At 36.1% G+C, this 60,948-nt stretch overlaps 1 protein-coding gene across 1 annotated transcript; it reads left to right on the top strand.

Annotated features, from left to right (window-relative positions):
- Nucleotides 1-35,168: 35,168 nt before the first annotated feature.
- Nucleotides 35,169-58,838, top strand: SLC6A14 (solute carrier family 6 member 14; the record flags this gene model as incomplete). Its single annotated transcript, XM_080909507.1, has 14 exons — nt 35,169-35,216; nt 36,296-36,461; nt 38,766-38,897; nt 40,990-41,151; nt 41,988-42,123; nt 44,339-44,471; nt 46,469-46,609; nt 50,204-50,432; nt 52,860-52,985; nt 55,125-55,243; nt 55,750-55,849; nt 56,123-56,232; nt 57,340-57,507; nt 58,692-58,838. 14 exons carry the CDS (start codon nt 35,169-35,171, stop codon nt 58,836-58,838), a joined length of 1,917 nt encoding a protein of 638 aa, XP_080765633.1.
- Between the last annotated feature and the right edge of the window lie 2,110 nt (nt 58,839-60,948).

A 60,948-nucleotide genomic window follows, 5' to 3' on the forward strand; every position in this document is an offset into this window, starting at 1 on the left:
ACAAACCTTGTACATTACTCTCATTCCCCCTCCTCTCTGCCTTTATCTCCGTTTTTGAGTCCGTCTCTGAGAGCTAAGGACTGTCTTGAATTCAAATCTCCTTCATCTATTTCCTACAATAAATATTGCTAGATTAATGCTAAGAGTGAGTACTTTGTGGGTTTGTATAAAGTACATTATTTTTTTTTTTAAGATTTAAGAGGGGGGGAAGGGAGAAGGAGAGGGAGAGTGAGAGAGAGAAGGGGAGAGAGGGAGGGAGAGAAAGAGAGAGAGAGAGAGAGAGAGACAGAGAGAGAGAGAGAGAGAGAGAGAGAGAGAGAGAGAGAGAGAGAGAGAGAGAGAGAGAGAGTTGGGAGGGGATGTGCTTGTGGAAGTGCAGTTGCTTGAAGAGTTCAGAAGATGATGTTGAATCCCCTGAAGGTGGAGTTGACATCTATCTGGTGGCCCCTGGGCAACCAGACATGGGTACAGGGACCCAACCTATTTGTATGATGACCCATCTCTCTTACCTCCTTATTATTTTTCCTTCAATTTTATCACTTACAAATAATTTGGTCCTGGAATATAATAATACTTAGCTGGATCATTTATATTAACACATTTCTCTTAAAACTGGCCTTTTGGAATGGTGAAATTGTGTTTCATTGCATGTAACTAAATTTGTCTGCTGTCTTACTTTTGCAATTTCTATGTCTAGAGATATAGAAGGAACAATGGCTTCTTTATTTATATTTTTGAGATTAAAAAAAAAGTTTTATAGCTCCAGTTAGCCTTGAACTCACACAAACAATCCTGACTCAGCCTCAACAGTGAGAGTTTACAGAAGATCCATGTTGTTCTGTTGAAATATTTAGTGAGACTTACATTATTTTCCCTGAGAAAATGAATACATATGTGGGAAAACCATCAGGATTTGGGGAAGTGCTCTCTTATAGGCTAATTTGAAAAGGACTCTGTAACAGAATGATTCTTTTCATTGAAAAGAGGTGAAAGGCACACTCCCTTGGTTAAAGGAATGGCTAGCCACTTTGAGAAAGGTTTTCTGAGCTGTTGGTCACATGTGGTTAGACTAGGCCTTTGTGGAATCCTGCCTGAGTGTTACCCTGAAGGCATCATGGCGTGAGCAAATGCTAAAAGGGCTTCTTTGAGCCAATCTCTTAGATAGATAAGAATTCACTACGTCAGCAGTGGTGGTGCCAGTGGCTCCTGCTGAGACCCATAGACTGCACTATTGGTTTTAGGAGCCTCACTCTGGACACAAGCTCCTTCCAAGATGGACAGAGGCAGGCTGGCTGCATATGTCTGTAGCTGTTGGAGCTGGAGGCAGAATTTCTGTCAGGTATCAATATCACTGATTCTTTTGCTAAGAAGTAGCCACATACTTAGGACTTTAAGACATTGTTGGGAAGAGGGCTCCTGGTTGAGGAAAGCTGAAGTAGGAGGGAGTGTAGGGGGGGGGGTGTGCACACACGTGCATATGCATGTCTGTGTGCCTGTGTGCCTGTGTGTGTGTGTGTGTGTGTGTGTGTATGTGTATATGTGTATAGAGGGAGGTAGTGTGTGCTGTGCAATAGTTATGGAAGCAAACTGGAAATACCTCAAGTGGAATCCAAGATCTGGAAAATGTCTGAAGGGTACTGGATATTTTGTTTTTCTAATTAAACTGAGGCTTTGTGGCTATTGTGAAAGATCATCATCACTTGGCTACCATGTCTTGAAAAATGCAGGGCTCAACTGGAACAATTTATTGTGATGATTATGCAGTGTCCTCCTCTATCTTTTAGGATTAACTTCAGTTTAAAGTCTATTATATATGCTATAAAAATTGCCATATTGGCTTGCTTTTTAGCTCCATTTTATTGGAATATCTTTCCCATCCACTTACCCTGACAGGATATATATCCTTGATATTGAGGTATGTTTCTTGGATACAGCAGAAGGATGGATCCTGTTGTTTCATCCATTGTGTTAGTCTATGTCTTTTTACTGAAGAGGTGAGGACTGAGTCAATTGATGTTGAGAGAGATATCAATGAGAATTTTTGGAGGAATTTTAATCCCGTGACCTGTCTGCTGTAATCTGTGTGATCTGGGTGGAATGTAGTCATGCCCTCAGTACACACCTTTAATCGCTCTTGCTGGAATCCTTTAGGACACACCTGTAATCCCAAAATTTGGCATCCACTTGAGAGGTGCAGATGAAGTGACAAATCAGAGAAAGATTTAACAGAATGAGCCAGAGATAAGATACATACAATTCTCAGAATAAGTGCTTCTTAAGAGTAGTTTAAGAGTGAATGCAGTTCAATCAGCTCAGTATGTCAGGTGGGAGTAAGTGTAATGAATATAGGACGGTGGAGTTGAGTTTCTTCATGAGTTCTTGTGGTTCAGTTCAACTGAGGCAGCTGAGACCAGAAAAAAATTTTTTAAAAGCCCAAAGATTATAACAAATTGCCAGAGCTAGTTTGAAGCCAAGTAAAGCAATTCATCTAGAAACCGAGAGAAGCCAGACTGAATCAGTCATCTCAGAGAAGAGTTTGAGCCAGAACAGCTGCATTGAACCAGTGAGCCAGAGTTCAGAAAGAGGTAGAAGGGGTGAGCTTATTCAGCACTAAGTCTTCTAGATAGCAATTACACCAGGCAAATAAAAGTTACTTTTGCAGCACTCTTCTGAGTCCTGTTATTTTATTGTGGTTGTAGTGGTGGTGGTGGTTGTGGTGGTAGTGGTATATGTATTTGTTTCTCCTCTTTTGGTTTGCTGTCTGGGATTATTTGTTTATTGTGATTTTGTGATGTTGTTAACCTCATTAGGCTGTAATTTTCCTTTTAGTGCCTTCATTGGGTCTGTATTTGTAAATATACAATACTTAAATTTGTTATTTTTTTTCTATCTATATTGATTGCTTAGTTTTTGGGTATAGCAGTCTGGACTAGTATCTGTGGTACTTTAGAGATTGTAGAACTTCTGTCTAGGCCTTTCTTGTTTCATATTCTCTATTTTGAAGCTAATTGTTATTCTAATAGGTCACTTTTATATGTTACTTGGTCTTTCCTCACTTGCAGCTTTTAATTTACTTTGTATATTTAATGTTTTGACTCTTATGTAGTGAGGGAAATTTCTTTTCTGGTCCAGTTTATTTGGTGTTCTTCTGTATGTTTCTTGTACCCTTGGACCTTGATATACATTTCCTTCTTTTGGTTAGAAAAATATTCTAAGATTTTGTTGAAAATATTTTCTCTTTCTTAGGCCTGAACAACTTCTTCTCCACCCCCCCCTCCTCCTCCTCCTTCTTCTTCTTCTCCTTCTTCCTCCTCCTCCTCTTCCTTCTCCTTCTCATCTACCCCTTTCTTTTTTTCTTCTTCTTCCTTTCCTTCTATTCCTGCTATTCTTAGATTTGGAACTTTGTAATTATGTTGTTCCTAGACTCTGACAAAGTAATCTTCAACAAACAAAAACAGAATACTTGAGTGAATCAGTCTGCTCATCCATGTACTTTATAAAATTGCAGGCTGCAAAATATATTAGTATCATCTTCAATTCCCAAGGTGACAGCATTAGATCTGTCTCACATTACCCCTTGCCTAAGTCTTTTGGCCACCCTGCTATTCCTGCTTTGTCTCTGTGTCTGTTTGCCAGAGAACACAGGTGTGAGAGGATGAATTGTACTATTCTCACGGATCTGCTTATTTTCATTGTCTTATTTCAAAATAGCCAGTGTGTCTGGATCTCCACCCCTAAACTTTCTTACTGTGTCTAGAACATTCACTGTTTGCCTATCTTGATATTTTTTCATACTCCTCACTCCAGCTTTTCTAATGTGCCTTCATAGAGAACTGTCTGAGATGCACAAGTTACTGATGCTTACTGTTCACTACAAACAAATTAAATATTGAGATTTCTGAGCTGCTGCTGGGAACTGTTGTAAAAGCTCCCCCAGGTGACTGGAATGTGCAGCCAGGCATATTGAGAATTTCTTTGAACCAAAGTACATTACTTCTGTCTTTTAAAGTGTATCTTCATTCTTTTCTCTTGCTTATATTTTTGCTTTGGCAGATGCTTTTTATTACCATATTATTTGGGGGGCTAAATAGCAGAGTATAATAAAGACATGTTAAGTTTTTGAAAATTATAAACATTCTTTTATCTGCCTCTTCAAATAAGGGCATGTTTATCACCCAGAAACATACCTTTTCACAATTAATTTAATTTTGTCCTAGAAATCACTATGAAGTCAATGGCAATTAGTTTTGCCTGTTTTTGGGTATCATAGCATTGCATGTCAATGGTATATTTTGTTTTCTCTAATTTTTTTTCTCAATTTAATACCTATGGAATTTTATCCATATAAATCTAGGTACAGTAGCTGGTTCTTTTATTGCTGAGACATATTCTGTTGTTTCATACTTTATTTTTTGTATTTGTGGTTTAAAATATATTTATTGATTGATTTGGTGTACATGTGTATCACTGACCTTTTATGGAGGTTGGAGGAGAAATTGCTGAAACTGATTTTCTATGTCCATCATGTGGTACTCAGAATATCCCCTCTCTTTTGTTACCTGTACTACCCAGTTATTCCTTCGTTTTGCAGTAATTTTTTTCAAATCACTTTCTTTTAGTAGGCTACAGAAAAATCCATAATCCTTTCATCTTTTAGAGCTTGTCTATATCTCTTGGCTTGTCCACACAGATGGCCTTTTTTATCTATACATCTAGCAATGGGAAGGCTGAGTGTTCTTCTCCCCAGGATGAATTATATCCTGCCTCAACTTTTTAAGGCCTGAAATTTCACGTATGAGCCACATCGGATTGTTTTGGTTCTTGTTACATTATATTATTATGCCTTTTTTCCACCCTGTTCTCACTTTTTTATAAAATATATTTTTCTATATATTTATGAAAAATAGCATGGTTATTTTGATCAGCATCACTATTAAATAATGTAACTCTATGGTAAGGTCAATTAAAATGTATTTTTTAGCAATTTTAAATATACAATGCAGTGCTATTGACAGTAGATTTTCAAATTATCTTTATTTCTCAGTATTTTAGTAAATAAATATACAAATCAATTTTTATGACATTTTCATACATGTGTATATTTTACTTTGCTTATATATGCACCTTCTCACCTTTTTTGTTGTTCATTCTCTCCTCTCCTTTAATCTCATTTCTCTCTCAAATTGTCACCTTTCTGCTCTCATGTGATATCTATCAGTTTTTCTGTCTGTCTGTCTATCTATCTCTATCTATCTATCTATCTATCTATCTATCTATCTATCTATCTATCTATCATCCATCCATTCATCTATCCATCCATCCATCCAGTTACCTATAGAGAGAAATTGCTAGCTTAGGTCATGAAGCATGGCACCAAACACCTTTATCTCCTGAGCCATTTCACAATCCTTCTTCATTCCGTATAAATAAATGCATATAGTCTCATTTAAATTTATTTTCACTCCCTGGGACAGAAATTGTATTTTAAATGATTTTTTTTAACATTTATTAATTCAGTGTGTGTGTGTGTGTGTGTGTGTGTGTGTGTGTGTGTTTTACTTGTGCCACAGCACATTTGTTGAAGTCAGAAGGGAGCCATTGTGACTTAATTCTTTCTGTTTACATTGGGTTCTAAGGAATTTGATTCAGGTTTCAAGCTTGTGCCATAAGTACTTTTGTTTGCTGAACAACCTCATGGGGATTCAAACACATTTTCCCTTGTTTGTTTCTCATTGGTGCTAGAGACTGAACCTAGGTACTACACATGCTAGGCAAGTGCTCTTCTGAGTCACACCTGACCCCTTCCCTGAACCCTTTTATTTCTACCAACCCACCACCATTTCACTTACCCACCCCAAGTTTTATTAGTGAGATAATGTACTTTTTTGAACAGGGCTTCCTTCCCTTTCTTTCCTCCCCAACTTTTTTTCCATTTTAAAAAAGATAAGCACTCACTATGGTAACCAGAGCTGGTCTTTTTTGAAAAAAAATTTTTTTATTACATACTCTCTGTATTTACATCTGAAATGTTATCCGCTTTGTCCATCCCACTTTTATCTTCCCTCCTCTTCTATTTGTCTTCACAAAGGTGCACTAGCTCCCTATCACACTCTCAACCTCAGTGCCCTGGCATTCCCCTGCATTGGAAAATTCTTCCCTCCCTGGACCAAAGGCCTCTTCTCGCACTGATGCCCGACACTGCTATTCTCTGCTGCATATGCAACTGGAGCCATGGGCCTCTCAATTTATGCTCAATGGTTGGTGTTCTAGTTCATGGGAGCTCTGCAGGGTTTGGTTGGTCGACAGTGTTTTCTTCCCATGAGGTTGCAACCTCCTTCATCTCGTCCTCACCCAGCGTCCTCATTGAGGTCCCCATGCTCAGTCTGATGGTTAGCTGCAACCATGCTCAGCTGCATGACTCTGACAGAGCCCAGGAGGAGGCACCCCTATTTGGTTCCTGCCAGCAAGTACCTCCCAGCATCAGCTATAGTTTTTGGGCCAGGTGGCTGCACATGGGGGGGATCCCCAAGTGAGGCAGCCAGGGCTGGTCTTAAGTCCAGTTATCCTCCTGCCCGTGCCCCTGCCCCTGCCCCTGCCCCTGCCTCTCAAATGCCACTACATTCATTGATGTGACTTACTTTTCACTTGGCATATGGGTTATCAATTTTGCCACAGCTGGCAGGGTGCTTTTTTCGCCTCTCCTTTCTTTCCTCTTTCCCAAAATTAAATGTAGGGCATTGGATATGCAATACACCAGTAGGCTACAGCCTTAGCTCCTCCCTACCTTTTTGTAAAGGCTTGATAGTGTTCTATGGTATATAAGCAGCATATTTTCACAAATCTATTCATGTGATATTTGATTGCTCAGTATAGTGATTGCTGACAATGACTATGTACTACATTCTTGAGACAAAAGAAAGGATCTAGGGTTCTTTTTTATCATAATAAAAAATACTTACACACAGATTTTCCCTAATTTAAATTTTACAATACATATACCCGTTTTTGAAATTATGCTAGCTATTTTAGAATACCTCTTATATCTATTTCTTTGTTACACCTATTGATCTATATACCTACGTATTTGTTTAATGTATTTGTGACGGGGAGGTCATCAGGTATGGCAGCAAGCACCTTTACCTGCTGAGACATCTCACAACCCCCTTCTTTCTCCTGTAAAGCAAATATTTGATGTTTATTCTTGTCAACCACAGTACACTTGAGCTAGAGGTATGCAAACTGTGATAACTGATAAATTCCAAAGCCCTTAATAGGCTAACTGTGTGGAGCACAGCACACCTATCCTAATAGTTTAAGAAACATCACACAAGCCTCAATTCTCCCTAAGGTATTGCACGGAAAATAATTTAGTGAGGTTTGTGCCAGCCATAATTCTACTTAGACATGGAACACATACTCACCACCATGGATTTGGGGATAAAATTTACTGAAATAATTATACAATTATGGGCAAAGTTAAGAGAACCAAGAAGGCACAGTGAGATAAGCAGAAACAACCATAGGACACCTTAACACTTAGGTTTGGGATATCTGTGTCTCTGGAAGGGAATGGGGACTCTCAGGGGAACATGTACTCTTGTAGAAGAATATCCCCACTGTTGGTGCTCTCTCACAGAGCAGAGAAGGGAGTCTCATGGATTTGGAAAGGAAATGCCAGAGAATAAACAATGTATGTGAAAATCGATTTTTGTGAAGTTATTTTTTTTCTCTTCATATTCTGGGAGACCTCATACAAGCAAGTATGTGTCAGTTAACCTTGCAGCCTGTTTTTTGTCAATTTAGGAATTCATAAAGTCTACACTTCCCTGGAGGACGTGAAGTCTAGGGAATTTTGATGGTGAGAGTGGTAGAGATAAGGTTACCTAGGGAGCCTGACTACTGTTTACTTGACACCAAAAAGCCTTGTCCTGTAAACCACATGAAGCTGTTGTATTTCTCTGCAGTGCTTCTCAACATTCCTAATGATGTAACCCTTTAATACAATTCCTCATGTTGTGGTGACCACCAACCATAAAATCATTTCTTTGCTACTTCATAACTGTAATTTTATTACTGTTATGAATCCTAATGTAAATACCTGACATACAAGATATCTGATATACGACCCACAATTTAAGAAATACTGCTCTACTGAGACGCTAGATAGCTAGGTATTTTCCTCCAAGACAGGACTTTGTCTAGATCAGTCTGGTTTAGTATGCAGACAAATAAAATTTTGAGGTCAATCGATCTTCCTGCTTCTAGTGTCAAAGTTTTTGGATTACAGGTGTGTTCAACAGAACCTAGCTTTTCTCCCTTGTTGGACCTAGGGAGTAACACATGCTAAGTGAATACTGCTACTGAGTTGTATTTCCCAGTCTTTCTCTTAAATTATTTGTATTAGTACTGATTACTTTTTTTTATATGATCAAATCCTTCAGAAACCTATGCATACCTTCCCATATATGTTAGGTCATCATTTACATGTCAATATTTGTTTTTGTTTCCTTTTTAAATTGGATATTCTCTGTATTTACAATTCATGTGTTATTTTTTTAAAACTGAACAAATTTATTTTAAAAGAACAAAGATAAATGTACAGATTTTAAGCATTTTTGCATAAAAGTATATGAATACATTTTTGTCAGTACTTGATTTTTTTAAAGGTTTGATAGTATGCATTAAAATCTTACTAGTTACAATGAACATAAAGTACATGTAAAACAAGATGTAACCTGGAAATAGTTAAAGTTTTCTTGGTGTGTAAAAATTAAGCATAATGGTTTTTCTTTTTTTTTTTTTTGGCCTTTGTTTTTCTTGAACTTCGTATAGTCTGTGAGTTGTTTCTGGGATGTTCAGAGCTTTGGAAAGAGTAATGTGCAATTTCATATAGAATAACAAAAGACCTAGAATAGCGAAATCCGTCCTCAACAACAAGAAAACATCTGCGGGAATCACCATCCCTGACCTCAAGCCATATTACAATTCATGTGTTATTTTCAGCTTTCCATGAAACCCATCCCCCCTCCCATTGCCTCCGTGAAAGTGCTCCCTCTCCCACCTGAGTACCTTGTCATTCCCTTACACTGGCGAAATGAGCCTTGACTGGATCAAACTCCTCTCCTCTCACTGATGCCAGAGAATGATATCCTCTGCTGCACATGTATATGGATCTCCACCCCTGCAAACTAAACTTTCCTAATGTGTCACCTGAGTTTTTGATCTTAGCCATTCTAACTGGTGTGAAGTGGAATCTCAGGGTTGTTTTGATTTCCATTTCCCTGATGACTAGGGATGTTGAATATTTATTTAGGTGCTTCTCAGCCATTCAGTATTCCTCAGTTGAGAATTATTTGTTTAGCTCTGTACCCCATTTTTTAATAGGATTATTTGATTCTCTAGAGTCTAACTTCTTGAGTTTTTTGTATATTTTGGATACTAGCCCTCTATCAGATGTAGGGTTGGTAAAGATCTTTTCCCAATCTGTTGGTTGCTGCTTTGTCCTTTTGACAGTGTCCTTTGCCTTACAGAAACTTTGCAATTTAATGAGGTCCCATTTGTTGATTCTTGATCTTAGAGCATAAGCCATTGGTGTTCTGTTCAAGAACTTTTACCCTGTGCCTATGTGTTCTAAGCTCTTCCCCAATTTCTGTTCTAATAATTTCAGTGTACCTGATTTTATGTGGAGGCATTTGATCCACTTGGACTTAAGCTTTGCACAAGGAGATGAGAAAGGACTGATTTGCATTCTTCTGCATGTTTACTGCCAGTTGAACCAGCACCATTTGTTGAAGAGGTTCAATTGAATGTTTTAACTCCTTTGTCAACAATCAAGTGATCATAGGTGTGTGGGTTAATTCCTGGGTCTTTGATTCTATTCCATTGATCTACCAGCCTGTCCCTGTACAAATAACATGCAGTTTTTATCACAATTGATCTGTAATACAACTTGAGATCACGAATGGTGATTCCCCAGGAAGTTTTCTTATTGTTGAGAATAGGTTATTCTATCATTTTTTTTAATTATTATTTCAAATGAATTTGCAAATTGGTCTTTCTAACTTTATGAAGAATTGAGTTGGAATTTTGATGGGGATTGCATTGAACCTGTAGATTGTTTTAGGCAAGATGGCCATTTTTACTATGTTGATCCATCCTAACCATGAGCATAGGAGATCTTTCTACCTTCTGAGGTCTTCTTCAATTTCCATCTCCAGAGATTTTAAGTTATTGTCATAGAGATCTTATACTTACCTGGTTTTTGTTGCTTAGATAGGTTTCCTGTATGCAGCACAATGCTGGATTCTGTTTAAGTATCCAATCCGATAGTCTCTGTCTTTTCATTGGGGAGTTAAGTCCATTGATGTTAAGAGATATTAAAGAATAACGATTGTTGTTTGCTGTTATTTTTGTTGTCAGAGGTAGAATTATGTTTGTGTGCCTTTCTTCTTTTGGTTTTGTTGCAAGAGGATTATTCTCTTGCTTTTCCTAGGGTGTAAGTTTCCCCTTTGTATTGGAGTTTTCCATCTCTTATCCTTTGTAGAGCTAGATTTGTGGACAGATATTATGTAAATTTGGTTTTGTCCTGGAATATCTTGTTTTCTCCATCTATAGTAACTGAGTGTTTTTCTGGATATAGTTTTTCTGGCTGGCGTTTGTGTTCTCTTAGGGTCTGTATGTTGTCTGTCCAGTATCTTTTAGCTTTCATATTTTCTGTTGAGAAATCTGGCGTAATTCTGATCAGTCTGCCTTTATGTGTTAATTGTCCTTTTTCCCGCGTACTGCTTTTAGTATACTTTCTTTGTTTTGAACATTTGGTGTTTTGACTTTTATGTGTCTGGAGGAATTTCTTTTCTGGTCCAATCTATTTGGAGTTCTATAGGCTTCTTTGTGTTGTTGCATAAAGTGTTACAACAGAAGTACTGCAGCCCTAGATGATATGAGTAGAACCAGGTTTACAGGCTACAGAAATAAGCACATTTGATTTTGCCCTACAGACTCACAATTGCCATGAGTCATATAACATCACTGACCTAAGAGTTCAGAACTTTAAACCACTAGCCAATGTACTAGTTACAAAGTGCTTTCTGCTTATTTCATGTTATCACTCTCAGATTAAAAGGTGCAGCCCAAACATGTGACTCAATTATTGCCAAACTAAAAGACACCCACTCTGATCCTAATTAGTCACCTCTAACTGATGTGACTAAGTTTGACATGCTTTGTGTGATGGGAAAGCCACATAAAGAACACATTTGAATAGACCTTGTGGTGATAATGTAAATGGAATGTCTTCTTAATATTACATATCCTACCAAGCCAACAGTTTGCAGTATAGAAAGTGTATTTCTTTCTATGTAATAGAGAAATAGTACTAAGATCCCGATAGCAATTACATAGCTTCTTCAATTAAAGAGATAGCAAGTCCTTTCTCCTCCCCTTCTGATTCCTCCTCTTTGCCCTCTCCCTATGTCTGTCAGATTCCCCTAGAGAGAATGAAAGAAAATGTTCATTTATTAGCCAGCTCTGGAAAGGGCATACTAGCAGAAACGATTCACCCCGTCCTTCTAACAATCTATGTAATAGTAATATATTTCTATTTTGTTTATTTTTTTACTCCCCCCCCCCATTTTTATTGGTGAACAAACAGAGGGTTACAGCTGGAGACAGCCTTACATTTTAAACAGTGGCTGATTTTGAAATCTAGTGTTTATAATTTCACTTGCCTTCATGTCATCTGAATTTTCTTGAGAGCATATCCATTTATTTCAGAATGTATCTTCTCATGTTATTTTCTAATTACATGCACATGCGCGTGCATATGCACACACACACACATATCACTTCTCACATACTATACTGCTTTTTAATAGGTAGTAATCTTCAGTCATAACCATACGAGCAAATTTAACCTTATTAAATAACTTTTGTGACACTGATACTTCCAGAAAACAACCAGGAAATTTGAGTTTCTATGTCTTCTAAATTGATATTTTAATTATAATTGAGTTGAAATGACATGTCCTGTCAGTGGCGACGAGTGCTCTGCCAAATAGATACAGATTAGGATCCGATACATGACATCAGTTTATGACATCAGACTTCTGAAAGGATCTTACTTATTCAATAATAAGTTTAGTTTATGACATAACATTATGGAACATATTTCAACCATTAAGCTAGTTAATGCAGACCTGTGGCTTATTGCCACAGTTCAATTTTTTCACAAATCAAATTTTAAAACTTTTCAAAGGGTATCTAAGCTTTTGTTCCTTAGGAAGGTCTGCTCAAGGTGTCAAGGGATTTTTCTTATATGTACAGAACAGTGTCTTCCCTTAAAATGCTACACCTTATGAACCTTGTGTATCCTATGGTGTGATGGGTCTAACCACTCTGCTTCCAGATCATTGTCCTAGAAGTTGAGTATTAAAGGATCCTAGGGATTTGAAACCATATTTAAAGGCTTTTGAGACACTCACACACACAAACAAACAAACACAAACAAAATGACCAAAAACATCTGATTTGAGTTGGGGGTAACATTTAACAGAACCTCAGCTGCTTCAACTTTGAGAAGTTATTCCAACTTTGTTATTCAAGTCTTCTAATTACTACTGAAAACCCAGAGGAAAAAATAAAAATAAAAGTGGTTGTCGTAAAAACAAACAAACAAACAAAACTTTTCAAAGGGATGTCTAATAGGAAGTCTTAATGTATCATCAAAGAAGTCCTGACAAGGTTATATTAAAAAGGATAATATGTGTACTATAAAGGTTATGAAAGGTTTTTTTTTTATTGTGGGAATTGTGGCACACACCTTTATTTATTTATTTTTTTTAAACTTTATTTTACAAAACAAAGATAAAAGGAAAAAATTTTAAACATTTTTGCATAAATGTATTCAAATACATTTTTGTCAGTGCTTGGGTTTTTTTTTTTTCCTTTTTTCTTTTTTTAAGGTTTGATACTCCGCATTAAGGTCTTACTAGTTACAATGAGCAATAAAGTACATGTAAAACAGGATGTAACCCGGAATTAGTCAACGTTTTCTTGGTGTGTAAGAATTGAACATAATGTCTTTTTTTTTGTTTGTTTTGAATTCTTTTCTTTTTTTTTCTTGAACTTCACACAGTCTGTGAGTTGTTTCTGGGGCAGTCCAAGCCTCTAGGGTTAGCATCCCACTATCAGTGACTGCATATTATGTCTGTTCTTTTATGACTGGGTTATCTCACTCAGGATGATATTCTCTAGATGCAACCATTTTCTTAAGAATTTGGTTAAGTCATTGTTTCTGATAGCTGAGTAGTACTCCATTGTGTAAATGTACCACAATTTTTGTATCCATTCATCTTCTGAAGGACATCTGGGTTCTTTCCAGTTTCTGGCTATTATAAATAGAGCTGTTTATTTAAGAAATACAAATGACATTTTGCATTTTTAAAATTAATGGAACTAAGTAATAGCATGAAGGACACATTAGTATCACTAGATGCTGAAACATATTTGAGGAAATAGGATTCCTATTCAAAATTAAAAAGATAAAACATTTCACAGACTAGGAAGTTATTGTGGCGATCTGATTATTTAATCAAAAAGTATACAGAAAATGTTTGATGGTGACTGTTTACAGAACCTTCCCCTTCCATACACCACAGTGGAGGAAGAGATAAAGTTTTGTCTTTGATCACTATACCAGAAATCCTAGATGTTCAAACAAAGCAGGAAAAGAAATGCATGGGGTTGTAAAGAAAAAAAACTCACTTGCAAAGGAATTGTGCGTGGAGAAAATCTAATAGAACCAACATGCTATTGAAATAAAATAATGTATCTTTAAGGTTACATAAGTTGAGATATATAACTTAATTTATGCATGCCAGAAATAGTCATAGAAGCCTGGGAATGAGAATGCACACCTTCTTTTTAGACTTATTTATTTTATGTATATGACTGTTTTGCTTTTATAGATGTCTGTGTATATGTGCTCATGTATTCAGAAGAGGGTTGTGGATCCCCTGGAAATCAGATCAGTTATTATAGATGACTGTGACCTGACCTGTGAGTGCTGAGAATCAAACTTGAGTCTACTGCAAGTATAACAAGTGGGCTTTGCAGGAACTGCTAGGGGCACGGGAATACATTTATACAATCACTTCAGGAAATGGTTGCACTCTATATTTAACCCAATGTTGCTTAGATACCCATGAATTCCTCTTTTAATTAGATACAAGAGAAGATGTGAACATGAATGAACCAAACATACATAAAGGATTGCTCCTAACATTACTCCTGATAGACAAGAATTGAAGGCAATGTAAACACTCATAAAGGTTCTAATGAATAAATAATTTGTGCAGTCACACAGTGGACATCTATGCAATCGTTTGGTTGAGTTTGAGTCTTATAAATGTCATGAGACATGGAGGAGGCTGGGTAAAGAAGACAAATGCATGCTCCGTAGTTTCATTTACATAGAGTTTGGAAGTATAAGAGAAATGAAAGAAGCAATGGTAGTGTTTTGCTTTATGGATAGAGAGCCATGGAGAGATGTATGAAGCACAAGAGATGCCATGGTACTTTATTTCTTTATCTTAATAGTAAATACATGGGAAATGTTTGCCTTGAGAAAATTCTGTGAACTGTATACTTACGATCAGTGTTTCCTCATTAATATCCCAAGTTAAAAAGTTCTATATAGCATAAAGAAAATAACAATAATGCACACACACACACACACACACACACAAACACACACACACACACACACACACACACACACACAAAATCTTCAGAGTTGGAATTGAAGCAGAGATGTTTTATATAGATCTGGGTGGCCTGGAACTTACTATGTAGTTTAGGCTGGTATCAAACTCTTGTCCATTGCCTTGCCTTTGCCCCTTACATGCTAAATAGAGGCACAAGCCACTGCTCTAATCATAGAATTTTTTTGTATTAATATTTAGGATTTAAAATGTTTAATTACATTTAATTTATTTATTCTCTCATGTGCATGCATGCATGTGTGTGTGTGTGTGTGTGTGTGTGTGTGTGTGTTTGTGATTATATGAGTATAGGTGTCAGAGTACAACTTGTGGGAGTTGGTTCTTTTCTTCCATTGTGTGGGTGGCAGACTTCAAACTCCAGTCATCAGGCTTGGCAGCAGACACTACCTGATGGTCCCACACAGATATTTAAAAAGACACATTCTGTTTATTTAAAATGTATGCCTACCGAGAAAACTCATAAATTATTCATATAACATATCATGATTATTTGGGGGGTAGAGATTCTTGATCAATTTGATTGCCTGCTTTCACTTGTTGAGTATGAGAGGAATGTAAAATGCAATGCTTGAAAATCGTGAACAAACATCTTAGACTGCTACAGCAAGCCTGCAACCTGGACTGATCCAAATGAGGCCATCAAGATAGGCTAATGGCAAAGAAATAGGTTCTCCTTAGGTTGTAATTATTTATGCATCAGAAATTTCTGGATTTTTTTTATGTTTCCAGGAGCCTACTGTCAAAGCTCAGTATGTGATCAATCAGTCCTTCCTTCATCCAGTCGCTTCATTATATCGACACTGCAAAGAGACAGAGGAAACGTTAAGAAAGCTGAGTCAGGAATGGAATATCCTCACATTCTTCTCAAAGTTCCAAAGGGTTCTTGGATGTAGTACCATTACCCAAGAGAATGAAAAGGGAGGGCAGAACAATAATGGTGGATATTTATAACAAGGTGTGCCCGTGCCAAATCTGCGTACGATAAGACCAAGGCTTCCCTATTCTCCTTTTCCCCTTCAAACTCATAACTGCCTGTTTTGTGGTTGAACCTTGAATAGTAAACACATTGTTATTTAAAGGGTAGGGACATAAGATTCAACTCTGATATTTAAATGTGTTTGGATTTTTCCCAGTAGTCCTGAAAAGGTCAACATTTTGGCCTCATAATTGTATGTTGTGTTACAAGCCAATTCAACCACACATGAATCAAACAGGTCTAACATGATTTTGCTGGCCAGAGGCCAGCTAGACTCAGCTACACTGTCTTTTACCTCACAAGATTTGACTAATCCTTGTAGTGGTTCCAGACTGGCTGGGGCTTTCCACTTCCTGGTACCCTGGTGCTTATGAAGTGCTGCTTCTATTAAGCACTGATTCTCTGGGATGTATCAGTGACTTATGCCGTTGTCATAACCTCCATTGATGGTGGGTAAATTAGGAATTCAGCAAACCGTTTTCCTGATAAAAACATGAAAGTTCAATTCCATTTGGAAAGGGAGTGATATTTTAGAAAAAATACCCAGGAAAGCTTTCATTTCTGTGGCTTATCTCATAAAAATAGACTTAGTGTCATTTTTTTTTTGTATTTTTAAAAACCAAAACATCAAGGTAGAAAAATAGTTAAACAGACCTTTTCTTTGTTGTTAACATGACTGGAGTTACTCGACCTGACTGGAACTTTATGAACAGTTTTGTGCAGAATTCTCACAAGAATCTGGTTAAGCAAGTACCATGTCCTTGTTCTCACTTTACATATGAGAAAACTGAGAAGTATTTTGCTTAAGTAATTTGTCAACAGTTAGTAATTTAGGGAGCTGAAATTTACATAAAGATTCATACTATTACAGAAACTGAATTTGTTAGTATTCCAGTACAGTTGAGATATGATAATGTAGACACAATGTATGTATGTATGTATGTATGTATGTATGTATAATGTATGTGCGTATCTATCTATGTATCTTTGTGTGTACATATGCTTTTTGAGATAAGTTCTTTTTATGTGGCCCAATCTTCCTCTGTAATTTTGACTTTCCTACTTCAGCCTCCTGGGGTCTGGGATTACAGGCATATGTAACCACACAAAGAGAAATAGAATCTGTTAGGAAAAAGATTTCATAGCTACTTACAGAAGAAGAAATTGACTAGTATGTTTTGTTAACTTGAATATTCTTTCAAAAAAATATGGACAAAGGAAACAGAAAATAACTCATTTCTTCGTATAGTACAGCGAACTTCTAATTGGGAGGTGGGGTTGAAGCGGGGATGATTTATATAGTTCTGGATGGCCTGGAATATACTATGTAGTTAAAGGTGTGCACTAGTGTGGCAGGATCCTTTCTTTCTTCTTTACCCTCAATCTCTAACTTAAAATGGAGATCAGAAGCTCTTCATTCTAACCTCTTAATATTTTTTCCCTCAAGTCATGAATTTTCTTCATTGCAATCCTTTTTGTTCTCATAACCAATGTCAAGGAAATTTCATATGAATATCCAAAGGAACACCTATCACAAACATGTTAAAGTCTCTTTACAAAGATCATTAGTTCTCAATCAGCAAGAGGAGATTTTTAAGGTACATTGTATTGTCTCCTTCTTCCTGACATGTTTGCAAGTGCATAGAAAATGTTCAACTTGATGGTGATGTAGTGTTACTAGTATTTATTGAGAAGGAGTTAGAAATGGGCTGAATATCTTATGTACACATACACATGAAAATCACTTGCACAGAGTAACCAAAGATGGAGGCAATAAAATATTGATCAAATGGTAAAACTTTCAGTTATAAAGTAAAAACACTCTGAGAGACTAATCTACAGAATTAATATATTTATATATTTTGTAGTATATATTTTATATTATTTTATTACAATTATATAGTATAAATGATATTATATATTAATATTAGTATATTATATATTATATTTATTTTATACATATTGCAGAAAGTGAATCTGAACTATTCTTACTAAATACACCCCCCCCCACACACACACAAGTGGGAGGAAATGACGGAGGGAGAGAAACCTATATATCTTAGTCTGTAATGTAAGAAAATACTACAGATAAAGTAAATTTGCTTTATTCTACTTTTATTATAATTATTTGGATTGTGTGTTTATAATGAACATACATTTACAATTTCTTGATTTACAGGTTTGGAGGTTGTAAAGTTCAAGATTAGGAAGAGTAAATATCTGGTGAGGGTCTCATTGATTGTTTAGATGTGGTGGAAGGAGAAGAGGACACAGAGCTAAAGTAATCCTTTAAAGAGCTTAGTCACACAAGAATGTCATTAATTAATTTATAAAGGCAGAAACTTCCTGACCCAATATCTTCTTAAAGGTCTCAATTGCATTGGAGATTATGTTTCCTACATGTAAATTTTCAGAGCCATAGTAAAACCATTGCATTCTACCTCTAGAGCTCTGTTACTGGCAGTTCATGTCCAAAGGTTAATTCATGGGAGAAAAGATCTAAGAAAAATTTCCTAGACTAGTTCTCCTGATATAGTCATCCTGATATAATCATCCCTTTGAGGTCCAACTTCTCAATGCTGATGCTGGGGAGATTATTTTTTTCCAAAGCTTGACTTTTTAAGGACATGTGTTGAACAATAGCTTTCTATGAGGTGCTAATCTGGTTGATTAACTTGTATAGTAATTATTTCACAATGTTGTACACTTTAGTTCTGTATGCCTTTGCTCACCATACCTCAGTAGAATTGAAACATACTTTTAGTCAATTTCTAAAAAAAGTTTTTAAAAAGGCAAATGGCTTAAACATAGTAATACCATCACTGAGATAATCTGATGTAGAAAGATAATCACTTCATGACAGAGCTTTTATATGAACTTCTCTGGGACAATACCAGTTCTGTAATGAGGCTATGTAAAGCTATATTTATACATTCCAACAGCTTTAGTGTACCTAAGATGCCTCCTGTGAACAAAAAGAGCTGTCTCTTAGACTGTTTCACAACATTTATAGAATTGTTGAGCAGATAGTAATAATGAATTCAAATAAACAGATCCAAAAAAAAGGCCAAAACAACAACAACAAAACAAAAACTGAAGAGCAAACCACTCCTTATAAGGGAGGAGAAGGAGGAAGGGAGATGGTTGTAATAAGATGATTAATGTATTGCATTAGTTATGACCTCATATTTACTATACCATGCCCTGACATACAGATAAACAAATTCTTCCTCCAGATATTTATGACAACACTTTAGACATCACTGAGTTGCAGCAAAGGTATCTGTGGAGAAAAAAAAATTCTTGATGTTGTAAAATAAGAAAGTACATATCTAAACATAGACCTAATATAAAACATGGAAATTAGAGCCAATGGGTATTCATCATTCATTCTTTACAGAGCAGTTTTAAGGTATTTTGGATAGATAGACTTTCTCGTTAGATGACTAGACTACCAATGGGTATTATTGGTTCAAGGCAGAAAGGCTTTGACTGAATAGAAAACAAAACACAGTATGAGATGTTAAAAGAGTAGTGTAAATTTTTAATCATAGGAAATATCTGTCCTACCTTTTTTATTATAATGGGTCTCATTATGTAGATCTGGTTGTTCTAGAAATCATAATGTAGACCAGGTTGGCCTTGTACTCACAGAGATCCACCTGCTTCTGCCTCCTGTGTGCCAGATTTAAGGAGTCTGTCCCCATGCAGTTCTTTCTATTTGAACTTAGCCTTTTTTTTTTTTTTAATTGAAGCCAAAAGAGTTTGTGTTGTAGGGTTTTCCTTACCTAGATATTACCAGAGGCTATGTGCAATTTGTATTGGACAAGAGTTACTTAACTTCTCTAAGAATCAGTTCCCCCACCAACAAACAGAATACTGAAAATTATACCTTATGTACTTAAGAAGATTAAATAGGAATATACATATAAATTGATAAGCACTACTCTCAGTATTTGTTACCATCCAAGAAAAGTAGCTGAGTTTACCACAACGAATGCACAGAACACCAGGCCATTACCCTTTGCATCTTTTGTCTGTCTTTCATTCTAGAATCACAATAGCTATTTTCAAAGATTTCTTACAGGAAAATTTGGATTATAGTTGTTATATTGCTTTTAAAAAATAGGTTACGGATAGAGCTGTACAGTATTTCTAAGAGACATCATATAACAAAACTATTAACTTGAGTTCATGGCCACAGAAAATGCTTATTTTCTATAACTATATAGAGAGAGCTGCAGAGAATGTTTATGGTTTTAGGTAAGCATGAGATGTAAACAAATTGGTATAATACTTATACTTTGGAGATATAGTCAAGAGTCCTCCAGACTGTACTGAAAATATTGCTCCATGGTTTCCATATGTGACAAATAGTCACTATGCCTTCTTGACAGCAGGAATTTCTGCAACTTGTGAAGATTTCTTGTTAGAAATCTTAATATAATCGTGTGTGTTGATAGTTAATCATATTTCTAAGAATTCATATTGAGGAAATAATATCAATTTATAGAAAAGATCTGGATCTAAATATATCAATGAGAACTTGAAAGAATTCTAGATTATCAAAAATAAGTCAGAAAAATTATGCTATACTCATTCAATTGGCTGTTTTAAATGAAATTTAAAATAAATTAATGTAACAAAAATTTCAAACTAGGACTTGGGGTTCAGATTCCTCATGTAAGTTACTTGAAAGGCTAAAGCAAAAGGATAACAAGTTCAAGGTCAGCCTGGACAAGCTAGAGATTTTTTTTTTTCAAAAGTAAAGGTAAAAAGAATTTCTTGGGGCCTGTAGCACATATAGGTTTGTATATTTATTCTTACAACTACAAAAGTGGTCAAAGAATGATACTAAGAAGAAAACTAATTTCTAAAGCACCTTTACATATAAGTTTTGCATAAGTATATGTGTGTATACCAAATGCTAGTTTGTATACATGTATGGACAAGTTATGGCAGATTTTCTTTCACCCTAAAGTTGAACTTTATTAAAAACATAAACAAAAAATAAGACTTTTAGTAGTTGTAGATATTATATATACTATATGCTATGCAGTTTTGAACTACTTTCTTTTGTAAAAAGCATCTCAGTCTTTAGCCTAGGTTGGCCCACAATGCCCTCAAACTCAGCAATGTTTATACCTTATCTAGGATTCCAGGCATGCTATCATGTTTGTCTTGGAGTATTTAATAAAAACCAAGTTTTCCCTTAGCACTGACTGATATGTCTTTTGGTCATTAGGATGGAAGAGGGCAAGTCTTTGAGAAAAATTGATAGCAACAGCTTCTTGAAAAGACTAATGAACAAGCAAGCTGTGCCTCGCTAATTTAAATAAGTCTGCACACTATCATTTTATCTAATAGGAACATAGTTTATCTCCTTAAATTGTCACCCTGTGGTAGTTTCATACTCCAACTGGCTGAGACTATTTATGAGCAATTGACAGAGCCAAGGAAGGAAACCAGAAAGGGTATGGGCCACAGGGCACTGAGTTCACAAAAAAAACCACTTCCCTTCAGCTCCCCACCTTGGAATATATCCACAGAAAGTCAGCATAGAAGTGCATGGTACTGCTTGGGAATGGTACTGCTGTTTTCTAATAGTCCCAATCAATCATCAAGAAGTTGAGAGGTAAAGTGTATACTCAACATAACTAGATTGTTTTAGGGATCCTAACTTTGTTAGAAAAAAATCCAGTATTTTCTTGACTGTAGAACTTCAGCTGGACGAATAATAGAGAGTAAGAGATATTAGAGCGATAAGTATTTAACAGGGTCTCTTCATTCAACCTTTCATGTTGAGGATCAGGAAATCTGCAAGAAAGAAGAATTGGAAAGAACAGGCAGAGGTTGTAGACTTAGACATCTGAAAGGAAAAGGGTCTTCAAGAGACGACAGGGCTGATTTACAATATAAACTGACAAAGACTAGGAAGGTCTGCACCAGACCTACACAGTTTCAAAACAAACAAAGATCTCAGCCTTGACACGAGGAAGTGCCTATAAAGTCCCACCCCTAACAAACGAGCTATTCTCAATTGGTGTCTGCTGTGAAAGGAAAAAATCAGTTTTCTTCAATGGAATGGCACAAGGTATATCATGCACACTGTAGGGCAGGCCCCATGCCCAGGAGCAGTTGACTGACTCAGATTAGACTCTGTTGTTTGGGTCTTTTGTGGGTGTGTCTGTGCACTTATAAAAATCTTTACATTATTTTTTGGGTTGTTTTGGTTTGCGGTGTTTCTTTGAGAGAGGCAAAGAGCATAAAGTCAGGTGGGTTCGTAGGAAGTCGAAGAAGATCTGGAAGGAGTTGGAGTAGGGGAAACAATATGATCAAATATGTGATCTGAAATTAAATTTTGATAAAACAATAATAAATTTTTAAATAATATTGTGGTAAGGAAACAGAAAAATAAAGCAGGTAGACTGTAGAAGTTCCCCATACTTGAATATCACTGTCATTCTTCCTGGGAGAAAGTGAATTGATGTAATTGGAACTTTCGTTTCTATTTGTTGCCTTTTGTTTGCTGTGGTTACTTGTGTGGATAGCTCTACAAGGGAAGAACATTCAATGTGTAAAGAATGGCAAGCTTATTCCAGGATTAGGCTCACGGGACCTGTGCCTAGTTCCTAAGTACCTCTTGTGTGTCCTCCCATTATCCTCCACTATCATTTATTTCCACCTTCCCTTTCATGTTTTGCTTTTCCAGAATAAACCAGAATGTTGGGTCAAACATGGGTTTAAAATTCAGCTATCCAATGTAGTTTTACATATGAAACACAACTAATAATCAAATCACCTGGAGAAATCTCACTTTTTGCCATTTTGATATAATAGCATCTAGATATTTTTGGTTATATATCTTTGTATATGCTCCTAATTTTTCCCCTTCATGTAATGTAATTTTCAACATATAATTTAATGTATTTATATGAAAGGATAAAATAAATGCCATTTGTCTCCATTTAAGTACCAGGCCTGACTTAGAAAAGAAGGCCATAAAGCACCAGCTCCAGGAACAGACCATAAAATATGGAATAAGATCATAAAACCCACTCCCCAAAACAGCCTGGGGATGATCACAAGAATGGGGAAATATCTTATCCTAGGATGGGTCATCTGAGCTGGGCAAACCTATCTCATCCTGTAAACATTCTTGACATAGGAATGCAGAGTACTGCTCACCTGTGACACCCTAGCACCCACCAATGACATTTTAGATTACCTAATCCTTCTAGAGAGTTCTCCTGGTTCCCTATTAGAAGACCTGTGCACCTTTGTCTGGGGTTGACATTTTGGAGAATGATTGACGACAACATGCTGGTTGTTTCTGCAGAATAAGTGCTCTTTGTCTTTGCACACTGAGTCTGGGGTCTCCCTTCAGTGATTGTCAAACCCTTTCACATATAGGCCTGGAACTCAGAATATAGCTGAGGATGACCTTGAATTCCTGACCCTGCGGCCTTTATGTCTACCTCTGTTTCAAAAGAAAAAGAGAAGGTCAAGGATATAGCACAGAGGGTCTACAGATTCTATTTTTAGTTTTTTAAAAAAGTATCTTCTATACATTTGGGTATTCTGTCTGTATGTATCTCTGTGCACCACATGCATACCTGGTGTCAAAGAAGGGTAGAAGTTGGATACCTCAAGAAATGGAATTCCAGGGGTGATGAATTGCCACATGGGTACTAGAACTCTTAGTTGAGGTCTTCCACAATAGTAGCCCGTGCTTAACTGCTGAGCCACCTCCCCCCACCTAAAGTTACTCTTTACTTTGAGATATTCTTAAAGTAAGGTATAGAATAAGCATTCTCATACAAATGGATTTTGCAATAGTGCTACATGGTTAGGGTTAAGGTTGAGATATCCTGTTCAAAATTTATGTTGAAATTTCCTTGTCATTGTAATGGTATTGGGGGGCGGTGATTAGTTCTGGGAGTGTTCGTCTTTTGTGCATACATTAATGCAGTTATTATTGGGAGTGGAGTCCTGGTTTAAAAGATTAGTTCTGCCTGATTTCTTCTCTGTCTTGTACAGGCTTTCTTGCCTTTCAGCCATTTTAGGATGCAGCAAATTGTAATGCCCTGCATCTGAACTTCTAAGTCATGAAAATTCACAGTTCAAACAATATAGTGTGGGCTACACTTGATGTTGTTTTTGATATTCTGTTTCTGCTGAGAAAAGTGAGCTGATGCATGTGGACCTTAGAAATTTCCCAGCTTCTTTTTCTTAAAGATTCCCTTTTTCTCCATGGCGTGAAATATATTTTTAACATCTATTCTCAATGTTAACAAAATACAAGTGTTTACTGAGATTGTCTTCATGGCAGTGCAGATATATTAATGTATAAAACAAGGTTCTTTGCCAAACTAACTCCATGGCAGTACCTCTAGCTTTACTAAAAAAATTTGAGGTCTCTTTTGACTGGAATTATGCTTTTTTTAAAAAAAATTATTTTCTGGTCATCATGATGTTGTCTCCTAATATACTCTATGTATTTTAATCATTTGAATATTGCAATTCGTGTTATAGATTTTACTGCTTATTATCCATTTTATTGTTTGATACCTTAATCGTGCCCCCTCCCCCCAAAAGACTACAAGTTCCTTATAGACATGTGCTAAGTATAATAAATATGTCGGAACCTTACATTGGTACAATGATAAAATTGTGTATGAGGTTTTTTTTTCTTTTTTGAATAAACCCTGTCCAAAAAGACACTACCCCAGAGGTTCAGAAAATCTTCATGCAAGTCCATTTTCAAGAGTAAGACTGAATTCTTTGAGGCAAATGGCCCACAGAAACAATAAAACTGAGTTTATTTCTGGCACTGCCACTCAACATAAAAGATTTGCATATTTTTTATGTCAACTTTTTGTGTCTGTGTGTTCATGTGTGTCTGTGAGTGCAGATGGTCAAAGGGTACAAAAGAGAGTACTGGATTCCCCTGGAGCTGAGGTTCCAGGTGTTTGGAAGTAGCCTGAATTAGGTGCTGGGAACTAAACACTGGTCCTTGGGAAGTTAGGCAGGTAAGCCCATCTAGTGGGTCATCTGTCCAGCTCTTGAGTAAAGGAGTTTTGAAAACACAATGTTTTGTAGAATGTGTTACCCCATGCACTTTAGGCTTTCCCTATGGGAAAAGGAGGCACTGACTACTTTGCTATCTATCTCATAGTATCATGTGGAAGATCGTATGAGAATTTACATGGTAAAACATATGTTTAATAGTCTTCGTTTTTTCTTGAAGTCTTTCAAGGCCAAGTTAAGGTAAAGGGGATGGCAAGATAACTGTTTGTCTGGATTGAAGTCAATATTGGCATGTTCTTTGCTTTTGTTTTTTTAACCACTGCTTATCTAGTGGGCCTTCATATTTGTCTTCTATGGCTAGTTAAAAATGAAAGAAAATATTAATGGCAAAATTAAAAAATGGGGTGTCAATAGAACAGCCAGAACTCAAGTTTGGCATCAAGATTATGCACGTGTTTTCTATTGGTCAAGAGGAATACCAAAAGTAGCCAGGATTAACTCCTGGGGAATATGTAACCTCAGAGGGATTGCCCATTGATGAAGGTGTTCTTAGCAGTCAGAGGTTTGCTGGAAGACTATGAGAGGAAGCTGAGAGAAACTTTGAAGAATTCACAACATTTTCCAACACAAGTTTATTTTGAGCTATATCCCTAGCTTAAGAGGTTGAAACTTGATGTTCTAGAACAACGCAGCAGAAGCTATTTGCTTCTATAGCTCTGAAAAACTTCCCATGCATCAATGATTTGAATATTTGCCATGTAGTTGGCATCACTGACTAGCCATTCATAGCCAGTGACTTGGTGACAGCTGAACACAGGTTGTACGAATAACTCTTCCCACCTCTGTCCAGGCAGAGGAGAAAGGGACTCTGAAAAGATGGGTAAGAAATGAAAGAACAATTTGTTTTCCTTGACTTTGGCTAGCTCCTTGACATGAAGTGCGGCAGTACAGTAGAGTAAGAGGACAAACAATAAACTGCATTCACTTCTAATGTTAGTTTTTTATTGGCCTATTATCTTTTTAAAATTAATAACTCATCATGATGATGATGATGATCATCATAGTATGTCTGTAATGTTGGTATATGTGTGTAAGTCAGAAGAGAAGCTCTGGGAGTCAATTCTCTCCTCCTGCCTTAAGTCCCCTCAAACTTGAATAGCAAGTGCCTCTATTTTATTCACCATCTTGCTGATCTAAATGGATATTTATAAATACTAGGCTGAACTTTTTGTCTCCCCTTACACACACTTATTTTTTTACTTAAATATTTATTTGTGTTAACCCGGGTTCATTATGCAACCTGCGCTGATCTCAAATTCATAGATTATTTCACCTCCCCTTCCAAAGTGCTTGGATTAAAAGTATGCACCACCATGCCTGGCTACTTGATTTACAATAATTTACCATGTTTCGGGCTTTATTTACAATGATTTACCATGTTACATAATTTACATACCAGATGACTGCCTTATCTGGCTTCAGTAGGAGAGGATGTGCCTAATCCTGTAGAGACTTGATGCCCCAAGGAAGGGGGATGCTGCAGGTCCGGGGAGGCTCACTCTCAGAGGTGAAGGGGAGGGAGGAAGAATTCTATGAGGATGGACTGGGGAAGGAGGACAATATTTGGGATGCAAATAAATAAAATAATTGATTGATTACAAAAATAAAATGCACTTTGATTAAAATATAAAAACAATTTCCCATACTTATAAAAGATGAAGAGAGTGACTGGTACCAATGAAAGAAAACAATGTCGGGTCCTGAGAAAATCTAATCTCCTCACATGGGGCACCAATTAAAGAAAAGAGATATGAAAGGAAAGAGATGTCCCTGATTTCAGCAGCAATGTTAGGAAAAAAAATGAAGAGAGTTGGGGGGGGTGAGGGGGTATGCTCCATGGAGGTGGGGCAAGGCATGGAGGCAAGGGAGAAGGCCCTGGGGGACCAATGTTGAGGATCCCTTACCCCTGAGGGATCAGTGCGTGGAGAGAGAGGTATAGTAGAGAATATAGTTTATTCAGGGCATGGGAGGAGAGTTAAGAGGGTAGTAGGGGCAGAGAGAGAGAGAGAGAGAGAGAGAGAGAGAGAGAGAGAGAGAGAGAGAGAGAGAGAGAGAGAGAGAGAGAAACCATGAGCACGTGGAGAGAGAGGGGAGAAAGGAATGAGGAGAGGGGTAAGGGGGGGAGAGCAAGAGAGAACAGGAGGACAAAAGGCCAAGAGAATAGGAGGGGGAGGAGGGGGCAAGTAGCCCCTTTTATAGGGTAGGGTAACTGGGGTGGTGCATACCTGGCTATTGCCAGGTAACTGTAGGGTATGGTTTACAGAATCCCAACACTTAAGAGATGCAGAGTGATAATTTAATATAATAATATAATGACCAAAGTAATATAATGAATACTTCTTTCTCTTCCAATGGCAATCATGTCTAAGCATTGGAAACTTCATATTGTTAGTTCAATTGTTATCAGGGCTTAGTGGTGATATGTACAATTTTACCAACTAAGAAATATGGAAAGATTGCAAGTACAAGCCTACTTTCTGTTCCATTGCAAATTTGAAGCCATTCTGGGCAACTTAGTGCAATCTTGCCTCAAAATAAATTAATGAAAGGAGTTGAAGGCTTAGCTTGGCAGTGCATTTTCGGTGTATGGAAGTCTCTTCCTGGCTTCAACCCTTAAAAATTCAAGAAATTGTACACATTCTATGCAAATGTATTATAGACAGTAGTTTCCTTTTTCTGTTATGGAAAGCCACAAAGCAGAGTAGGATAGTGGCAAATTGGGCCTGGTATGAGCAGAAAGGAGTGGAGAAAAAAAAGAACAAATGGGTTAGGTTGGCCTTTTTTAAAGGTAAAAAGATGAGAAAGTTTTCAGATGTTAGAAATTGGGAAGTAGCTCAGTTCATATAGTACTTGCTTAGCTTTCAGAAAGCTGTATCAGTAAAGAAACAAATCCTGATAGCTGGAGTCCTTGAAATTTGGGAGTGGAGATAAGAGGATCAGAAGTTCAAGGTCATCCTTGCCTGGTGAGTTGGGCTACATGAAGCACTGATTCCAGAAAAAATGGAAATAGAATATCCCTTGTTTAAGAAAGAACTTAGGTAAACGTTTGCTATCTGTACCCACCACTGTTTAATGAACTAGATGTCAATCTGATATTTTCCTATTCCCTAGAGGCTATCTAGTTAGAGTAAGCCATTTTTCAGAAAAAAAAAAAACATTTTGTAGATCCCTACCTTCTTTTCATAAAGAAGCTACATAAAAGCAATAAGCAATATGCTTTTTTGTTTATTTTTTAACAATTGGACACATAGACCTACTATCCTTAGTACCTATTTCACCCGGTGCACATCATTGGAATGAGCAACTCCAGTTGGTCAAAGGATTTAACAAAGTATTAAAGAGACTATCTTGTAATTTTCTTTATTTTCAAGTAATATTTTCCTGTAAGATTTAATCACACAGCTTCCTTCATTTCTAGACACAAAAGCTCTAAACAAGTGAGTCAGGTGGTAACCCACATTGAGGCATTAGCTGGTGTTGTGTAATTACAGGACAGGTGTATCACAGCTCTTAAGCCTGAAAACAACAAAATCCCAGTAACACAGGGTCATGGGCACCCAAGAGCACTAGTAAATGATTGGTGTACCTCTTTGGGACTAAGAACTGTAAGAATACCAGTTACAGAGCTGAACTTCACTTTATTTATCACTCCTCTCAAGTACTGTGTTATTTTCATAGAAGTGTTGAATTCAGGCAGCAAAACCAAGGAAATGGCTCCAATGGGCTTATATACAGCAGCAGCTTAGCTGCCTTTAGCAGTCTCCCAAGAAGGATGCCTTGAAATTAGCAATGAAATATAAGCAGATATTGAGGTGTTATCCATTCGGGCTAGTGGTTGCATACTGACTGCCCTTTGTATTTTAAGGGGAGTCTAAGAAGAGAAGGGTAGAAGAGGGTAGCCTGTCTAGAAGGGGAAAATAGTCCAGAACAATGACTGGGTGAGGCAAGACACAGTAGAAGAAGGAGAAGTAAATAAGAGGGGGGAATGTTAAGAGGCAGGAAAGAAGTCATAGAATAATCAGAAAATGCCGAAATGGGAAGGAGATATGTCCACACACCAAGTATAATAATTTGGGGATAGGACAGGTTTGTTACCAGAACTAAATATCAGTCCAACATTTTTCAAGGTTTATGATTTTACACAGTTCTTTCACATCTCTGTGGCTGTTTTTGTTCATCTATAAAAATAGAAATAGTGCTAGTATTTTTTATGGGGGTGAGCTGTTCTGATGATTGAAAATACCACTTACGTATGGTACAGTATATCGTAGGTATTAAAAAACTCATATTAAGGTGGTGGCTATTGTTATTATTGTTACAGATGGTCACACTGTTATTGTTAGGAATAATGTCTGACTGTGATAAAGCCCAAACAATTCAATTGACATAACCTTCATTAAGCACATTAACAAAGAATGGCCCAGATATCGTCATGGGGCTCAATTTTCGCAAAAAGAGGTCAGGATATTGGGGCCGTGGCAAAGAAGAAATAACTCTCATTACACTACTCAGACATTGGCATTCTACTACATGCCATTCTCACAGTAAAGAGCCGTAGCCAAGCGAGAAAATTGAAAGCTATACTTTTATTCACACGGTTGGTTAGGTTTGGAGCACTTCCTTTTGCAGTACTTTAGAATATGTAGTGTTAGGGTTTAACACTAATCATCAGACAGAAAGCGATTGAAAACAATTGTACATGAACACAGTGTTAGCAACTCAGACTCACTGATTTATTTGCACCTCTTCATGTTAATCTAGTAGTAAGTAACACAGTACAAGTAGGCTCCACAGTGAAATTTTTCTTTATTTTTCAAGTAGATTACAAGAGGCCATATAATCCATGGATCATGTGAATGATTTTCTTTAGTAGGAAAGAAAAAGATTCATCTTCCTACTTCCTTGAGGGTATGGACTTTAAAAGACATTGCAGATATTTTTGACAAAATGAACGTCTGTGTGTGCAAACTAGCAACAAGTATCCCTTACAGCAACACTTTTAAAAGGAGAAACACCCGTGGTTCTAGGGTGTAGGCTATGTTCCTGCTTTAATGCCTCATTACAATTGTCTCAAATAACCAGGTCAAGGTAAAATATTCACAGGTAGTACCAACTTAAGGAGTGGGTCTAGTGACGATTAATATTGTTTCAGTGTGAATGAAAAGATGTGTATTGTTGTACTATAAAAGAACTTTTCTATTCCAAGAAAAAACAGACTTCTTAGTTGATCTACTAACAATACCCCTAAAGTTGAATAATTTCTGTTGCTCAGTTAATTCAAATATGTTTGGTTAAAGAGATTCAGGAGAAAGGTGCACTGTGTCTTGTGTGGTTATCTACACGTTTATGTATTCTTTAGGTTCCAAACCTTGCAATACTTTAGAGAAAAATGTACTAAATTCTAGGCCATAGCTGCTGAAATCTAACTCTCCTGAAGCACTTAGCACTTACTGTCCTTATACAGCTGAATCCAACCTTCTCACAATTGGCTCCTATACATTCACAATGTGACACACACACACACACACACACACACACACACACACACACACACAGACACACACACTGGGGAAGTGCAAGTTTGAACTAAGCTACACCTTTTTTCAAAGACTATTTACAAAGAAGTACCTTAAGTCTTACTGAAAAAGAAGCTAAACAGAATTTTATTCATGCATAATATTCTATTTTGTATGGAAAATCAAGTGACAATTATTTCGTGGCATTATTAACACTAATGGAATAGCTAACTCTATGTCTCAGGCATGCCCAGAAAATCTTCTAAGATGTTGTTGCTCTTAGTTTCTTATTAAAGTAGAACACAACATAGTAACTGATTTGAAACTCCAGCTCTAGTGGGATCACATGTCTATAAACACCATAGGTATCTGCACGACCATGCACATAACTCTGCATAATCAAAATAAAATTGACACAATTAAAAATAAAAGATAAATCCTCCATGTCTATATGTTATTATTTTCTATTTATTAAGGCTCACAAATTGTCAAAAGTAATTTATAGTGTAAAAGTTTAAGATAGTGGTTAAATTTGCAAGGGTAATATGGAGTCCTCTGATATGTTGCCAGTTGTGCAGGAGCATGAGATTTGTAAACACTTTATCAGGCTGTGCAACCATAACTTGTGCACTTTTGCTATGTGTGTCCACTTCAACATAAGGTTTGTCTAAACTTTAAGAAAGCATTATGGTATGATATAGCCAATATAAAAATAAAACCATTCATGACCTTTTACAGATTTACCTTCTGAATTAAGTAAAATCCAGTATGAAATTGATGTCATGAGCTAGTGTTTTGCTTTAAGCTCAACATGCTAGGCTTTATGTTCTATAGGAAAGCACTGTGTGAATTATCTGTCTGTTTATTCATTGGTTTAGCCCTAATGCATCATTAGCACCTCCTCTGACAGTAAGATCTAAGCAATAGAGCACTCTTCTTCTTCTTCTCCTTCTCCTCCTCCTCTTCCTCCTCCTCCTCCTCCCTCTTCCTCTTCTCTTCCTCCTCTTCCTTCTTCTCCTCTTCTTTCTCCTTCTTCTTTTCTTCTTTCCTCCCTCTTTCTCTACCTCCTTCCCTGCCTTCTCAATTCTCTGATTCTTGGAATTTAGTTTAATTTAGGTCCTTTCACATGCTACACAAACATTCTAGCCCTGTGACAATATTATATGAATAAAATCTTGTTTCTTCAAAAATACACTGTGTTTAATTAAAAATTTTAACTTAGTTTCCTGGAAAAATACAATTAATAATGGATCTTTACTTGCTGGTAACTTACTTCTAAATGAATCTTCCCATTACCGGCAATAATGTTTTTTTAAAAAAATAATCATATTCTGCTCTGTGGTATGGATATGTCAAGGAGGAGATGCCCCTTTGCTGAAAGTTGATCACTGCACAACCCAGTGAATGGGAGAAGGGGTCTCCACTTTTCTTTCCTTTTTTTTTAGTTATCAATATTTATTTATTTAATTATAATTAGTATAGCATAAATCCCTTAAGAAATATTTTTTAATAATAAAATTGATAGACAATTTTGTTTCTTCAAGTCAAAAAGATACATGAGAGTGGATGGTATAGAAATCTGAAGTACCTATATGGTAAAGTTATTGCTTTATGTTTTTAAGGATTGTACTTTAGTAAGGCATAGTTTTTTTTTTTAATTGGATATATTTTATTTACATTTCAAATGTTATCTCTTTTCTCAGTTTCCCCCTGGAAACCCCCTATACCATCTCCCCTCCCCCTGCTTCTATGAGGGTGCCCCCCCACTCCCTCCAGTCTCCATACCCTGACATTCCCCTACACTGGAGCATCAAGCCTTGGCAGGACCAAGGGCTTCTCCTCCCATTGATACCCAACAAGGTCATCCTCTGCTACATATGCAGCTGGAGCCATGGGTCCAGCCATGTGTATGTACTCTTTGGATAGTGGTTTAGTCCCAGGAGATCTGGTTGTTTGGTATTGTTGTTCTTAAAGGGTTACAAACCCCCTCAGCTCCTCCAATCCTTGCTCCAACTCCTCCATTTCACAGCACAAGCAGATGTTGTCATTGCCAAGGTACTTACCACTTTAATATTTGCTGTTGGAGCATCAGCTTAGGTTCTCATTGCACACCCCATATCCATTCATTCTTTCCCCAGCCTTACTTCTCATTGCTCCAGCTATCAGAGAGTTCCTACACCTGCTCATTCATATTCTTGTGAACCTGTGAAGGAGTTCACATCCTTCTTGGTCCGTTCACTCATTTTTTATACTTAACACGTATTCTTTGTCTCCGTGTCTGTCTGTCTGTCTGTCTGTCTGTCTGGAGTTGGAGTTACAAGTAGTTGTGTGATTTGCCTAATGTGAGTGCTAAGAACCAAACTTGGGTTATCTGCATGAACAATACTTCCTTTTCACCACGTAGCTATCTTTCTAGTCCTGGAAAGTGAATTCTTAACACTAGTTTTTCTTTCTTTTGCTTTGATAGTATAATCATGAAATGGCCTTCCTGAGTCACCTTTTTGTTCATTTTGAAATCGAGTGTTCCATAAGCCAGACAGATCTTGAACTCATTATGAAGTCAAGAGTGACATTAAACTCCTGCTCCTCCTGCTTTGATCTTTCTAGGCCTAGGATTATAGGCCTGTACTACCTCACATAGTTCTGACTCAAATGGTCTACATTTGCTGGACTGCACTGGGCCCTAGTGCTTAGAGTATAAGGAGGCTTCAGGTAGTCTTAGTGAGTGCACTCAAAGGGTTTAATAGTTTATAGGAAGATAGGCAAATCATCTCAAAGAATTCCCAAAGAATGTAGGGTAGTATAGGAGTAGAGAAGAATCTAAATTGAGTCTGTTGTAATACAAAAGGGAGCTCTGTGGAAAGACCCAGAGAAGATGATAACTAAGCACGGGTAAAGGATGAGTGAGTGGTAGTTAGCCAAATAAGGAAGAGATGGGAATTTCCAGAAGAGAAAACATAATGAGTAAAGGCACATAGGTGAGAAACACTATGTTCAGAAAAGCCACACAAGCTTAAGAGTTAGTGACAAAGAGTGGCAAGAAATGATGTCATGCAAGTAGGTAGGCACCCAGGTCAGGAAGTACCATGCCTAGTAAAGAGATAATGTTTCCTTCTAATAAACCACAAAATGTATATTCACTAAAATACCCTTTATCAAAAAGTGTGTGCCTCAGTTGCTCTAACATCACTAGAGACTGAAAACGCTCTTCCATACATATTGTGCTCCCCACAATTTGCCTGCCACTAGAAATATTTTTTTCTCATTCTACTTCCTTATTTTCTAGCTGTTTACACTGTTTCATGGTGGGTTACTTTTAATTCTATGAGACTTTGGTAGTTTCCTGAGTGATGTTTGATTTACTTTTCAGCTCTTTTATAAATCCTTTCACACTACCTTTTCTTCTATGGATAAAATAGGCTAATGATCCCATTATCTTAGCCTTTAGGTCTTACCAGTAGTCTAGAATACTGTTAAGGGGACATTTGAGATTTCTCCCCCCCAATCTCTCTTCCTCACCACATATAGTTACGTGTATGTGTGATGTAAGTGTGTATATGTATATAAAATCCCAAACAAGCTTTTGTGATACTCACCACCAAGGTCAAGGCACAGTGCTGATTTTTCTGGTCACAACCTCTTCACATCCCTCTGTACTTTGTTCTCTCTGCCTGAACTCCTGAGGACATATTTCTATTGCAATTGGAAAATCCTTGTCAGCCAGTGGGGAACAAAGGGACTATACACAGATGAAAAATTGGCTCTTTGCTCTTTCCTTTGTTTGCATGAATTTACACGATTTGGTAGAACTGCCACCATCTCTTACATGGGCAGAGTGAGTGTAAATTCTTTGAATTTTTGTTGAAGAGGTGCTGCACTGGTGATCAGAATTACAGTCTTTCCTCTGTGGCTAAACTGGCTTGTTTCCTTACAGTTTACTTTCTAGGCCTCGCCTTTCTCGCAGAGTGAAGTCTTTTGTTAAGGTTCGAATTTCCCATAAACCTGCTCAATAATTTGTTTGTGTTTGGCTTCTTTGAAATACTACACAAAGCAATCCTTGTAAAAGGTAAAAAAAAAAAAAAAAAATATTCCGAAGGCTGAGAAAGGAGCTCGGGACATAGATTCAAAGTCGTTCTTTTCAGGTAGAGGCGGCTGAGTAATCTTATCTTAACTGGCAACATTTCAAGGTGCCCAATTCAGGAGCTTTCCCTCTGAAATCAGCAATCGCTCCAGGTGATGGAGAGCTTCACCTAGTGAGGGGAAAAACTTTCAGGAATGAGAGGGCCCAGAGCAGTCTGGTCTATTCCCCAAAATCAGAGCAAACAGATTGAGCCCAGCAGATTGGGTCTCTCCTACCTCCAGCACTAGAGATCAGCACTTGGCCCCAGGACAGAGACCTGACTGAGAAGTGAGGTTTGGAAGAAGCCAGGAATCCAGGAAAGAAGGCAAGATTGCTAAGGCACCTGCACAGCTCTGAGTCAAAAGTTGTCCGTCTTCTTTGGCTCTGGCTGCGCAGCTCAATTGCTCACAGCCCTGCCCTTTCCTAGGGCTGGGGCAAGGGATTGCTACATGCAGGATTACCTGGGGGAAAAAACCAGAGGCTTGCTTTGGTCCCTTCCGGTAATTGAAAGGACTGGGCGTCAGGGAGGGGGGAGGAGAGAGCTTCCCTCCATAAATGGTCCCACCCCTGGGCAAGGTGGCTCACTTTGGCAGGTAGCAACGGGGGAGTGTGCACCTGCCACCAGTCAAGCTCAGCCAGACTGTGAGAAGAGGTGAGGCGAGGCACGCCAAGGGAACGAGTGAACCATGAACAGATTGAAGTGCCCGAGCTTCTTCAAGTGCAGACAGAAGGAGGTAGGGGCCTGGAAGCTTTCTGGTGATAGAGTGGGGTCAGAAAGAAAAAAAACAAGGAGGAAGAGTGAGTCTCAGGTTTTTGGTTTTTGTTCGTCTGTTTTTGCTTTCTGTAGCTCTACCTTTTTTGCATGTTTATTTCTCTTCAACTCTTTTCAAGTAAGTTTGATATGTTCCCACAAAGTCGAGGTGAAAAACAACTTTCCTGCTGGTAGTTAGGAAACTTAGGAGCACCTCAGTCTGTACCTTGAGAACACCCAGAGAATGCTGGTCTTTGTCTGTGTTCTTATGCTGTGGGGGAACGCACAAATGTTCTGTCCTTATCTGACCCTGTGAGCATTCCAGAGTCACGCAGCTATAAGGTTGGATAGAACCCCTCTCCAAGGTGAGAGGGAAGGGGGGGGGGGGGAGAGAGAGGGGGGAGGAGGGAGAGAGAGAGAGAGAGACAGAGACAGAGAGAGAGAGAGAGAGAGAGAGAGAGAGAGAGAGAGAGAGAGAGAGAGAGAGAGAGAGAGAGAGAGAGAGAGAGAGTTGCTCCACCTGGTGGGACAGGAAAATTTGTCTCTGTTATTATTCAGCACACTGATTGTGTGTTCTAAAAAGTGTATGCACTGATTTTTATTTAATTAGAAGCTAGATCTGATACTTCTTAATGACCTTCTATAATCTCTGGAATGTTGACTCTTCCTAATTTATACTCACAACTTTTGTATTTGAAACTTCACCTGTTTTGTTTGCCTTCATGTTTGTAACATTAAACCTGGGATGATCTTAGCTAAAGAGACAGTGAATATATCTACTTACAGATTTGGTTTAATTTGAAGAAGGAAAATCTAAGTAAAACTACTACCAGCAGAAATCGTCTTAGTGTTGTCTCCGTACCACTCTGAATGTTCTCAATCTGATCCTACAGGCTAAGCAGGGTTGGTTAGTACTTAGATGGGGGAACTCTCTTGATTTTGAAAAGAATGCTCCATAAGTTTTTCACTCTCCCTTTCTATACCTCTCTGGACTTTTGAAATTACGTGTCTGTGGAATGTGCAACAGAAAGGGAAGATGTTGATGATATTTTCCTTGTTTAGAAAGTGACAGCTTCATCTGAGAACTTCCATGTTGGTGAAAATGATGAAAATCAGGAACGTGGGAACTGGTCCAAAAAATCAGATTATCTTCTTTCCATGGTTGGATATGCAGTGGGATTGGGCAATGTGTGGAGATTCCCATATCTGACCTACACCAATGGAGGAGGTAGGCCTTTCCTTTTGTTCTTTTGCTTCCAATTATGCTATATAACTTCTTTATATATAACATAGCATAACATATATAATTAAACTATTACACATATAAAATGAAGTGTGATGAGCTAAAGAGAGGCATATGATACTCTGAGTTAGTACCAAGGATGAGAAACAGGCAAACACAACAGATAACTGTGAACTATGAGCTCAACTTTGGAAACTGCTTCAGAAAACTCTCAGATATAAACTTGATAAAAGTATTGTATGTAGTACTTCTGTGTCAATGTGAGATACCATATAATCTTCAACTAGGACTTTGCAAGCCCAAGTCAATTGTCTGCTTAGCTAGAGCAAGCCATTTTAATAATTTATGTATGACGAGATTATGGTTTTAAATTAATACTTTTAAGTTGCAGTATTCAGTTACATATATTTAAAATTTAATTGCCCACATAGAATAAGAAATTAAATACAATAGAGTTTATTTTAAGATTATATATTATAAGAAGAATACTTTTTATCCCCTGTAGATTGTTAAGGTAGGTTCAATAAGAACATAAAAATAACCAAGGCGACCCACAGAGCGAAAGAAAAATGAATTGCACAATACTCTAGTAATGTGGAAACAACTTTTCAGTTACACCATTTTAACTTACTTGTGTTTACAGGCTCTGTTAGAAGTATTGAGGTGACATGTGCCTGTATTTCACAATTAGATACTGTTGAAATTTTGCCAGTATAATTATTTTTGTCTTGGCACAATAGGATCTTATGTGGTGATGTTTCAACCACATTTCTTGTTAATTGGGTGTATTAAAACAGTCATACTGGCCCTCAGAGTCTCAAGAAAGGAGCTCTGTTTATTAAACACTTTAACTGCGGGTTGCTTTAATGCTCTCATCTAGGACTTAGGTCATCCAGTAGTGGTTTTGATGTAAGTATTAGCTGGAAAATGAGTCAATAATCACGATCATTTTGGTGTCTATGTCCTAAGGCTTCTTTGAGCTTCTTACAATTGTGTTTACAATAAGATATGCCCCATGACTTGACATAATACACTCACACAATAATCATCACAACTTTCTAGGAAATTAATTAAACTAATTTTAATAGAGTTATTTTAAAATATGATGCAAGTCAAACCATTTTATTTTTCATATGCTATTGCATTCTTTCTCCTGTTTCCTCTAAAAGTTAATATGGCTCATTAAAGATCACATCATTTAGGTAAGAGATAATCTGCATTCTCTAAATGCTTTAAAAATTTAAGAGTAGCAAGGAAATAAGTTGGAAAAGTTGTAACAACAAATTAAGTGTACATAACCCAAAAGCCTGTCTCTCTTCATTGAGCTCTTGTTTTTATTACCTGCTGCCAAGACTTCTACATAGTTTGGTTAGGACATTTAACATTATGTCTCTGTTTCAGTTTATATTCTGGTAAACATTCTAATGGAGAATATCATACCCCAAATATGGTGGAAAAGATAAAAGAAAAGGTTTAAAAGGGGAGCAGGGCTAGAGGTTCTTATATGGAAGATTGATTTTTGTGATATTGAAAGTTAACTGAGTAAGTCTCAAAATGTCAGAGTCTTCTAAAGAAATACATTTTTTGTTAACACTGACTTAGGAAGACTTGTGACTTATGAAAATTATGAACTTACTTGCAGTAATTTGCATTTTCAACTCTACTTATGATTTACATCCTATATCTTATGTTTAAAAAGTAATCCATGTATTGTTAAGAAAGATAAGTAGAACAAAAAGGCAGAAGGAAAGAAGAAAGAAAGAAAGAGATGAAGAACTTACACTGAAAACTTGGCATGTGTTTGCAGTGTAGCAACTGTTTGATCAGTAAATTATTAAATTTTACTACCAACTGCCAAAGACCCATTATTGAAACTCTTAACAGAAACTGATGAGTTGGTATTGCTTTTTTGTTTATAAGAATGAAATGTTCACATGTTAGAAAAATTTCCTTAGGTCAAATAAATAATAGATGATGAGCCAGCATTTTAATATATATTTTTCTGGCTCTATAATTTCTGATCTTTCAGCAAACCTGGCTGAGTTTTATATGCTTAAAAAATAATCATAGTTACCTTATGAGGTAACATTTACATCCGAATTTGATCAATGAGAAATTTATAGTTACTACAATTTGGTATTTTCTCAATTAAAGTAATAATATATTTTGGACCTCAAACCAGATCACTCAAATTCTACTGTACTGGGACACTTTAAAATGTTATGCTACTTGTCGAAGTGCCCCCAAGACTTTCAAATGTAATAGTATATTTATCTTTGTGCTTTTCAGGTGCTTTTTTGATACCCTATGCAATTATGCTAGCATTGGCTGGTTTGCCTTTGTTCTTCCTTGAATGTTCACTGGGACAATTTGCTAGCTTAGGTCCAGTTTCAGTTTGGAGGATTCTGCCACTGTTTCAAGGTTGGTATTTAAGACTTTTCATTATTCTGATGGTTGGTTTGCATCACTGATTCTTAACCTGTGGGTTATGACTTCTTTTGGGGGGTAGACTGGCTTTTTCACAGGGGTTGCCTAAGATCGTCTGCATATCAGATATTATTTACATTACAATCAATAAAGTAGCAAAATTATAGTTATGAAGTAGCAACAAAAATAACTTTATAGTTTGGGATCACCATAACATGAGGAACTGTATTAAAGGGCCAGAGCATTAAGATGGTTGAGAACAACTGGTCTAGATCCACATATAAGGTTCCAATTTGCAAAAGAAAAAAGAGTTTAAAATTATGATTCACTTGATCTTCTTTAAGCCGAGCACAGAATGCTCAGATGAAGAAGTTGATAAAAAGGAGGAAGCTCTCTTGGTCAAAAAAATAAACTATAGGGGTATAGTTAAATGAAGTACATTTTCCAGAGAATTAATCCCAGCACTCAGTAGGCAGAGGCAGGCATATCTCTGAATTAGATGCTGGTGTGGTCTACAATCACCAGGACAGGCAGGGATACACAGAGAAACTTTGTCTACGACAAAAAAAAATTGAGAACGCTTACCTATAGATCTATAAATTGGAGAATCAAAAAAAGTAATCACAACATGGTGACTATAGTTGATGACAATATATTATATTCATATATTGAGATCTCATAAGCATACTCAGGGGGCAGTAAGTATCCTGACCACTAAAATGATAGTCACATGAGGGAATGTCCTGACTAATTTGAAGATTAATTCATTCCACAATACGAGTATAATCCAAATGTTACCTAGTACATAGAAAAGACAGTTTTCTCTTTCAATTAAAAAATACAAAATTGACATGGTAAGCCAAAGATGGCATTGCTTCTTTTGTATATATTTTGTGCATACACATGTACATATTTGTGTGCATGCATATGTGTGTGTGCATGCATGTAGAGGTCAAGGCCATATCATATATCTTCCTTAATTACTTTGCAGTGGTCTCTATTTGAACTTGGTCTCTTTGAACATTGTTTGTCTAGATGAGATGGGCAGAAAGTACTGGAAAGGCCCTGTCTGTCCCTCCTTGGTGGTAGGATGTTAGGTCACTCTTGCTTTTAAAAGAAGAAAAAAACATAGATGCTAGAATTCACACTCAGGTACATACTCCTCTACAGCTTTAGCAGATACTTTATCCATAGAACCACCTTCAAGCCTTCAAATGTTAACTTTTCTTCTTACCCTGATGCACATACAGGAAGGGTTAGGGAAAAAACACTAAAAGATGCTTATCAGAGTGTAATTATTTGGCAATTTTTCATTTTGAATTGTTTTATCACACAGCCCTGTTGTGCACTAGCTTCAAGGTTCTGGTTTGAAGTTATGTTACTTTTATTTTAATTTATGTATATGTACAATGAGTAGTATATACATGCTCATATGCATGACTGCCTGTAGAGGTCAGAGAGGGCATTGGATCCTATGGAAGTTGGAATTGGAGGAAGTTGTGAGCCACCTAGTATGGGTGGTATTATAGTATTCCAGCATCTATGTATTTGAAAGAGCAGCAAGTATTCTTAACCACTGAGCTATCACTCCAATTCCAAGGACATAGCCATAGTAACCTTTCTCACCATCTGAAAAGCAGTCTCCAAAAGTCAAGCATTAAAATGACTCTATCTTTGGGAAGAAGAAGCTGCAGAGATGGCTCAGCAGTTAGGAACACTCACCACTCTTCCAGAGGACTCAAGTTTAGTTACCAGCACCAATATTGGATGTATCAGGCTCGTCCTCTAACTCCAGCTCTAGGGGATCCAGTGTGTTTGTACTCTGTGGACACCTGCTCTCTCATGTGTGCACACAAATACAATTAAAAATAATAAACAATAAATTATTTTCAACTTTTGAAGAAAGGTATTGGGAGGGTAACACCATTCCATTCCAGATACACTGTTTCTGAATTACAGCATAGAGTTATGTGAAAAATCTATTTATTTATCACAGCTTTTGTGAATATTTTGTGGGAATTGTGCTCAACTCTTTTTGTGGATCAGCAAAACAAATTTCACTTTTAAAAATTGTTTTGTTTTCCAGGTGTGGGAATCACGATGGTCCTGATATCCATTTTTGTGACAATATATTATAATGTCATAATTGCCTACAGTCTTTACTACTTGTTTGCTTCTTTTCAAAGTGTACTGCCATGGGCTAATTGTTCTTCTTGGGCTGATGAAAACTGTAGCAGATCACCAATAGGTAAATTTCATTGGCTTAACTTGTGAAATATTGTTATAATTCTGCTCTATTCTAAAAATAAGTTAAAATGATGAATTCATATTTTAAACAATTTCAGTATGATCTTATGATAGGCAAGGCCACTAAAAGTACCTCTTCTAAGCCTAAGTTCTAAGCAGGATATAGCAAGAAATAGGAGAGTATATTTTTAAAGTGCTATCTTTAATAACAGTACATTGTAACAATAAAATGTGGGTGCTATCAATATTAGATAAAGTAATATTAATACTGGAGGATATTACTCTTGGGATTATCCATACCAATCAGAGGATAAACTTAGGAAGCTTTAATGCTTTTGAAGGGTTTAAAGAGGTCAGAATATGTATAAAGGTTAGCTAAGTCTCCTCACTGAAGTTTCTGTTAAGTTTTAATCTTAACTGAAATAACTGTTATTCTATAGAAGTTATTACTGTAAGTTTGAGCACAGTTTGAATGACTTTTAATGGATAGTAGTATTACCAGAGTTGTAGTAGAGAAGATTTGATATATTGAGTGTAACATGCTGCATTTTGTTTGTAATTTGCTTATACTACCTTTACCAGGTAATGATTTAAATAGGAATGTAAGTATTTTCTATTAAATCTTTTTTCTCCACAGAGAAAAATATTGAATAATTAAGCATATACTCCTATCTATCTATCTATATCTATCTATCTATCTATCTATCTATCTATCTATCTATCTATCTATCTATCTATCTATTTATACATCTATCCATCTCTTATTTATATATATATATATATATATATATATATATATATATATATATATATATATATATATATATATCGTTTCAGTAACTGGCTGTAATGTGAGCATAGGGGCAGGAGAGATGTTTATGAATATAAGCTGGGTAAATGACCGCAACCTTACCTGCTTGAATGGTAGTGAAGTTTCTCGGCCAGGACAACTTCCCAGTGAACAGTATTGGGAGTAAGTATTGATTGACTTCTTAATACAGATGCTGTTGAAAGATTTTTATAAAACATAATGAAATATTGGTCAGTTCTTTTCTACTTTATTATATAGTTTTAATACAAGTATGTATTTTGAGTTAAACATACTTCTGTTTAGCAATATACCTTTCCCCATTTTAACTCACATAAATAGAAGACAGGAGAACTATACCAATAAATACTTCACTTGGTTTAAATGGTTAACTCTTTCTGCTGAGTTTTAAATTACCTGAAAAGTAGCACACTGTTGACAATGTACTTTTTACAAGTTAGTTGTCCAGTGCACGTAACAGTGTAAATAATGGCTTATTAATAATTACCAGTTAAAAGTTAATGTTATGGAATTATAAAGCTTATGAGAACACTAAGCATATAATGGTGCCTGCTGCCAAGCCAAACGTTCTGAGTTCGACACCTGGAACCAACAATGGTGGAAGAAAAGAATTGACCCCTGAAAGTTGTCCTCTGATTTTTGACCCATGTGCACTAGAATGTGCATTCACACAGTACATGCACAATAGAAATTTTAATATAATAATCAAATTTTAATGATAAACAATTAAGGTCAGGAGAGATGACTCAGAAATTAAGAGCATTCATAGTTTTTGCAGAGGACCAGATTCAAGTTCTCAGCACCCACATGGTAGTTCACAACTCCCTGTAACTCCAAAGCCTGGAGATCCAATGCCCTATTTTAGTATTCATGGGAACTGGGTATGCATATGACTCATATATACATATACAGGTGAAAGACTAATGCACATAAAATAAAATAAACGAATCTTTAAAATATCAACCACCACTTCCACATTCAAGGCTCAGGGAACATTTCAGGAGTGGAAAGGAGGTTGAAGGATTTTAAAGCAAAAGGATCAGGTAGTTTGCTGTGTGATTATGTCTTGTACTAAAGTCAAAAGCTACACATAGAAATCTCCACTCAAACTCGAGCTGAATAGGGAGGACACCAATGGATATGACAAAGTGGAGGAGGAAAAGCTCATATGGCCTGATAAAGTATGATCGAAAACTGAGGAAAGCTGGGAGCAGAAAGTCTTCCCCAGAGACGAGCACACCAACTGCTTGTCCAATTGCAAATAGTGCTGAAAATGCACATAGAGGTATCCTTGTGCAGACTGAGCAGGTTATATATAAGAATTAATAGTATTGTGGTGGTGGTGGTGCTATGTGTGTGTGTTATATTTTATTTATCCATCCATCATTTGATGGACACGTAAGTTGTTTATTTGTGCTTACTTTTATGAATAGTGCTGTGATAAACTTGGCAGTGTACTTGTCTCTTAGACACCCTGATATCATTCCTATTGAACACACACCAAACAGTGATATTTCTAAAAGATATGATGGATATTTTAATATTTTACTTATTTTGAGGAAGCTCAATGTTTTCCCCGACGTAGTGCTTGAACATTTTGAGTCTTTAAATGTTTCTAAATACCAGGCTAAAAATTGGGATTCTGATTTTTTAAAGTTTTTTTTAATTATTATTATTTGACACACACACACAGCAGAGAGAGGGGGGAAGGGGGAGAACACATGAGTATAGAAGCCTACAAAGGTCAAAGGAATCTGTTCTCCCTGGAGCCAGAGTTACAGGTAGAACGCTGAGAACCAAGTTCAAGGCCTCTGGAAGAATAGAACATTCTCTTAACTTTGAACTATCTCTCTAGCTTCAGGCCTAATATTATAGATCCACACATGTTACTGTAGGAAATGGTGGAATTTTACAGAAAATTGTTGATGATATGAAGAATCAGGTCATTTCAATTTGATCCTGTGTCTAAGTTTTGAATAAGTAAATATATAATACAATGTTAAAAGTCTTATTAATGGGTTTATTTTGAGAAATTCCATATTGAGTTATAGGAAGCTACCAGATAGAAGTTTAATTTTTTTGCATAGAGGAGATTAAAGTGTTGGCAGGAAACATGACTAAAGTTTTATTTCAGCTATTTGAACTCTGGAATGCCTTTGGGTAACTTTGAAGTTCAAAACCTGACTTTCGAAAAAATAATATTGATCCCTTCATACAACATTGTCTATTGATAAAAGGTTTACAAGACTAAGACACAACACTCTGAATATTTCCTCTGGATGCAACATATTACAAAGCCCATTTTTTAAAAAGCGAAGATAATTGATTCTGTGCTTATAAAAGGTCTTGTGTATTTCAGTAAAGTGACACTTCAGAGGTCAAGTGGAATGGATGAAACTGGAGTAATTGTGTGGTATTTAGCACTTTGCCTTCTTCTAGCTTGGATCATAGTTGGAGCTGCACTATTTAAAGGAATCAAATCCTCTGGCAAGGTAAGTTGGAAGTCACCTTAGTGATGCAGTTACTATCCAACTTCATTGTGGTTCCATCAAATATTACAAATGAATGTATGTATAATATACACATCAAATTCTTAAAAAGAAACATTCAAATCTTGGAAAGCCTTTCTGCTTAAGACATTGTAGTTTTAAGCATGTATATAAGGTCAGTGGTATCATTAAATACAAAGCAAAAATTAATGTAAGCATTGGGCAATTGCTTAAACCTCAGAGCCTACTAGTTTAGATGGCATTCTGTTTGTTTGTTTGTCTTTAGCATTTTATTTTCTTTATTTATTCTTTAATCTTTTTCTACAGACCAGACTTTATCACCCTCCCAGTCCATACCTTGACTGTTTTATATTCCATATATGTTTCCCCCCAGTCTCCAAGAGGATGTCCCCACCTCTTAAACACGCCCCCCCTTCCCACTCCCTGGAGACTCAAGTCTCTTGAAGGTTAGGTGCATCTTCTCTCACTGAGTATAGACCAGGTAGTCCTCTGCTGTATATGTGTTGGGGACCTCATATCAGCTGGTGTGTGCTGCCTGGTTGGTATCTCAATGTCTAAGAGATCTCAAGAGTCTAGGTTAGTTGAGACTTCCGGTCCTCCTACAGGATCACCCTCCTCCTCAGCTTCTTACAGATTTTCCCTAATTCAAACACGGGGGTCAGCAGCTTCTGTCTATTGTTTGGGTGTAAATATCAGCATCTGACTCTTTTAGCTGCTTGTTGAGTCTTTCAAAGGGCAGTCGTGATAGGTTTTATGAGCACACCATAGCACCAATATTAGTATCAGGCCTTGGAGCCTCCACTTGGTCCACCCACACTGGAGGGACAAGATATCAAGTGAGGCATGGGGTTGCCATCCCACAGTCAAAACTCTGACCCAGAATTGTTCCTGTCTGAAAGAACAGCAGGGACAAAAATGGAGAAGATCCTGAGGAAAAGGAGGTTTAGTAACTGTCCCAAATTGGGATCTAGCTCAAAGCATTCTGGGGTTTGAGAGTATGGTTTTAAACGTCTGTAGTGCAATGAGCAGCTTGAATGATGTGATCTTTGGTGTAGAATGTTTCCTAGGATAATTGCTTCATGAGAAGACATAGAAAATGTGTAATCATTCCTTTGAACTAGTCTGTCCCAATGGAGTAAGAGTCTTCTCTGTCATTGAAGAGGTTTTCTTTTCCTGTTCATGTTTTTAAAAAGTTAGCTGCAAAAAAAAAAAAAAAAAAAAAAAGAATTGCATTTTTGACACCCGTGGTTCCTTTATGATACAATAAGTTTTCTTAACAAAAGTCTATTAAAAATAATCAGGCAACTGATATTTGTTGGTTTCATGGGTGACTTATTTAAATCATCACTTTGGGCATATGAAACATAGGATATATGTGGATCAAAGAAATGACATGTTATTGTGTAGCTAGTCTCAGGAGCAATCTGTTTATTTGGAAGCCTGTGTTATCTAAGATGGGAGTATGGTGTTATGTGTATGTATCAGCCTCTCTTAACGGTAGCTTTAAGTGACAAGTATTCAGCATGCTCTGTGTTCACATGTAAAGCTTTCATGAGATTGGAACATGTACTAGGAAGTATTTTACTTTAACTTGGGGGACTGTATATAGTGATATTACTAGTTTTACATTCCCCATCCCAGTGCAAAAGTTTACTGAGAGGAGGCATCTGTAAGGATCCTTTTAGTATTCCCTCTAGATCCCAAGTAATCATTGCTTATATATTGATTGTTTATATCATGAACCTTAGAATAGTGTGCTATTCTATGCATCATAGTATTTAAAAATGGACTATTTTTTGGAGTGGTAAGAACAGAGAAAGGAAATTATTCTAGGCTGTATTGATATCATTGGACTTACCTACGTTTTGAAACCTGGAGTAAATTATTTCTCTAATAGCAATTGGCTAGTAATTTTGTTCATAGAAAATTATATACCACAATATAAAGTGGCATTAACTTTTAGTTGTTCTGTTCTGTAGGTGGTATATTTTACAGCTCTTTTCCCATATGTGGTCCTTCTCATTCTGTTAATACGAGGTGCAACTTTGGAGGGTGCTTCAAAAGGCATTTCATATTACATTGGAGCACAGTCAAATTTTACAAAACTCAGAGAAGCTGAGGTAAGACTTAATTTGGATTTAAAATTACCTGAGAAGTTAAAACTTAAAGCCAAATATAAGAAGTTTGTGTATATATGTGTATGTAGGTGTGTATATGTAGGTGTGTGTGTGTGTGTGTGTGTGTGTATGTGTGTGCAGTTAAATTATTAGGGTTTCTACACACTAGGACTTCTGATTAATGTATGTAATGGTACTACTACTCTTCATTGGAAGTAAAATAAAGTTTAGCAATAGTCTTAAAACTCATTGTATTAATGTAACTTATTCTATTTGACCAACATTTTTGAGGCCTTACTATTTTAATAAAAAATATTTCATACCCTACCACCGATGAATTAAAAGCCAGAATTATGGGACTGTAGCTTTAAAGAATATCATAAAATGTTTGATGATCTAATATACATTTGGTTTCTTTGAAAAGTTAATATAATAGCAGTAAAATCAAATTGTGCTCAGTGGATTATAGAGTTAGAACACAAACTTTACATGAATTAAGTAATCTAGAAATAAAACTATTGCTTCTATTAGAAGCAGAAACACATATTTTGATTATAAGTTTGAAAAACTTTCCCCTGTAAATAATTTATTTATTTTCTATGTTGTTTGCACACACATAACATAGTACACAAGTGCAAATCAGGGGGCAATTTTTGGGAGTCAGTTTTCTCCTTCCACTATGTTGTCTCTAGACCTTGGATCATCAGGCTTAGCATCAAGTGTTTCTATTCACAGAGTTGTCTATCTGGTCCTGAATAACTCTCTTCTAAATTTAGTTTATTTCCAGATAGTGGCTGTGTATCATGGGCACATGAAATGATTTACAGCTTAATTGTGCAGGGTATTAACAGAAAGATTACACAGCTACTATGTTTCTGTTGATATTGCTAAGGAGGCTTACATGGTTTTAGTAGTTACATCACATTCTTGACACATATTAAGATTAATCTCAATCCTATATCCAAGATTTAGAGAGGGGAAAAAACCATGGTAATATTACCTGCCACACTAGTGATGCTATCCAAAATGGATAGTTTTAGATTTCTATTGTATTTTACATAAAAAACATTCTGACTTCCAGACATTGATATTTTCTTTTAAATATTTATAAATCAAATATTTATCCAATCATTGTAGAATGTTTCTAATAACCAACCTCAAGTTGATCAATTTTCATCGTGAAAATCTATTATTATCTCTTGAAAAACTGAAATGTAAATTTCTGAGTTTGGTTACTTTTGAAGTGCCACTAATTTTCACTCCATCATTAACTTTACCAATTCTAATTACATAAAACTATGATATTTTAATTTTATAATCTCAGAGATTAATATACTTTGATGTATCCACAGGGCATCCTAATACATTTCTTAATTAGTCTTAGTATGTATCTTTTTAACCTTGTTTACTAATCCATTCCCAACTAGAAGACCATTTTTCTGTTATTAAACATAAAAAACATAAGATAATATGCTGGAGAAATAGAAAACTCATGTACATGTAGGCTGGTGTACAAGTATTTTAACTATTGATGGTACATCCCTAAGAAGTACAGCTTCCATTTTCCTTAAACCTCATAACTTTGATCACAGACAAAAAGCCCCTTTGATATGTTGAAGTGGCTTTTTATAAGCCTCAGACACCTGGACTTTATACTCCTTTGAAAGTATTTTGAAGTTTTCATATGCATTTTATATTTGCCTCTGTTTCTGTGTCTCTATTATTAAACAAGTATCAGCCCTGCATTTAAAGCTCCTTGTGAACCATGCAATTTAGTCCTCTTACTTCTCCACTCCCCATAGCAAATGACCACATTCCGTGTTTTTGGGGTTTACTGGTGATGACAATAGTTTTTTCTCAGATTAGCATTCTTTCTCAACACTGGTCTGACTCATGCACCTCAGCTCCTTTTAAATCACACATTCTTGCATAACGTATCAAGTACAGAGGCTCAGAGATCCACATAAACATGATCTTTTTCTGCTAAGATGGACCACAACCAATGAAATAAGGGTAGTTTTTTTTAATATGACTTTGTTATATATAAATGAATTTATCTTAGTCTATGTGTGTCTCTCTGTATGTACGTATCTTCTTATCCACCCACATTTCCATCTCTCTTCATATGGAAAAGCTCTAATCTAATGTGAAAAGTGTATTGTGAAGACCCAGTGATATTTGCTCTCTAGGATATTTGCTTCTATTGAAATAAAATTCAAATAAAAATGATTGTTTTTAAACACACACACACATATACAATAAACTAAATTACTATGTGATCATTTCGCATAATAACAATTACAGCTACTATGACAGAGCTTTCTAAATATTATTCTTATTGTTCATACCTACCAATGAGTTAAATATGTGAAATTGAAGAAATATGATGAATGGTTGGGATGTAAATTTATTCTTTTCAATTCTAAAACAAGAATTGTTAGTCACAAACAGTCATGCCAGTCAACCTGCCTTCCGCTGACCAGTATGGTGCTAAGAGGATTGAAAGGATACAATTTGGTCAAATATAAAATCAGCTCTGTTATCTGAAATCTACATACATAAAATTTTCTCTCTTTTAGTGATTTTTAATCCAATGACAAAGAATTCAAATCATTGAATAGGTTACAAATGAGACCACTCTCACCTTTAGCTAGTGAGAGGGCTAATTAGTGGGAAGATTCTAGAGGATGACCTGGCAAGATTCAGTAAGAAAAAAAAATGATGCATATCACCTTTGACATTCCACATCCTCACCTACGTGAGCAGGTGATATGTACAACAGTGTTTAAAGTTATATCATAGCAAAACATTAAGTGACCTAGTATCAGTCAACAGAAAAAAAGGATAAATTGTAATGTCCACAATGGGGTAGAAAGAAGTGCAAAATGATTAAAATTATGTATGTTTAATTTTAAACAGTATTTTATTTTATAGTTTTGCATATGTACATATGTACGCATGCTGACCACTCTTTTCATTTATCTCCCTACCATCCCTGTCCACCCATTTTCTTTTCAAAATTCTCATATATGTATGTCTATTTAGAGAGACATATTTTTAATTAAACCACTTGAACTTATCCATGGTCTTTAACTTTTAAATTACAGAAATTTAAATCATATCAAATTGAAATTTTTGTATGACTCCATTTGATAGTGGTTAAGTATCACACTGATGAACTATGAAGGCCAATTGTATTAATTTCCACACAGCAAGATAATTCTATGAACCCTCAACATTCAAAACTAAGAAATAAAGATGAATAGCACTAATGAGACTCTGAGTCTGAATCCAGCCTCATCTACAGAGTTAGTTCCGGGACAGCCAGAGAACAAAGGAAGACCCTGCCTTGAAAAAAACACATGTGATACATGAGGAAAACATAGACATCAAAGTCAATCAGTTACTACTGGAGCATGAAAGAAACACATGAAGACATTAAAAGATTCCTACCATTGTTTTCTTCACCTTGATGGTTGACATTTAAGCATTCATTGCCATATGTTATAATACACACTAATATTAATTCATGAATTCTTTTATATGAATTAAATTTAAGTGTGCATATTTTAAACTTTTAAAAAAATTCTCTTGCAGGTTTGGAAGGATGCTGCCACTCAGATATTTTATTCCCTCTCCGTGGCTTGGGGTGGCCTAGTGGCTCTGTCATCTTATAACAAGTTCAACAACAACTGCTACTCTGATGCCATTATAGTTTGCTTGACAAACTGCCTCACTAGTGTGTTTGCTGGATTTGCTATTTTTTCTATTCTGGGACACATGGCTCATATATCTGGAAAGGAAGTCTCTCAAGTTGTAAAATCAGGTATGCAATTTTGGATGATACCAAGTCAGATTAATTAAATATAGCTCACTTACGAAACGCTGGTATAATTTATAGACATCTATATTTATGATTAGAGTTATTGTATTTTCTCAGTTCATTTGACATAATTTATTTTAACATTATAGCTCTTATAAGATCGGGCTAGACAGGAGTATTTTATGGAACAGTTATTCTGAAGACATAATGCTGGGAACATATTTCCGTTGGTACAGTGCTTGCCAAGCATGCACAATGCCCTTAGTTTTATTTTTAGCATCTCATAAAGCAGATGTGGTGTTATATGCATGTAATCTCCGCACTTGGGAAGTAGAGATAGGAGGATTAGAAATTCAAGACTAGCCTCATTTACTGAGATAAATTTAGGCCAGCTGAGGCTGCATGAGACCATATCTAAAACAATAAGAATAAAAATACATTTTTCTGTATTTTATTTACTACTTAAAATGAATCACTTAACTGACAATTACAAGGTTCGGGTATTAGTCTCAGGATATTATATGCTTTATGAGAGAAACAATTATGACCAAATTTTTCCATATGCAATTAACAGTATTGGATCTGAACTTTTAAGCTTATATAATAGGAAGAGTCAAATGACCTAGCAGATAATTATGTCCAGCATTCAAGGAATCTGAGGAATAAACATTCTAACCTTAAGGACAATAGTTAGGTGTTGCTTAGTGCCCAGCTTTAAGACCCATAGAAGAAAGAATTATAGAACTCTTTAATTTGGAACCCCTTGAAAACTTTTATTCTATATTTAGTTTAATATATTTGGCATAATATAATATATTATATAAAATGTTAGAGAATGATTGCAGAATCCCTGTAAGAGAAGGGATTTTGTAGATCATTTAGTGTTCATTTCCTTGTAGTGCACTGAAACACAGAAAAATTTGTCTTGCACAAATGTAAACATTTACAAAGTGGTAGAGACTAGTTTAAATGCTAATGCTATGAACTCCATGTCAGTACTTGGCAAGGGCACAGAAATTTAAAGTACTTAAAACTGAGGGTGACATAGAAAAACTAGAACAAGCTTCAAAATTCTTTAAATAAAAAATGAGAGTCTATCTAGAACTATATTTTATATACAGCATTGCAGATATCTATGAACAGAAATAGTATTATTCATAATTATTCTGGGTAAACATTTGACAAGATGGTGGAAGACTAAATTCATTCCAGCTAGGCATAGTATGGTCCATGCCTTAAATCCCAGTCCTAAGAAGGCAGAGGTTTGGCAGATTTCTCTGAGTTTGAGGTCTGTGTGGGATGGCTAGTTGCAGGACAGCCAAGCTATGTGGGAAGACCCTATCTCAAAAAGTAACAACAACCACAAAAATTAATTCTATACATTTATTTTTGTATATATTTCAATTTTATTTTCTACAAATTTTAGAATAATTTACATTTTGTCATTTAAGAAATATGTTTTTGTCACCAGTCTTTTTGTTACTGTTGTTTTGAGAGAGGGCCTCATGGAACCCAGCCTGGCGTCAAACTCAGTATGAAGTGGAAGATTATTTTAACTCCTGATCCTCCTTTTCCCCACACCGCAAGTCCTAGGATAATAGATATGGGCTACCACACGTCATATCACTCAGTTGATTACAGTCTGGATATGTGACTGAGTAAAAGCACTTGCTATGTAAGAACAAAGCCCTGAGTTCAAATCTCCCAAATCTCTGCAAGAGCCTATGCTTAGTGTGAAAAGCTTTAATACTAGAACATGGAGAGACAAGAGGCAAAGATAAGAGAATCTTCACTTATGGGTCAACTCTCCTGGAATAAACAGCAGAGAAACGTTGGGAAGACTATTTCATCAAAGATTTAAAGCAAAGGCTAACAACCAGCCTCAGACCTCTATATGCATAGTATGACCCTTGAATTTCTGAACTCATGCATGAATGAATGTACACACACATACAAATTGACACATTAAAACATTAAAATAATGAAAGGTGTAAAATTCTAAGACAACTTTCATGAAAAAGAATTTGCACTAGCAGCTTAATTTATGTCACATACTCACATTAGTGTGACAATTCAATATTTAGTTATTACTGTGTATGAGAGAAGAGAGAGCGCGAGAGTGCAGGTAAACATCACAGTGTTTGTGTGGTTGTCAAAGGACAACATTCAGGAATCTCTTCTCTCCTTCCACCATGGGCTCTGGGAATTGAACTCAGGTCATCAAGCTTGAGTGGCAAGTGCCTTCCCAGTGAGACACGTCTCTGGCCTCCAGTAAAGCCTTTTAATAAGTCAGTTGGTAAAGACAGTGATGTTATGTCATGAATTGCATTGCCGAATCAGGATGAGGTCTTAACAGTATATTACTTTGAAAATGTTCAAATGTGTAAATTTTCCTGTCAATTAATTTAAAATCTCACACATTTTTTTAAGGCTTTGACTTGGCATTCATTGCTTATCCAGAAGCCCTAGCTCAGCTCCCGGGTGGTCCATTCTGGTCCATACTATTTTTCTTCATGCTTTTAACACTGGGTCTTGATTCTCAGTTTGCTTCTATTGGTAAGTAATGACTTTTAGTGTTAAAAAACTGATATTTTATTCCTGTTTCCTGTAGTTGAAACCATCCTGTTTCAATATTATGCAATAGCATGCATACCATATTCTTTTTAGCTAGTATTAATGGAATGAACATTACACATTTTAATTTAAAAATTGAATACATAAAAACAATATACTTATTTACTCGACACAGAAAGTGCTTTATTCTAATTGCTTCAGATAGATATTTTGGAGGAGGTCATTTTTCAATCACCTTATTCAGAGCTTTATATTTGTTTCTTAATTCAGTGTATACTATAGAAAGCAGTGCAAATATGATGACTATTTTCTCTTCCCTGCCCACTGTACCTAGACAACCTCATTTCTGCCTGAAAACTTGATTCTTGCTTAAAAGAGTTTTAATGAAACAGTAATATATTTTTTTTATTTTTCGTAGCAGTAACTGCCATAATCACTAGTGTCCTATTTGGTTCAAGTGTATATGCATGCACATGTGTGAATGAGTTATACATACATACAAACATGCATATATATATATATATATATATATATATGTACTCATGTCCATCAATAGCATAATTTTAAATATTTTATATAAATTTGATGTTTCATGTTATATACACTTATTTTAACAAGACATATGTGTCTGTTATATAATATATTATCTTATTGACTAGTATTTTGGTTCATCTTTTAAAAATTCTACATACTGCAGCTGGGGAAAAGTAATTGCTATGCTCTTGTCACAACCCTACCTTGATTTCTAATATTTTTATAAAGTCTGGGCAAAGTGGCACAGTCCTGTAATGCCAAGGTTGGAGAGGTGGAGACAGTAGTATCCTTCAGGGCTCAGTGGTTCATTATCAGAGTCCATTTGTGAACTCCAAGTTCAATAAGAAACCCTGTCTCAGAAAATCAAGGTGAAAAGCACTTGAGAAGACTGCCCTCTCACCATTTACATGCAGCATACATGTGCACACGCACCCCACACATGTGCTTTCATATACTCATACATAGAAATGCAAATTTTACACAATCAATACATTCTCCTTTGTATGGTTCTGTGTATACAAATAAAATTTCCTAAAGGTACACAACTAGAAAATTTGAAAAAAAATTAAAAATATTACATTTGTAGTAATTCTTTGAGAATTTTATATAATGTAATTAGATCATATTTAACCAGACTCCTCCCACATCACCTCCATAACCCTTAATCTTTGATAAGCCACTGACTGTATTTGTCCTACTCATACACATGGTGTGTGTGAGGTCATCCACTGGACCATGGACCAACTGCCACACCTTTACAGAAAACTGACTGTTACTTTCCTTTAGAAGCTATCAACTGTCATTAACTTTTCAGTTAAACATGAGAACACATGCCCATCACCCCATGGTGCTGGAATGTTGATTGCCTTGTTTTTGCATAGGCAACGACAGCTGCTGTGAGTTCATAAGTGCAGTGTATCTGTCATGACTAGAAGATACTTTATTGCTCCTAGGCCTGTATAACCTCTGGCTCTTAAAATATTTCTGCCCCATCTTCTGTGATGGTCCGTAAGCCTTGGTGTGTGTGTGTGTACGTGTGTAATACAGATGCCCCATTTGTGGCTGAGCCTGTTCACATATGTGCACACAAACACACACAAATTACCCACACAGGTGAAATAACTCCCCACAGATATGATTCTATGTACACAGAATAAATTGCCCTAAAACATATCTGGAACATTTGAAACAATTTTTATATCATTGCATTATATTACCAGTTTTCTTACTTTATTTTGTTTATATGACAAATTAAGGTCCCTCTGGTTGATTTCCAAAGCCTTTAAAGTGTCAAATATACTATAGATATTTCTGTTTATATATTTTTCTTCTTTCCTTTTTCTTCTCTTCCCTTCTCTTCCCCCACCCATCCTTCTTCTTAGCCCTACTATTTACTTGGTCTCTCTTCCTCTTTCTCTACTGGGAACTAAACCCGGGGACTAAGAGAAAAGACCTTATTGACTGTTAATAAGGAACAAGGCACAGAGTGTATTCCCAGTTTATTTGTGTAAATTCAATTAGTAGAAATTGAATTCTCTGATAATCTTACTCAGTTGAAATGTAATACCCCATTTCTCCTCCCACTAGAAACAATTACAACAACAATTCAGGATTTGTTTCCCAAAGCAATGAAACGCATGAGGATTCCTATAACTTTGGGATGCTGCTTGATTTTGTTTCTCCTTGGTCTTGTCTGTGTGACTCAGGTACAGTATAGCTTTTAACTTCTGTAGGCAAATACTAATTGGTATATATATATATATTTAAATTTTAACAAGTATACTAAGGTTCACATGGGTCTTTTGTGGACAGGTCCAACTTCTATTTGGATGGTTGTTTTCCAGATTTCAGTCAGTTTCTCCTTTGTCACCTTGCTAGTACATAGTTTTCAGATGAGGAGAGCTAATAATGTCAATTTTCTAAGTAACAAATTGATTATAAAGTGTCTTTTCTTGTTAGCTATGATGGAGCTCATACATATTACATGCCACTTATATAATCAACTCTTTCAAATGGTAACATTTTGCCAATTTTGTAGTATATTATTAAAAAAATTGTTTTTAGACAATTAAAGCCATATTTGAATTTCTACTTGAAACATACTTTTCATATATTGTTTAAAAATATTTTTATTTGAATATGTCACCGAAATTGTAGTTAAAATATAATTTAAGTAAGTTGTGTGAGTTTTGCTTGTTTTATTTCCTTGTAGGCTGGAATTTACTGGGTTCATTTGATTGATCACTTCTGTGCTGGATGGGGAATTTTAATTGCTGCTATCTTGGAAATTGCAGGAATCATCTGGATTTATGGTACGTGGTGATTACAAATTTGGTTATAAGTCTTATACACTACCATTTGATTCTTTTTCATTGAGATGATATAGTCATCCTATTTATAATTGCCATAGAGTTGTAAAATGCTATCTATTATTGAGCAGAGGACATTATGAATGCAGTGGAGTATGAATGGGATTCCAGGTATATGCAGTTTAGTAAGGTGCTTAAATGAAGAAAAACAATTTGTCTGACAATCTCCATGAAAGCTGTAAGAAAGGACTCATCACTTGAAATTGTTCTCTTTAGGAGGAAATCGATTCATTGAAGATATAGAAATGATGATTGGAGCAAAAAGATGGATATTCTGGCTCTGGTGGAGAGCTTGCTGGTTTGTCATCACTCCCATACTGTTGTCTGTAAGTAACAGTATACAATGAACTTGGTATCGATAATCTAACTCATACCTTTAAATGTCTGATTAAACTTCGTTCTAAGTAATTCCCCTGCTCACTCCAACTGGTTCTCTTTACACATGAGTTACACATGCATGTGTGTGTGTATGTGTATCAGTTAAACAGTACAAAATACCTTTACATAAGTCAGAGATCAAGTCCCAGAACATCTCCTAACTGCCTTACTTATTTCTAATGAATTTTGAAAAAAATTTTAAAATCATTTCAAGCAGTGGCTTTCAATGATAATGCTGTGGGCCCTTCAGTATATCTCATGTTGTAGTGATCCCCAATGATAAGATTTCATTGCTATTTCATAACTAAAATTTTGCTAATGTTATAAGTTACAATGTAAATGATGGTGTTTTCTAATGTGTGGGAAACTCCTGTGAAAAGGTTATTTGACCCTCAAAGGGGTTGCAAGCCATGGGTTGAGAATCTCTGATTGAAAGGAATTTTATTACCATGTTTTGAGGGAGGGTCTTTTGTATCTCAGGCTGGCCTTGACATCTGTATGCAGCTGCGCATTATCTTTAACTCCTGGTCCTCTTGCCTCTATCCTCTGAATACTGAGATTTCTGATACATCTCAGAGTTTTGTAACACTTCTTGTATTAATATCGAACATATATATATACTCAAGAAGAGCCTAGGAGGGAATTGTGCTCTGGTAAACACACTGGTACTACATGTTTACATTTGAGTTATGGGGTGGGGGGTTGGGGGAAGAAAGTGGGGTCTTATGCAACAAATAACAGCTGTTACAAAGGGACAGAAGTCTACTTGTGTATTTTCCCTGGATTTTTCATATAAATGCTGGCTAGCTTGTGGTATAGAATGAAGCCAAACTAATAGTTTAATCTCCTTGTATATGCACCCACAGAGGGTTGTTGGAGAAAGTAATTCTAATTTTTATTTACCTTTGAGAAAACTCATCATGCCTTCTATAGTTACTCATTTATCTTATTTCCTTAATGCTAGCTTCACTTTATTGTGTGATAAATACCAAATTATGACTTGTTAATAACACAAAGTCTAATCTTTTGGTCTTTTCAATGCTTTTCTTTCTTAGGCAATTCTAGTCTGGTCACTGGTGAAATTTCACAGACCTGATTATGCTGATATTCCATATCCTGACTGGGGAGTTGCTCTCGGCTGGTGTATGATTATTTTCTGCATTATTTGGATACCAATTATGGCGATCATAAAAATAGTTCAGGCTGAAGGAAACATCCTTCAGGTAAGTGTATTTAAATTTTTATAGTTATCCTTATAGATGTCAAAAAAGCAAATAATTCATTTGCTCCTTTTATGTAATCTTTATTTTTAATCTTCACCTGTCTGTAATACAAATTCTAATAGCGTATTTTAAGGTGCATTTAATTGACTTAGCCTGGTAAATTATCTCGAATCCTTTCTTCCACAGAAGCCTACAGTGATAGCGTTGACCAAATCTATACTGACAAGACAGGCTTTGGAAACTTAATTTTAGTAAATTCCCGTTTTTATCCAAGAATAGATCTAAATAAATGGTTAGACATTTGTCACTCCTTTTTCTCAATTTTTGAGCCATATTCCATTGCACAGTCTTTTATCGTTACATCAGATTCTCTATGACAAGAACTAAAATCTAGGAACGCTACCTATAAGAACTAACATGAATCCAGGAAAGTATTAATAATAATAACACTATTATTCTAATGGAGTCATATGCCTTTCTTCTGAAATCATTATTTTTGGTTTAGGAGTTTGGATAATTCTATTAACAGTTAATCAATAGCAATTTATTTGTTTATAATTATTAGACGGTATTCAAGCTGTCAGTTCTTTTATTCATTAAATAATTTTCTTTATATCTTGGTCACAGTCCTCACCCTCCTGTCCTTCCCTTACAAAACTCCCCATCATTAGCCCCCCGTTTCTCTGAGGAGAAAGGGAACACCCCCTTGAATATCAACTGACTCTGGCTCATTAAGTCACTGCAGGACTAGTAAGCACATCCTGTCTTATTGAGGCCAGACAAGGCAGTTCAGGTAGGGGAAGGGATCCAAAGGAAGGCAACAGTGACCAAAGCAGCCCCTCTCCAGTTGTTAGAGGACCCACATGAAGACCAAGCAGAATAATTGCTAAAAATGTGAAAGAACTAGCTCCACCTCCATGGCATGCTCCCTGGTTGGTGGCCCAGTCTCTATGAACCCCCATTGTACCTCTTAGTGGACTCTCTATGTCTTCTAGTGTCCTTGTTTCCCCTTCTCTCAATCCCCCCCCCAAAAATCTTCCATAGACTCCCAAGCTCACTACGGTTTCGTGATTGTGATGTCATTCTTGCTAGCAAAGGCATTTACAATAAAGGTGTAGTTTAATATGGATGATAGTAGCACTTAAATTCTAAAATAAGATTTTTTTGTTGATCTGGCATTTCAGCGTATCATAAGGTGCTGTAGACCAGCTTCGAACTGGGGTCCATACCTGGAAAAACATCGTGGGGAGAGATATAAAGACATGGCTGAACCTGCGAAGGAGACTGACCATGAAATACCTACTATTAGTGGCAGTGGAAAACCAGAATGAGATGTCACTTTTGAAAATATCGAGTTGTTACATAATGTGATTTTGTAGAGTAGGGGAATTTTTTTAAGTTATTTGTATGTTAATCAATTAGGGAAATGTACATGTCATGCTCAGTACAGGATTGTAAATACTTTTTTTCACTTAATCAAGGATGAAATATTAAAATGTGAATCTATTAATGTTTAGTAATATGTCTGTTTCCCTTTAGGATTAGCTATGTGTTCTTACATATACCCAGTTCTGTTTTGCAATGACATTTTGTAAATATTACTGCAATGTGTTTTGTTTTATTTTTAGCATACTGAAGGTCTTCTGTGAGATTATTACTTAGGAAGTAGTTATACTTTGTACTTTGTGATTTTAAACATACTGTTTCTGTAGTCTTAACATATACTTTTTCAGAGAATGGGGAAACAATGTAGTTAAAATTGTAGTTAAGAGCAACGTTGCACAGTTAAAGTCCTCATTTATAAATGTCGCAATGGGGCCTGGGGAGATTGCTCCATGACAAGAGTAATGGCTCTTGTAGAGGATGTAGGTTCACTTCTCAGCATCAAGGTGACTAACAACATCTATAACTTTAGTTCCAGGAAACCCAAAGTCCTCTTCTGACCCTTATGACACTGCTTGCACATGGTTCACATACACACAGGCGAAATACCCATAGACATAAAATAAAAATGAATCAATGTCTTTATCCATAAGAAGTGTCACAAATATATAGGAAAAGGACAGTATGTGATATGCCTATATATGTTATCAATTTGTTGTGTATCATGTTTTTTATGTAAACTTTGCAGTTGGGCTCTTTAGAGTAAATGATACAGAAATGAGGAACAGGTAGCCAGAAAGTGATAAGCCTAGGAAATGAAATATTGCAATTCTGAATACTCCTTTCCCTTCAGAATATCTTTATTCATTACATTGAATTTGGAATAGAACCATGACATTTAATTTTTATTGTGCTTCAGAAAAACAAGTAGTTCATTGCATTCTTTGAATTCTAGATTCAACTGCAAATAGAATTTGTTTGAAATTGTTACTGATAACACGATGTTAAATCTGGCATTATTTGACAATGATATAAGTTTAACAGATCAAGGGAAATAAACTTGTCTTTTACAGATTTGTTTTTGCCTAAGCGTAATAAAGTATTTGCATATGAATTGATGCTAATTGTTAATAGTCACCAATAAAATTTTTATACTATGTTTTCCTCACAAATGATGATAATTTGTGCTTTATTATATATTTTTGATCTATAGTTTAAATATCACAGCTTAGGATATTAAATTCTACCATAAATATATAGGAAACATTTCAAGAGTTATGCTGAGCTTTAGGAGATTATAATACTGAAATTTTATGTATCATTTTCCATGGATGTGGATTTGCATTCTAGGGGAGAGTGAGTCCATTGGTTTCTTAAAATTGTCAAAGGGACCTATGACTCAACAACAGCAAAAACTGTTTAAGAACCATACACTACTAGCTATTTTATACTTGGCAAGTGAGTACCAAGAAGGAGTAAATTCTCATGGAGCAAAGAGATTAAGGTGTCTCTTTAGTTCATACAAGTAAGTGGAAGGAGGTGGCATGAAGGCATAAAAATAGGCCTGGAACTAATTCATCTCAATGATTCACATATAAGATGAAGTTGTGTTGATACATTGAAGGCTTTCCTTGTGGATAGATCCAATGCTATTAGCAAAAACATATTGAATCCTAGTTAGATGTTATTTTATAGAGTATTATGTGAGACAGATGACAGACTAAGACTTAAAAATCTTACTCTTGATTGTAATTCAAATCATATTAAAATTTGCTCCCATTATATTTTTAGTGCTATTTCAGAGTTGGATTTGTTTTTACCAATTAAATATCCACATGCAATTTGTAGAGCTAAATCTGTTGAGAAAATTTGGGCAGGGAGAAGCTAAAATGGAAATAATAGTTTCTCAAAAGCTGGCCAAAAGGAGCAGTGAAAGTCTTGCCTCATTCCTTCACCATTTTCATTTATGACAAACATATATTGCAGTCTCGTAAATGACAATTTTCTTTTTACTATAAAGATTTTATAATAATAAGCAGTCACCAGAATAATAGACAA

Source organism: Micromys minutus (assembly GCF_963924665.1).
Source record: "Micromys minutus genome assembly, chromosome: X".
In the NCBI taxonomy this organism is placed as follows: domain Eukaryota; kingdom Metazoa; phylum Chordata; class Mammalia; order Rodentia; family Muridae; genus Micromys; species Micromys minutus.